The 71,468-nt window shown below is 50.1% G+C and overlaps 1 protein-coding gene and 1 pseudogene across 1 annotated transcript; both read right to left on the bottom strand.

Moving 5' to 3' along the window:
- Positions 1-6,568: 6,568 nt before the first annotated feature.
- KCNA5 (potassium voltage-gated channel subfamily A member 5) lies at positions 6,569-8,389 on the bottom strand. The gene has a single exon (XM_060112810.1). The coding sequence runs from the start codon at positions 8,387-8,389 to the stop codon at positions 6,569-6,571; it is 1,821 nt and encodes a 606-aa protein (XP_059968793.1).
- A 20,900-nt stretch (positions 8,390-29,289) lies between these two features.
- LOC132499075 (elongation of very long chain fatty acids protein 4-like) lies at positions 29,290-36,163 on the bottom strand (annotated as a pseudogene).
- Positions 36,164-71,468: the final 35,305 nt, after the last annotated feature.

Below are 71,468 nucleotides of genomic sequence, written 5' to 3'. Positions count from 1 at the left end.
CCAAGACTGGCTAGCTTGTGCCAGCAGATGCCAGACACCTGTAGGAGGCAGAAGTGACTCCTCCTGGGCACAGACGTCACGCAGGAGAGTACACAGAGCACAGGGTGAGAGGAGGGAGGCCCTGAGCACACCTCCCGGGTGGGCAGCACTTACTTCCAGGTCCTTAGCCCATGTCTCTCCGTGTCCCCCAAAGGAGGGGCTCCCACACATGCAAGAAAGAACCGGTGCCTACCTGGAAGGGGTGAGGAATGTATGTAGGCTGAAGGGGGAAGCCGCTGTCCTCCGAGGTTCTTCAGCCCTGAAAGAACCACAGAGGAGCTGCTCGTGGGGTCCAAGCCAAGGTCACTATCCAGGTGCATGTGGAGTTTCATTCTGAACTTCCAGGCAATGACAGGCTTTGCATGCAGACGTTCAGCTTTCCCACCAGGCTTTCTTCCGGACCCACCTCAGCCCCTCTTAGATTTTTCAGTTCCTGTTCCTCGTCTTAGAATCGTCCCCTAGAAGCTCTAGCCTCCAGGGCTTTTTGCCTCCCCGCTCCCACCTCTTGCCTCTCAGCCCCGATGGCTCCGGCTGGATTTTTGGCAACGGCTCAGAAAATCTGCCGGGATCTCCTGCTCATTGGCCAAATAATCAAAGGAGCATCTGAGGGCCTTTACTTACCCTCTACAATTTAAAAAAATCAGATTGGAACCCATCGTCAGCCTTGCAGCAGGAATCCGCGTTGTGCTTTGCTTGGTGACATTGTCTGCTGCGTCTCTTTTGGGGGTGCCACCTGGAGGGCAGGGCCAGCTTCCTGCCCCAAAGCGGTGAGTGGCCCCTGGGGTGATGCTGGGATTTACAGGCCATCTGGAGCTCCAGGGGGCCTTGGCTTCCCCGCCATCCCACCCCAGTACCTGTCTCCACCAGCCCTCTGCTTGTGCAGGAAAACACACACACCCTCCTAGTGCCCCCAGGTTCCTCACGTCCCTGTTCCCCACTCTTCACCTCATTTCCTGTATTCTTCTGCCTCCAGTACACATCACCCTTCTCTAAAGGAGCACATCCATCCCCCAGTTACAATCTGCTCATTTCCTCCTTGGCTCTTACCTCTATTTAAAAGTGATACTCGGGCTTCCCTGGTGGCGCAGTGGTTGAGAGTCCCCTTGCCGATGCAGGCGACGCGGGTTCGTGCCCTGATCCAGGAGGATCCCACATGCCGCGGAGCGGCTGGGCCCGTGAGCCATGGCCACTGAGTCTGCGCGTCCGGAGCCTGTGCTCCGCAACGCGGAGAGGCCACAACAGTGAGAGGCCCGCGTACCGCAAAAAAAATAAATAAATAAAAGTGATACTCAGTGCTCTGTGGTGACCTAAATGGGAAGGAAATCCAAGGAAGAGGGCATATATGTATACGTAGAACTGATTCACTTTGCTGTACAGCAGAAACTAACACAACATTGTAAAGCAACTCTACGCCAATAAAATTTTTTTTAAGTGATCTCTTAATTCATTTGCTTCCTTGATGGTTGGTTCTCCTCACTAACCTGAGAAACCAAGCAGGGGAGATCCCTGCCAGTTAGCCTCAGCACCTTAGCAAGGCGTCTGCCTCATAGTAAATAATGTCAAATAAATATTTGTTGAATGAATGGAGAAATGAATGAATGAGGGTATTCAGGACACTGGATTATAAAGGTTTCTGTTTTCCTCCTAGACAGTGAGTTGCTTGCATGTGGGCACCAGGCCATCACGGTGCTGGATCTCCATGGCTTGTATTGCCTTGACATTCTCAAGAAACACAGGTTGAGTTGAGTCTAATCAAATCAGAGGAGACAGGTCAGGGTTTCACAAGCACCCAGGAGGCAGCCCTCACAGGCAAACTTGATACAAATGAACTGATCTGGCAGGAACGTGCCTTGGGAAGTGGGGTGGCCATGGGGTGGGCGGAGGGAAGGTCAGGCAGCTTTAATGAGAATGGGGACAGTTTGATGCAGAGGAAGCAGAGTGGACCACAGAGAGAAATCCAGCCTAGGGCTCGGGGGAGACTATTCCAGTCCCAGTTGACTTTAAGTATGGTGACCTTGGGTAAGGGGCCTCTTCCCTCTGGGATTCTGCCTGCTCATCTGTAAAATGTGGACCAACCAGATTATCTGCAACGCTCCTTCCAGCTGAAACATTGCTTGGTGCAAAGTTTGACATTAGAAGACACCGGCCAATTAAAAGGGAAGGTTGCAAGCATCTTATTCTGTCTGGAGGCCTGTGGGCTGGAGCTGATTCACATCTTCCCACCACACACACTGTGAGGGGCCCTGCCAGCCCAGGCCCATCTCTACAGCCAGAGAAGAGCCAGCTGAAGAGTGAGAGGGCAAGGGCATCCTCAAGGCCCCCAATGTGATGTCACGTCCAGGAAAAGACTTAGGCCCAAAAGGAGAAGGAGGCCATCCTCTGGCCACCTGGACCCACTTCCTCCAGCCTCTGGGGGAGAACCCCACTGCCCAGAGCCCTGGGCAGAATCTCCAGTTGGGCATTTTATTCCTCCTTCCTAGAAATAAAGCAGCCTGTCTCACAGCCATCTAGAAAAATCTAATTTTCATAGGAGGTAGAAATAAGCTCCATCGTCCTCATAAATACTTCCCTGGTCTAGGAAATCCCAGCCTCAGATCCCCTTCTTAAGCCAGGGGTGGTATTTGCAAGAAATGCAAGTTCAGTGGAGTAAAATCCAATCAGGGAGCCAGGTCAGAGCTTCCCAGGCGTGACTGGATGCCCAGGAGGCAGCCTCCCTATGACTGGATAAATGGTTCTGACAGGGATGCACAGCTCTCGAGCGAAGGCTGGTTCTAACATGTTTAAGTGACTACATTTTCAGTGGTTATATAAATACCTACAATAACAGCTTCAGTTTTGCCTCATGGCCTACGAAGCCTAAAATATTTACTATATGGCTCTTCTCAGAGCTTTTGCCAACCCCTGCCCTAAATAACTGCTGAGTCCCCCCCCTGCCATTGATAAACTCAGGACTCCTACTGGAGTCCTGGGGAGAGGCATCAGCCTGTAACCCTGGACCCCATCCCTCCTCTCTACCCAGCTACCCTTCACGGTCTCCAGAAGCTTCTCTTTCTCTATTTCTCCTCGCCCTCCCCCGCCTGACCCATCCCACTTCATTTTGGAATCCCCTACAAGGCACTTGATCGCACACTGTCCTTCAGGATTTGAGTTGTTGTACACTGATTGCTTCCCCAATGGGACTGGAAGCATATGAGGGCAGAGAGAGCATCTTAATATGTGTCCCGATATCCCCAGCCCACTGAGCAGCTGCTGAGCAGATATGCGCTGCTGAGGTCAGCGCCAGGGGACAGCATCCCAGGGTCACACTCACTGTGCTCGTCCTGCCATGTCTGGAGGGGACTCTCCACGCCGAGAGAAACACTGTGTCCCATCCCCTCCAAACCTGGAAGTGCTCCTATCACTAACACACGAATAAGTCACAGCCCAGTCCTACGGGAAGATTCCTCCAGGGCTGGTCCTTTGTTTCATTTTCCCTCCGGGGAGCCTCCCGGGCAGGGCGGATCAGGGAGCTGGGGCTTTCAAGCACGTGACAAGACTTTTCTTTCTGAACCTAGCCTTGCTCAGGGTTCAGTGAGCATATGGGCAGGAGAAGAAAAAGTAGGTGGTGAAAAGCCGGGGTCCACATGCTCTCTGCAGGAGAGCAGCTGTCCTTACGTAGACACACCTCACCAGTGCATGTCTGCCCTCTGCGTGGAGGTCGCCAAAGCTGGTAGATTATAAACCCAGGGATGGTTTCTTGCTGTGGGAGCCCAGAAGGAACATCTGGATAAAGGTTTGGCTGGAGCCACTTGATCTAGTTTCCTCAGGAAAGAAAGTCAATGACAGCAGCAAACGGGAGGGGGAGAGAGGACAGGAAGGGGACCCTTGCCTCAGGTGACCTGGGTGAAAGACTTGACATTCGTCCCCCTTTTCTGCCAATCATGGGAAGAGAGAAACCACTGGGAGGGCTGGAGTGAAACAGCGGGCCATTGCCAGAATCATAGCAGCAGGTGCACTGAGAAGGCAGAGAGATTGAAATACCTGCACTGCCTTTGGGTGCCCTCCCAGCACCCCAGGACAGATACCACTGGCCTCCAGGATGGGAAGCTGCAGCTGGGGACTGGAGTCCCTCTGGAACCACCTTGATCCCCTTTGTAAACCTGCAGGGCAGCGCCCCCTCCTCCCACACAAAACAGAGACACTAACGATCTCATTCCCGCCACTTCATCCCTGAGGCTGTGTATAAACTGGTACCCGTTACTGGACGTTCTAAAGAGGCAGTCAGTCTATTTGAACCAACACCTGTAAGGCACCTGGACACATCTAAGACCTGGGCAGGTGCAGTTCTCTCTTTGCTGCTCAAGCCTAAAGGAAATGACCTTCAGGGCAAAGGTGCTCCCTTATCTTCAAGGGAGGGTGGAGCCTGAGTCGTGCCCACCCCCAGTCCCAGCCAGCAGAGGGGTGCGTTAAACCACAAGCGTTCGCTTCACAGCCTTAGAGGGCTTGGCAGTGAGACGGTGTGGAGGAGAGCTTTGGCAAGATGCCCCGCTTTTAGGCAGATTGTAAATTATAAACAAACAACTTGTCTCTGCTCTCCTTCCTTTACTTCCGGTGTGTAATGAAAAACAACAGAGCCCTGCAGGCACAATCCTTCTGTTTCCTCCTCAGATGTGCTGTTCACAGTTCCCCACTGGAAATGATTCTGGGCAGTCACGGATGGTGGCTTTTATGCCTGCGACGGCATCTCACTGAAATCCACAATCCCCAGACATCAATTTCCTAGATCCTCCCTCCCTCCGCCACCGCACACCTGGATGTACCCTAGAACTAGCCATCAAACTCATTGTTGTCGTGGGAACCATGTGGTTGTGGACCACCAGCCCAACCTGGTGAGGATGCCAAACCACCAGTCTTTGGATTATTCAGCAGAAAAAGCAACAGCAGGAATCGGGAGCCCATCGCGGAGAGCTAACTCCCCCCAGAGAGACACTGCAGCCAGTGTTACACCTACTGTGATGTTTTGCCAGAATCATCCAGCGACAAGGGAACAAAGGGATTTGTTCTGAGTTTAGGGATTACTCGGGGCAAGGTTACAATCTGTAGAAACCAGCCTTTAATGTGGACAAGCAAATCCTTCCATCCTCTGGACACCTCCGCCATCACAAAGGCAAAGCATCCTTCTCGGCTGCACCACAGTTTAGGGGGTGGGTAGGATAGTAAGAAGACGCTGCCGCCTTTCTCTGTGATTTTCACACCAGGGCTGCCCTTTTGCCGACAGGTTTCGTATCTGGGAGAACCAGGGTTGTTCCTCTGAGCTGCTGAGAACCATGTTAAGAAGGGCTTAAAGCCTGCAGAGCAAGGCTGGGAAACCCAGCCCCAGGAGACCACAGCGGGACTGCGGGGGTGGGGGGTGGAGGGAGCGAGGAGGGTCTGGTCATCCTTTGCTTTTCAGCTCCATCCACACTCCATGCTGATGGCTGGATCTAAGGCCACCCAGGCGTGCCTGTGTCCTGACAACCTGAGACAAAGAGAATTCACCCCTCTATCTTCAAGGTACCGGGTGGGGTGGGGGGGTTGGTACTCAGCAAAGAGTTGTTGATGATCAAATCATGAGCTTTCCAAGTTTTCTACCCCAGTCAAGGCGGGGTTTGCTCTGACTCCAGAACCAGAAACAGCAAGGGACAGAGTTTTTTTTTTTTTTTAATTTCCAAAGATACATCAGCTGTAGAAAAACTAACACTTGCCTCAAACAAGTAACATTTTATTTCCTGGGATGAAAATCAAGAGAATGAATTATCAGAAGCCTTCCTCCAACATCATTAAAATGCTTTTTGAAGAAAGTTGCAAGCATTGTTTAAGGCGCACAGAAAAAGTTAGACTTGCCTTTCTTCCAGAGCATTCCCTGCCCTAGACACAAAGCACCGACACTACATCTCAAGAAAGAGAGAGGCTTGCAGACACAGGAACCAGAAAAACCGGACCAGGGTCTCTGGCTCTAATATAAGTATCACAGGAGAACATCACAATAACCTTCTCTGCCATAAATACAACATATGTCTTGAAAATATATCCAAAATATCTCCATCTGAACTACTGTACAAAAATCCACTTGCCAGCCATAAAAATAATATTTTCCCCTATACACAAATATAATCATATGTAAAGAAAATTTGGAACGCAGGGACATTGGTTGGGGGGTGGGTTACAAAACCTCTGGGGATCTGGGCTATTTACAGTCATTTTTGTTTGGGTTATCCCGCTGCTGGGTATAGGAAACTGGCGACAGATACATCCATCTCACAGTGCTCACCATTTCAACAGCTCCTGCGTCACGGAATGTGGTACTTTTTAAAAATAGGCGACCCTGGGTGTCATGGAAAGAAGAGGGGAAATGAGGGGATCAAGGTGGCGGTGGGGGGGCAGTGGGAGAAGAGGGACAGACGTAGGTTACAGTGTGGGCTTGAAATACTCTGAGGCATAAAGTAGATCCCCAGGGTCAGGAGGCCTCCGCTGTCCCCGGGCCACGGCCAGCTGTCTGCCTGGGCCTCCCTTACAGATCCGTTTCCCGGCTGGTGTCCAGGCAGAGGGCGTACAGGGATCTCCGCAAATCCACATTGCTCTTGGCCTTGAGGTTACACCTCTCCAGGGGGCAGCTGCCCCTTTGAGATCCATCCGCATTCTCCAGGGACCCCGCAGCCTTGCAGAGGGACGCCTTGCTCCAGCTGGCCTTCCGCTGGCCTCCGCTGGCCGGTCCTGCCCCCTGGCTCTGGCTGCCCTGCTCTTCCTTAAGGGCTGCCTGCTCTTCATGGTCCGTCTCCCGGTGGTAGAAGTAGTTGAAGTTGGAGACGATGACGGGCACGGGCAGGGCGATGGTGAGGACCCCGGCGATGGCACACAGCGAGCCCACGATCTTGCCCCCCACGGTGACGGGCCTCATGTCTCCGTAGCCCACCGTGGTCATGGTGACGACGGCCCACCAGAAGGCATCCGGGATGCTGGAGAAGTGGGTCTCCTGGTTGTCGGCCTCTGCGAAGTAGACGGCGCTGGAGAAGAGGATGACTCCGATGAAGAGGAAGAAGATAAGCAGGCCCAGCTCCCGCATGGAGGCCTGCAGGGTCTTGCCCAGGATCTGCAGCCCCTTGGAGTGGCGGGACAGCTTGAAGATGCGGAACACCCGGACCAGGCGGATCACTCTGAGGATGGCCAGGGACATGGCCTGCTGCCCGTTCTGGCCGCCGCCTCCCCCCGGCTGCTGCTGCACCAGCTCGGTGCCCAGGGTGATGAAGTAGGGGAAGATGGCCACCACGTCGATGATGTTCATGATATTTCGCGAGAACTCGGCCTTGCTGGGGCAGGCGGAGAAGCGCACCAGCAGCTCGAAGGTGAACCAGATGACACACGTGGTCTCCACGATGAAGAAGGGGTCAGCCAGGGTCCTGGGCAGGAGAGGCGCCGCTGTCGGGCCAGAGGGAGGCGTTGCTTCCCCGCTGCCATTTGCCCCCCTGTGGGGCTCAGGGGGCTGCTGGGGCACCGGGGGATGGCGCAGCAGCTCCCGTTCATCCCTGAACTCAGGCAGGGTCTCCAAGCAGAAGGTGATGATGGAGATGAGGATGACCAGGACCGAGACGATGGCGATGCCCCGGGCGGGCCCCGAGCTCTCGGGGTACTCGAAAATCAGCCACACTTGGCGCTGGAACTCGTTGCGGGGCAGGGGCTTCTCCTCCTCCTTGATGAAGCCCTCGTCCTCTCGGAAGCGCTCCATGGCCTCGTCCCCCAACTGGTAGAAGCGGATCTCGTCTGTGAACACGTCCAGGGAGACGTTGACCGGCCTCCGCAGCCGGCCCCCCGACTGGTAGTAGTAGAGGATGCCGTCGAAGCTGGGCCGGTTGCGGTCGAAGAAGTACTCGTTCCTCAGCGGGTCGAAGTAGCGCAGGCGCTTGGCGGGGTCTCCCAGGAGCGTGTCGGGGAACTGCGCCAGGGTGCCCAGCTGCGTCTCGAAGCGCAGCCCGGAGATGTTGATGAGGATGCGCTGGTGATGGAGGGACCCTGAGCCCAGCATCTGGTCCTCCGCCACGCCCAGAGCGGGGTCGCCTTCTCCCTCCTCGTCCTCCGGAGGCAGCCGTCTAGCCCGGGGCAGCTCCTGGGGCACCGGGGGCACCGGCCGGCCTCCGGGGTCCGCGCCCCTTTCGGCGCCGCCGCGGTCCGCGCCCCTCTCGGCGCCGCCGCGATCCCTTGGCGCTGGCTCCTTGAGTCCATCGCTGAGCGCAGCCGTCGGGGGGCAGCGTAGCTCTCCCTCTGTGGCCCGGACCTCCTCTCCTCCCCTGATGGTCATGGCACCGCCGTTCTCCGGGGGCACCAGAGCGACCTCCATGGCCCGGGGGCGGGGGGCATGCTGCGCCCCTGCGGACCGGCTCCGGCGCCCCCTCTCACCCTGCTGGGCGCCCCGCGCCGGGCTCCTCTCCCACCAGCGGCCGGCCCAGCTGTGGGGCGGACTGGGGGGCTGGCGCGTTCTCCTCGTTCGGTCCTGACGTCAGGAAGCCTCTGCCCTGCTCTCTGCCTCTCTCGGGTCTGGCAGCCCGTTACCAAGCAGCCAAAAGCCGCCTTCCAACAGATGCAACCTCCAGCCGCCAGGCTTGGCCTCCACCCCGCGCAGTTCCCCGCCTCCTGCCCTCCCCTCCTCCCCCCGCCTCCCCTCGGGGCCCGGAGGCCGCGGGTGCCTCCCCGGAGGGCGCAGCTGGGGCCCCCGGCGAGGGAGGGAGGGGCTGAGCTGGGCGCAGCCTGGGAGGAAGCCTGGGAAGGGAGGGAGGGAGGGAGGGAGGGGAGAGGATGGGGGGACAGGTTGTACCGAGAGCGCGCTGAAGCTCCCAGGGCAACCAGATGAGAAAAGCTCTGGATTTCAGTTCACCTGGGAACCCGCTGAACGCCGAGTGGACTCTAGGGGAAATGAATTATCTTGGGTTGGAGGGATGAGACTTCGAGATGAGTCGGAGTGTGAGAGAAGACAGTCCCTTTTACATTTCTCCTTTGGAGGAATGAGGGTTCTCTCTCCTTTAGGAAGAATTACAAACAGGAGGGGGCGGGGCAGAGCTATGGGCCTTGAAAAAGCAATACGTGTATGTGTATATCTCCAGACCAATGGAGAAGCATCTCTCTTCCCATCTCCCTACATACATTTTCGTCAAAAGGTAACTGGCTGAAAATGTACAGCATCTCCCTGCCCTTAGCCTTGGGAAAGCCCTGATTCCCAGCACAGACAGCGGTGGTCAGCTGGGCAGACCCAGCCCGGCAGCCCCAGGCAGGCAGCTGTGTCTGGTGATTCGCCGTCTGCCTTCATATTCCTGCGACACACAACCTCTCTGCTCTCTCCACGTATCTCATTTGTAGAAACCACGGACAGGGAAGGAGAGGAGGGAGAAGGAGATCCTGGTGGAGCCCTTTAGCCCGGTGAAGCTGGGAGCTGGGGACCGCAGGGAGGTGTGGGTAGGGAGGAGGGTGGCGCTGCTTAAGGAGAGGGTGCCCGGGAGCTTGTGGAGTCCCCAGGGCTGGAGAATTCTCAGGAGTAGAATAAAAACCAGTACTCACTTTGCCCTTCTGCTGTACCAGGCCTATTCTCAGCACTTCACAAATCTTTTTTTTTTTTTTTTTTTGCGGTACGCGGGCCTCTCACTGTCGTGGCCTCTCCCGTTGCGGAGCACAGGCTCCAGACGCGCAGGCCCAGCGGCCATGGCTCACGGGCCCAGCCGCTCCGCGGCACGTGGGATCCTCCTGGACCGGGGCACGAACCCGCGTCCCCTGCATCGGCAGACAGACCCTCAACCACTGCGCCACCAGGGAAGCCTTAATATTATTATCCTCATTTTAACAGATGAGGAAAATGAGATTGACTAACTTGCTCAAGGTCACACAGGTAGAAAGTGGCGAAGCTGGGATTTAAACCCACACAAGCAGAGTTTGGACCCCTGTTCCCTCCACCCCGGTCCTCTGTAGAAATCTGTGACCCCCTTTCCGATACAAGGATACAGAGGCTCCCTGCCCCCATCATCTGGCCTAACAGCTTCAGTTCCTTCCTGCAGGAGGCAGGAGGATGGCTAAAATGACACCTAAGTGCTTCTGGGTTAGGGAACCTGGTTACCTACCCCACCCCAGCCCTGGATTTTCGCATCTATGGCCAAGAGAGAAATATCCTTCAGGGCGTGTCCGGCAGTTACAGGCACAGCCTCCAGATATTTTTTTTTTGGTTTTAAGTTAACCTAAAACCTCTGTGTTTTTGCATGTCTGGGTTTTTATACGTGATGTTACAGCCTGTTGTCCATGAATGCATCTGTGCACAGCGGGTGTTCTGGAAACTTGGTAGTGGGTGCACGAGTGTTGGTTGGAATACCAGGGTGTGGACTCACAAGCTGTGTCAGGGTCGGAGGAGTGTGTGTCCACGTGGCTTTTTTAAGTGAACTCAAGGGTGGACGTGCATTTGGCATACGCAAATGTTTTCATTGTGTGCAACGCTGCAGGTGCGGTGGGCTGTCCTTGCAGACATGAATGAGTGAGGAAGGCGTGTGAAAGTGAAAATGAGTGTGTGGAGGCATCACTGATTACCTGCAGGGCCTTGCACATCCCTCCCCAGACCTGTGCTGTCCCCGCTCCATCCCCTCTGGGTTTTTCTTCTTCTCCTGCTGGCTCGGAGGCTGCCAGTCAGGATCAGGTCTGCCCCTGGGGAGCCTGGGGCTGCAGAGCTCATAGGAGATGGTCTCAGAGACCTATAGGCCTTGTCTTGTTCACTGAGCCACGCACCTTGTAAATACAGGGATGCCGTGTGTCGGTTCACAAAGGCTCTCCCTGGGCTCCTAAGGGAAAGAGCTCCCTGGACCTTGTCTTCCAGCGGCCTTGGGGAGACTGCTCCCTGAAGAATAAGAGTACAACATAAATAGTCCCAGAAGAGCATGTAAGTCAAGCCTTTAATGTGGCACTTTCTTAACACTGCTTTCCAGACATTTACTAGCTTTCATAGGTTTCTTGTCAAATTTCTTTCAGATGTTACGTGTGTCAGCCATGGGGTATAACTGCAGGATCGCCCTTAGAGAAAGAACTTGCTTTGTAGCTTCAAGGAATGCAGTTAGCTGACAGCCCCCAGCCGCTATCACCTCCTGTCTCTGCCCGATTTCCTGCAGAGGCTATTACCATCTTCCCTGGGAGCCCCTGGCAATGACTGAGCACCACAGGGTTACAAGGACCTGCCGGGTTCTGTTGTCTGAGACGCTCCCCATCCAACCCATCCTCTTCCCCTTTCTTTTTACAGGTGTCAGAACAGCATCTTGGTCTGAAGATGTCCCCTGCTGAGTTCCGCAGGTTCTCTTATCGTTCTTTTATTGCCTCCCAATAAACCTTTTGGCTCCTAACTCCATCTCCTTCTCTTCTCTTTACAGAGGACATAGCTGCACATCACCTAACTGAAACCTGCTTTCTTCTCTGCCCAACCGATCCTGGGAGTTCAGCTCTCTTACAGAGGTGCTTGACATGCATCATCACCGGAGGATCTTGTTTAAATGCAGAATTGACCCCCCAGGTGGGCTTAGACTCAAAGAAGCTCCCCCTGTGGTGGTGATGCTGCAGTCCTCACATCACAATTTGAGTAGCATCTCCTCTCAGACAAACTCCAAACAATACCTTTGAATGAATTACTTGCAACACCTACATTATATCCCCCAGAATGAGATAATCAGAGGAAAACAAATGAGCGATCTTCTCTCAATTCATGGGACTAGTCCTAGCAGACCACAAGGGGACTCAAGGTATGCAGACCAAGAAGAAAGAATATTCTGAGAAGTAAGACATCAAAAGAAAGCAGAGCTGGGCTGGGAGAGAGAGGAAAGGGAAGGGAGGAGGAAGAGAATTTTAAATGCCATCTTTATTAATCCCTTCAAAAATATTCATTGAGTACCTACCATGTATTGATACAAGATGTTGTTCCCGGGTCTGGGAGTAAACTGATGACCAAGACAGACATACTCCCTCTGGGGAAAGCAAACTCTCTGAGCATCTAATTTTATGTTGGTTGTTTAACTACAGTTGTGAGGGATACGTCTAGAATATAGGGTGCTGTGAGAATACTGAGGCGTCTGACCCCACCTAGGACCCAAGGAAGCTTTCTGAGGTGATGATGAGGAAGAAAAACTATTCCAGGTGGAGGGAAGTGTATGTCCCAAGGCCCTGGGGTGGAAAGGACAGGGCTGGTTGGAAGAACTGAAAGAAAGTGAATGTAGCTGACACAGAGGGCTGGGGAAGAGTCTGTGAGATTGGGGTAGAGAGGCGGAGGAAAGCAGATCACAAAGAGCTTGCTAGGTCCTGACCCCTCCAGCAGGATGTGCTAATAACTCCTTTCCTCCACACTCAGATGCTTTGCTTATGTCTCTGTAAAGCATATGTGCCAATATCCTCTATTTTATCCATCCATTACTTCTTTTAGCCTCTTCTCCCCATCTACTCTCACTGGAATAAATCTTTATCTTTGTGTGTGTGTGTGTCTGTCAGTTATCTATCTATCTATCCATCTATCCCATATATAAATAACATCTACTACACCATTTATCTATCTATACATATAGATGGTAGGTAGGAAGGTAGATAGATAGATAATAGAGATACAGATAGCTTGAAATCGAGGACCATACTCATCTCTGATTTGCTTTACAACACCCAGCCTAGTTCCATGGCCATATTGTGAATTTCAATAAGGACATGTTGAACGCAGTTGAACCAAGAGAAAGGAATTCAACTCTGGAGCAGAGAGGCAGGGGAAACAGAGAGATAAGACTTGAAAGAGGATTTCTGAGATTAGCTAAACACTCCGAGTAGTTGTGGAGATGCACCTAAGCAGACAATGTGAAGACTCATTTGGACGGCCAAATACGGGAAGTCGTGAATTAAATCTGCTTTGGCCCTTTGTTCAGGTTATATATTACTGCCTTATCTATTACTACACAAACAGCCTCAACTTTGTGGGTTAAAACAACTTTGTGGATAGAAACAATTTAATATTTTGGACTGGGCGCTTTCATTCCTAAATTAAGATCGTGTTTGAGACCTAAAGGTAGTGTAGCTCTGTTTATTATATAAGAATGAACCAAAAAAAAACATGGAGATCTGCTGAATTTTTTTCTAGGTCAAGGGAAAGTCTTCCCCTGTTGGATAAAATTTAAAGGAGCAGGAGGGGGCACAAATAAAATTCTGTCCTAATTATGTCGCTAGTCTTTCCTGTCAAAGTTCGATTTTTGCCCCTCCGCTTTGGAGGGGGTTCTAGGCAAGGGAGCCTCATCAGAAATGTGATTCCAGGGAAGAGCCTGGACAGACACACCCTGCCAACCAGCCAGGGTGCTACCCAGTCGGCCAAGGCTCAGCTCAGCCTCTGCTCTTTCCTCTCAAGGAGAAGAGAGCTTCTGCTGTGGGGACGCCCTCTCTAAAGCGACCCTAGCCCCCTGGCAGGGCTCCACCAGCCCATCCCGGGGCACTACAGAGAGATCTTGGATTTCTTACGGAAGAGAAGTGTCCTCTGAGCTGTTTGCCCTGTCCTTTTCCTATCACTCTTGTAAACCAGGTATTTCAAATTACCCCCATCACCCTGCATCTCCTCTCCATTAAAAAAGGAAATTGAACAAAACCATCATAGCGCTTCCTCCACCAGGGAAGCTGTCACACCCAGACTGGGGAAGACTTGTTTTCTTATTTTCTCCAACCTCCCCACAACTTCTTGGTCAACATCTTTCTAAGGAAACACCCAGGTGCTGGGAGTCGGGGGAGAGGGGTCAGAAAGTCTTAGGCTGGACCAGGCAGAGTCAAACAGCCGGCAGCATAGTTAAAATAAACCAAAATAATTTTTTAAAAAGTTAAGAGGAAGACTCAATTAATAAGTCATGGAGCTAACAGCTATTGTACACTCTAAAGGATTGAATTGTAGTATATTTATATCTCAATAAAGCTCTTTTTTTTAAAAAAAGTAAGTCATGGATAAGCTGGGTCTTACTGCTGAATGTTACAAAGTCTGTGATCTTATGGTCATGACTGTTGAATAATAGGTCTCAGGATATGTAATCATGGAATAATTAGTAATAGAGTATTAGTCAGTAAAGCCCTCTCTCTCCTAATCCTCTTTCCCAGATGTGTTCCTCTCGTGGATCTGTGGTGATAAACATCTTAATGAGGGGAGCAGCTGTTCTTCCTTAACACCCCAGCCTCACCCCTTCCCTCCTCACTTGCCCCTCAATCCAACACCTTGGGAAGGAACTTCTGGAAATGACCTTCCTTTCCTTTTTGATGGAAGCAGGAAAGGTAGGGTCCAGCAAAACACACGTGCAAAACAAATGTGTTTGTGTTCATGGGGTGTTTGGTGGGGGAGAGATGTCTTTGCTGTGTTAAGAGATGGAAGCAGGAAGCCAGGCTGAGGGTTAGAGGAGAGGAGAGATTTTGCTGAAATTGACCCAGATCCTGAGGGAGACCACAGAAGGCTGTTTCGGTTTCCCGTTCCGAGGGATTAAAAGGAGAGCCATTCACAAGTCAAGGCTCACATCTGGAGCGTGGCTTTCTCTCTCCCTCCCTTCCTCCTGCCCTAGTATAATCCACCAATAAATTCATTAATGGGTCCAGTGCATTTTCAGAGGCCAGACTAGAAAGGAAAGTGACGCAGATGGACAAGGCTGGGAGGTTCAAGGGATGACTAGCCCTGGTGAGTGAGGGTCTCCGCTCCTTCCGGCTGGTGGGTTAGGGATGCATTGGGACTATTTATCTCAGTTTCTCTTTTTCTCACATCTGTCTTTCCTTCCTCAACCCATCTCACTGTGGTATTCACCGCTATAACATGAAAATCCTTTAACTTTGAAATCGTGAACTGGGAGCTTCCTTTGTTGTTAGGGTTAGAGATATTTGAATTTGGCTTTCCACTTCCTCAATAACAACTGCAACTCTGATTTCATAACTCTCTGCTTAGGCATCCAGATCAAAAAAGGCATTCTTGAGTATTTTATATTCAATAACTTGTCGAGCTAGTTTATTGCCCACAAGGTGTAAAGATACATTTATGAGTTTAGGTTATGTATCCAGGTATATGGAAAAAAGCATTTTATTTTAAAAGTGCTAAGCAAATGTAAAACAGTTTTACTCTTATGTAAGGACTATCCCTTCTAAGTCTGGGAAATAAAAAAAACAAATTGTGGTTACTACACGATTCACACAGGCCAGACAGCACCCATTTTTCTCAATGTCTCTCTCAAAATAAATCCTCTTTATTCTAATTTGATTAAAAGATGCTTTAGTCATGGAACAGTATTAGGGTTCAGCCACAGTTTCCATGTGCCTGGACTTGGAGGTGGGGCTGAGATGCGGTGGCTTCTAGAGGTTTGCCACTCAAAGTGTGGTCTGCGGACCAGCTGGGTTAAGATCTTCTGGAGGCTTATTAGAAATGTAATTCCCGGGCTTCCCTGGTGGCGCAGTGGTTGAGAGTCCGCCTGCCGATGCAGGGGACACGGGTTCGTGCCCCGGTCCCGGAGGATCCCACATGCCGCGGAGCGGCTGGGCCCGCGAGCCATGGCCGTGGAGCCTGTGTGTCCGGAGCCTGTGCTCCGCAACGGGAGAGGCCACAGCAGTGAGAGGCCCGCGTACAGCAAAAAAAAAAAAAAAAAAAAGAAATGTAATTCCCAAGCCCCTCCCAGACCTACTAGATCAGAATATGGGGAGATGAAGCCCAGGAATCTGTGTTTTAAGACGCTCTCCAGGTGATTCTGAGGCCACCAAAATTTGAGAAGCACTGTCGTAGAGGACAAGTCCCACTTGAGAGTCTGGTGGCTTTACTGGATGCTGTGAGGCATGAGGAATTCAGGGGCTGGAAGTACATTCTCAAGAATATGAGCTTGGATATGGATTGAGGTAAGTCTGGGCAGAGTGCCAGCGACACCACCTGTTCATTATGACACTCAGCCTCTCTTGGCCTCAGTTTCTCCGTCTGTCCAATAAAGACACTAATAGTACCTACCTTCTGTAATTCTTCTAAGTATTAAGTGGCTGGAGAATATTAAGCACTCAATAACTATTAGTTAGTATTGGTAGTGCTAGCTAGCCTGTGTAATCTAATCTGGCAGCTGACAGATGCATGCACAGGTCCTACATCATCTGCATTAGTTGCCTGTAGTGACCAGTGAGGTTACTATATTAGTGAACTTTCTCTTTGTTGCTCCAATGATATAGCCGTGGTCTCGAGTTTGGTGGAAAGTGAAACAGGATCCCCTGGGTGTTAGACTGAGCATCACAAATGCGCTCAGTGGTGGGTGTGGGAGTTAGTAATCCTCATCTCTGGCCCCTGGCCTTCCTGTTACTATTAGTAGCCTATGGCTGCTCTAGCAAAGTACCCCAAACTTAGGGGTTTAAAACAATACAAGTCTATTATCTTAGAATCCTGGAGGTTAGAAGTGGAAAATGGGTCTCCCTGGGATTAAGTCAAAGTGTCAGCAGGGCTGCTTCCTTCTGGAAGCTCTAGGGAAAGATCTGTTGCCTTGCCTTTTCCAGATCCTCAAGGCCACGTGCACTCCTTGGCTTGTGGCCCCTTCCTTCAACATCAAAGCCAGTGGCTGCATCACTCCAACCTCTGCTTCCTGTGTCATGTCTTCTGTGGCTTTTCTGCCTCTTTCCTCCATCTTTTCAGGCCCTTTGTGGTTGTGATAGCTTCACCCGTATCATCTAAGATAATTTTTCTATTTTGTGATCCTCAACTTAGTAACATGTGCAAAATCCCTTCTGAGATATATGGTAACAAGTTCACAGGTTCCAAGGATGAGGACCTGGACATCTTTAAGGGACAATTATTCTGCCTGCCACACGGTTCCTAGGCAACAAAGAGCCTCCTCAGATTGGACTTTGAGAGCTGAAAGAACCTTAAACTGTTGGCTCTTCAAATCCTTTCATTTACAATCAGCAAACATTTTGAGATTTGCCCTAGACAAGGAGCAGAGACCGAATGACCCAAGACCCTGGTTTCCAACCCAGATCTGCAGAACCCAGGCTCAGTGGTCTCACCAGTGGACAATCTCTTTGCAGCTGGGCAAAAAAAAAAAAAAAAAAAAAAAAAAAAAAAAACCATGAGAGGTCAATAGGTTTAAGTCATAATTTTTCAGACCCAGACTTGCTCTAAAGGCTGAATCATACCATGAGCATCCCAGTCTCCCTGCCTGTGGAATAGAGTTTGTCATGTTTTCTCCTTCTCTGGGAGCTGTCTCTCTATTCTTGAAAGTCCCCAGGCATAGGTGAAAGATTTGTGAATTTTGAGCCTGGTCCCTCTTTAATTACTGCCACTTTTCAAGAAGAAAGAGGCAGCATGTTTTCTCACGCACAGCAATCATTTCTTTCTCTGGTAAAGACAGTAATCTGGGGAATGGCAATTATCTCAGCAGAATCACCAAACTTGCAGCGTGACATTATTGACTGTTGGAAATTACATGGTGTTCATTTGCTGCTATTTTAATGTCTGTCGTCTTCTATTTCCCCTTCCCAACCCAATGCTGAAACCACCACCCTCCCAGCCTCTTCCTTTCTTTTTATTAATCTTGGGAAATAGCTTTCTTATTTTTAGCATGCTGATGCCACTGGTAGGAATATGATATTGAGGATTGTAATACGGACTTTCACACTCTCAGATGGTGCTCAGCCACCACTCATTGGATTCTCCAACTCAGCTTCAAGCCTTTGTCTCTGCAAACAGAGAAAAGGCTGGCAAACGCCGCATGGTGATTCAGTTCTTGAACTGCCTGGCTACCCTCAGCTCCCTAATGTCATTCTACTATACTGGGTGATTTTGAAAACCAATGACCAAGTTGTAAAGACTGCTTTCTTCAAGCTCAGGAACAAGTTGCAGTGTGCATACCTGTGTTTTGATGGAAAAACAGAGATAATTGCTAACACTGTCACTAGGCAATGTAATAAGCATGACATTGGAAAGCATAAAACCATGACTTTGAGTCCCACTCTGCACCTCTGACTATTAGCTACATGGCCCAGGAAAGTACTTTAGCCTCTCTAAATCTTTTTTAAAAAAATTTTAATCTGTAAAGTGAGAAATACAACATGGAATTCATAGGTTTTAATGGGGTTCACGTAAAATAGCAAATTTCCTATTACATATAGAATGGATAAATAACAAGGTCTTCCTGTATAGCACAGGGAACTATATTCAATATCCTGGGGTAAACCATAATGGAAAAGAATATGAAAAAGAATATATATATATATATATATATATATATATATATATATATATATATATATATATATATATATAAATGTATAACTGAATCACTTTGCTGTGATTCAGAAATTAACACAACATTGTAAATCAACTCTACTTCAATAAAGTAAATTTAAAAAACAGCAAATTGCATTTAAGCTGGTGTCTATTATATAATCATAATAGCTAACATTTCTTGAGCTCTTGTTATGGGCCTTGAACTATGCCTTTTACATACACTATGGTGTTTAATCCTTAGTAACAACCCTGAGAGGTTGCTATTATTAATCCTAATTTATAGACGTGGAAGCTGAGAGTTAATGCAGTTAAGCAAATTGTCAAAGGTTTACTAAGAAGTGAATGGTAGAGGCCTGGCAGCTGCTGGTTATCATTATGCACTATTAGGGCATCTTCTCTGAGCCAGTGTAGAGCAGAGAGTTTTTCACTGTGTTTCTCTTTCTAACTTTCTATACCTGTCTCCCATCCTGCCCTTGGTCATGTCAAGTCCCTGATGAGACCTGATGGGGAAAAGCCAGTAACAAAGATGTGAATGATCAATAACCCCGAAGAGTTTGCAGGACATCGCCTGTCAGCACACAAGAATTTCTGAAAGGTGGGAAGTTCAGTGTCTTGTCAAAACCAAGTGAGTCCAAGAGGCCTGGTGTGGTGTGGCTTCCCAGGTGGGGTCAGCTGATGGCTTCCTCAGAGACGCTCCCTGTCAGTTCCTCCCTCCCCTGCACCGGTCCAGCCTGTGCAGCTTGGCTGAGATAACAGGGAGTGAGGGGGAGAGGAAGCTATTGAGAGGAAAGTGAAGACCAGACTTAGAAATTTGATTTTCGATCTCAAAGGAAGGAGCCTTCTTGGAGGCCGTGAGCACTTACCGAACACTAGAAATAAAAAAGAGCCTCTTTTTGGAAACAGAGAGTAACCAGGAACTACAGCTGGGCCATGCCAGCCTTCACTTAGGATACATATATATATATATATTTTAATTTTTACGGGAATATAGTTGACTTACAATGTTGTGTTAGTTTCAGGTGTACAGCAAAGTGAATCAGTTTTATATATATATATATATATATATATAAATATATATATATATATATATATATATATATATATATCTTCTTTTTCAGATTCGTTTCTCATATAGGTTATTACAGATTATTAAGTAGAGTTCCCTGTGCTATCCAGTAGGTCCTTGTTGGTTATCTATTTTATATACAGTAATGTGTATATGTTAATCCCAATCTCCTAATTTATCACTCCCCTCACGTTTCCCCTTTGGTAACAACAAGTTTGATTTAGAGATCTGTGAGTCGGTTTCTGTTTTGTAAATAAGTTCATTTGTATCATGTTTTATTAGAATCCACATATAAGTGTTATCATATGATATTTGTCTTAGGATACATATTTGTTAAAGATTTGCACTTTTCCAGGACCTTTCTTTGGAGACACTCCAAGCCCTTGACCTCCCCTAACTATCTCAGCACTCCTAGGAGATAGTCAGGGGACAACTTAGGATGAGAAGTCCAAATCCCTGAAGGAAAGGGAGTCACACTGCATGGCAATAGATGTGAATCCTGGTTCTGCAAAATTTACTGGCTGTGTGACCTTGGGCCAGTCACTTAATTTCTCTGTGCCTTAGTTTCATTATCTACAAGATGAGAGCAATAATAATAGTGCTTAACTAGTATTTATTTTCATAACCATTTATTGTTATAAAGATTGAGTTAATACGTGTAAACTGCCCAAACCAGTGTCTGGCACACAGCAGCAGGATTACGTAAGTGTTTATTAATAAATGAAATGTTAAAGATGCCTGGCATTCCCGGTGAGGTGCAGTCAATGCCAGGAATAAGGCCCAGCACATTCCTTTTTAGAAAGACTATAATTAGAGCCAACCAAAGGATGCAGGAATTTCCCGTGAATTAGGGAAACGTGGTGGCCGGGCGGTGAGGCAGTGTGGGAAAAACACAAGCCTTGGAATTAGACAAATCTGGAATTATTTATTTATTTTTAAATTTTTTTATGGAAGAAATTTTTTATTTTAAAATATTTTTATTTTTTATTGATTTACAATGTTGTGTTAATTTCTGCTGTACAGCAAAGTGACTCAGTTATACATATATATACATTCTTTTTTAAAATATTCCTTTCCAATATGGTTTATCATAGCATACTGAATATAGTTCCCTGGGCTATACAGTTGGACCTTGTTGTTTATCCATCCTATACATAAAAGCTTACATCTGCTAACCCCAGCCTCCCATTCCATCCCTCCCCCATGGCAACCACCATTCTGTTCTCTAAGTCCGTGAGTCTGTTTCTGTTTCATAGATAGGTTCATTTGTGTCATATTTTAGATTCCACATATAAGTGATATCATATGGTATTTGTCTTTCTCTTTCTGACTTACTTCCTTTAGTATGATAATGTCTAGTTGCATCTATGTTGCTGCAAATGGCATTCTTTCTTTCTTTTTTATGGCTGAGTAGTAATCCATTGTGTATATGTACCACACCTACTTTGTCCATTCATGTGTTGATGGGCATTTAGGTTACTTCCATGTCTTGGCTATTGTGAATAGTGCTGCTATGAACATAGGGGTGCATGTATCTGATTGGATTCAGGTTTTAGAAAAATCCGAGTTTAAATCCCATTCCACCACCTGACCAAGTCTCTGTGTCACCCTGAGCAAGTCTCTGAACCTCTCTGAGCCTCCCTTCTCTCATCTGTAAAATGGAGATGGTAATATTTAGCATCCAGGACTGTTATGCAGATCAGCCACCCAGGAAGTAAGTGGGATCCAGCAACCCCTCCATCAGCAGCGGCTCTGTTGTCACCATCATCACCTTCATCATCATCATCAATGTGCTGTGCAGGAAGAATCAGGAAAACAAAGAAACCTTGAAGTCAGCGAGTCTAAGCATTGAGGAGTCCAGGCAGGTTTTGTCAACATTAAAGGAATGGGGATGGGGGTGCTTTCCTGGTGGCGCAGTGGTTGAGAGTCCGCCTGCCGACGCAGCGGACACGGGGTTCGTGCCCCGGTCCGGGAGGATCCCACATGCCGCGGAGCGGCTGGGCCCGTGAGCCATGGCCGCTGAGCCTGCGCGTCCGGAGCCTGTGCTCTGCAACGGGAGAGGCCACAGCAGTGAGAGGCCCGCGTACCGAAAAAAAAAAAAAAAAAACTGTATTAAAGGAACGGGGGATGAATATGAAGGTTGAAAAGTATATTCAATCAAATAATGTTATTGAATATTTTGAAGATGAAAAATAAAACTAATGTTTTCCTAATACAGACCAGATAGAGTGAGATTCAACATTTCTCTCTGAAGAAAATGGCTCCCCAGGCAAATTGCCAGATGGGTGAGTGAGGGTCCGGGGATGGGACGGGAGATTTTATTTTTCAAAAGGTGTCCTATATCTCCAATCGGTGCTGAAAAAGACCTGAAGCCCAAGCCGCATAGCACAGGGAGATCAGCTCGGTTCTTTGTGACCGCCTGGAGGGGTGGGATAGGGAGGGTGGGAGGGAGACGCAAAAGGGAGGGGATATGGGAACATATGTATATGTATAACTGATTAAATTTGTAAAATAAAAACAAACAAACAAACAAAAACAAACAAAAAAAAAGACCTGAAGCCCATATATATGGTGACTATTAATTTTTGAAAGCCTCACAGACCGTGAACTCACATGTACAAAATGTTAATTCCTTAAAACTTTCTGATCACTGGATTTGCTGTTTAATATTGAGGTTCCATACTAACTGCAGAAAATTAAGCTCGTCCTTTCCGGGTAAACCAGTTAAATTTGGCAACGTCAGCACACTCCCCTAGAAATCCTCAAGTGTCATTTCAGGTTGATAGCAATCATATTCATGCTAGTTCTCCCAAAACCTTTCCTTCTTCCTGGGGTGGGAAGCTTGGGAAGATGGGAAGCTTGCGGTGGGCATCAGGGAAGCTGTGCTTACAGAAATGCAGCTGCAGTGCTGGTGAGAAGCAGGCATCCACTCCTAGGCCTAGATATGTCTTGATCTCATCCTCCTGCACCAGAATAATCATTTCTCTTCTAGTTCTTGTCATCCCTCGTCCAGCCCGGAAATCCCATGAGATGCCGCTGAATCCTCGTTCAGTCCTGGGGGGGCGGTTTCCCATGTTGCCTCCAATACGTTCCCCTTCCTATTAGCTCTGAAACTTCTTAAAGCCCCACCAGGGCTCTCTCTCTCCTTCTCTTTCTTAACTTTTTTTTCAACTTGTGGGAGTGAGGCATGAGAACTTTTCGTTGCTGTCCTGTAGGGTGACCAGATTTAGCAGATAAAAATATAGGACACCCAGTTATATTTGAACTTCAGATAAACAACGGATACTTTTTTAGTATAAGTATGCCCCAAATACTGCTTAGGACATATTTACGCTAAAAATTTTCATTGCTATTTTTTTTTGTTGAAATTCAAGTGTGTCCAGGAATCCTGCCTTTTATCTGGCAACCCTACCTTCTGGGCTAGTGCAAAGCCACAGGAAACTTGGGGAGATGTCTCAGGTCCTCTTCAGCATAAGCAGACCATACCACCCTCTGACCTTAAGGCTACTACCTGTGCAGGCCCCGAAGACTTCTCGATGTGAAAATAAACAAAGACCAGCCAAATGGGAACAAGCAAAGGCTATGTATTCGGAGCTGGCTAGAACAAGAGGCAGCCACCATCACTTGTGTTTTGGCAGAGATTCAAAGCCAGACAGATGGGATAGCTTGACAGTGGAAAAAGAGAAGTCTTCAGGTGTGCCCTGGTTGGAAACTGTTGGCCTGGAGAACACTCTAATAGAAGTGGAACATCCTATGTGATTGGTACTTAGCTCTCTCTGATTGGTCCTAAGTTGGAAGCAGGGGCAAAGGTTAGGGAAGCTGCCAGTTATTCATCAGGTCCAGTGTTCGGGAGCGATTGTGATAGGGGTTATTGTTTGGCTTCCTGGACCAGTTGCTAGAGCTGGTGGTCTGACTTCCTCCAAGTCTGCTTGTGGATGGCAGGCTGGTTTCCTGGGCTCGTTCTGCAGACTGTGGGTCCGAGTTCTACTTCTGTATATGGTCCGGCCATTGTCTGTTAGCACATTCACCTACAAGATGTGCCATCTCCTTGAACTTCACTGAGGGCTCTCCTCTCCCAGATTCCCACACTCAGTGAGGCTGGAGACAGCGCACTCACATCATCTCCAACTGTTCTCTCCTCCCGGTGTTTCATTGGGTAGTGGGAAGGAGCGGAGGAGGAGAAAGAGAAAAGAAAGACCAGCCCGCATTGAGCACGTATAGACTTCCTAATCTTTCCTTACATTTCAGCTGAGATTTCACCTAACAGACCAAGAAGTCCAGATCTCTGTTCTGAGATTTCTTAGTTGATGATCTTAAAACAACGAGCTGACCCAAGGAGGGACGGTGACTGGGATGTGAGTATTCAGAACGGGCCCCAGGGTTGGCCAGGTAGGGACAGCACACCTGGGCAGTGGTGGCACTCCCCAGTCCAGGGCCAGGCTGCTCAGAGCGCTCACTGCACAGGAGCTCTGGTCCCCCTCCCCTGGTGCCCCTCCCCTGGCCCCCACCCCTGGAGCTCCTCCCCTGGTGCCCCTCCCCTGGTGCCCCTCCCCTGCTTGCTCCAGCTCTCACACACCTGGAGATATGCCCCAGGGGACTTCTCTCCATTTTCTGATCAGGGTTTTCTATGAGTTTGTGGAGCTGGTGTACCTGCAAGGAGATGGCATCAAGCACAGTTTGACCAGAGGCCTGTGTGATAAAGAATCCATTACAGGGGCTGGCCCTGTGCAGCTGCGGGGGCTGGTGACCGTCTCTGCGGGGCTGTGACCCTCCCCGGGGCGGAGGCTGGGAAGCGAGCTGGCAGGGGTCGTGGATGAGCTGCATCCCCAGGGAAGAAGGATGAAGCCCCTGTCAGTTCTCACGGCCTCCTCCCCCCACCCCGCTCCCGCCCAGTGACGGGCTCGTCCTGCAGGAGAAGCCCTCTGTGGTGGCACCAAACCCACGTGTGGCCCCGGGACCAGAGAGGGTGAGGACCCCAGGGATGGCCCACCTGCCGCCCACGCCCAGGACATGGGTCAGCAGATGAGTGACAGCGTGTGAGCTACAAAGATGCACGCCCAGGCTTCAAGAATGAAAATGACACAGCTGTCCCCTCAGATCTCCTGCAAAATGTCTCCTGTGCCCACTCGGACCCAAAACAGACTGGGAAGGGAGTCCTGAGGAGCTAGTCCAGCCAAGCCAACTGGAGTCATTAAAAAGCCGCCATGGCGACTGCTGGAAACTCCTTACAGCGAGCTCACATTTCCAGAAGTCACCAGGCTCACAGACGCTAATATAAAACACAGAGCTTTTGTAAGCAAGTGTTTCTTCTGTATTATGCCACACTTCTTCCCTGCAAAGGCCCCTGGAAGACGTCAGCTGTCAGGTGTAGGCTGAGCGGTACTCATACACATTCAGTGTTTAATTAAAGTGTGATGGTGGGGAAAGGTAGGGGGAGGGATAAATTAGGAGTTTGGGATTAACAGGTACAAACTACCGTATATAATATAGATGAACAACAAGGACCTACTGTATAGCATAGGGAACTCTATTCAATATCTTGTACTGATAATAACCTATAATGGAAAAGAACATATACGTATTTATATATTATATATATATGTATTTATATATTATATATATTTATATATTATTTGTTATTAATATATATATAAATAACTGAATCACTTTGCTGTACACCTGAAACTAACACAACATTGTAAATCAACTATACTCCAAGTTAAAAAAATTTTTAAATGTAAAACAAAACTGCAATGGCGAATTTTTTTTAGGGAGCAGCATTTCTCCAGCGGAGCTAAGAATCAGTGCTGACTGAGGTACGGCCGGAAAGGCCCAGGAGTGAATGGTGGGCAGTGGAGGAGGTATTCAGGAATGCCATCTGTGCCCTGTGGCCAGTGGGGGAAAGCAGATCTCAGAGCAGTGCAGGTGCCAGGACATCTACGTGACAGCCCATTACTCACCGGGACTCGACCCTGTGTTAATTGCGGGGGCCGGCGAGGCCGTCTCGGGGAACGTTGTCCTCAGAGCTGATGCTGGAGCTTTGAGACCCACACCTGTTTCCCCTTCTTGCTACCAGAGAATCTGAAGACTGACAGGTGCCATTTTCCTTCTTCCTTTCATAAGCAAGCTATTTTTAACATTTTTCCCTCTGTGTCTCTTCCTTCTTCCTCTCTTCTTATCCTGATCCCATTTGAGGTTCGGCAACCAGTGAGCTAAAGGGTGAATTTTTTTTTTTTTTTTTTTTTTTTTTTTTGCGGTACGCGGGCCTCTCGCTGTTGTAGCCTCTCCCGTTGCGGAGCACAGGCTCCGGACGCGCAGGCTCAGCGGCCATGGCTCACGGGCCCAGCCAGTCCGCGGCATGTGGGATCTTCCCGGACCGGGGCACGAACCCGTGTCCCCTGCGTCGGCAGGCGGACTCTCAACCACTGCGCCACCAGGGAAGCCCCAAAGGGTGAATTTAATCACCAGGGAAGTACTGTGTCTGCAGAGGGACGAGGAAGAGGATGCAGGCTGGGGCTGGGGAGTGGGACACAGACACCCGGTATCACCTTCCCCAGTAGGATGGGCTCCGAGCTCGGCTTCAGGACCTGGATACCTGAACGACTTCATTTATGGGAAAAAATGCCGTTCACCCTGACCGCGTCCTAGAGGACTCAGAGCCCGGGTCAGGGAGTCAGGAGGCTGAATCCCAGCCCACCTCCTTCGCTATGGTGATTCAGGGCAAATCTCTTTTCAGCTACAAAAGGCATTTTCTTCACTTCTCAAAGAACAGTTTTTAATTTTTTTTAATTTTATTTTTTTCTTTAATTTTTACTGGAGTCTAGTTGATTTACAATGTTGTGTTAGTTTTTGCTGTACAGCAAAGTGAATCAGTTATACATATACATAGATCCACTCTTTTTTAGATTCTTTTCCCATATAGGCCATTACAGAGTATTGAGCAGAGTTCCCTGGGCTATACAGTAGGTCCTTATTAGTTATCTATTTTATATATAGTAGTGTGTATGGAACCACTGAGAAGTCACCAGTGGGGTCAAGGTTGCATCCACCCCAGCCTGAAGCCTGATGAGCGGATCCAATCGATGCTTCCATAATTCTCAGGAAAAAAGAACAGCTGAGGTATCCTGAATTCATCACATTGCAGGAGTAAACGTTTATGATTCAAAAAAGAACAGGCACGGCAGGCACAAGGGAATACAAAGAAATTGAAAACAACCATAATCTCAGCATCTGATGGTTAACGTTTTTGCGTTTACATTTTAGACGAAATTCTTTGCAAAGCTGGGACGCGCCTACGTTTCTGTTTAACATTGCATCGCTAAATTATTAAATGGTTGTAAAAGAAGTGTTCTTAGTGAACATAGGTTATTATTCCATCTCTATCGGAGTATATTTTTAGCTGACAGCAACTCCTATACTGAATCCTAGACGTGAAAAAGGCACTAAAAGATGACGTGAGGCCCCGTACCTTCCCCAGGCAGCAAGAGGGCAAAGGCAGGCTGTGGCCTCAGCTGTGGCTTCTGAGGAACCAAGGCTGTCTCTGTCCAGCATGGTCCCCTTGATCATGGGTCTGTGTGGTCCGCTTAAATGAAGCTTCCCTAATTTTATTCACGAGTCCTCCCCCGCCCTCCCCCCACGGCAGTGCAGAGCCTCGAAGCCAAGATCTTTCATTTCTTTGGTAGTTTATTCCTCCCTTTCCACCACACATCCATAAGGTCTTAGCTCCTGATCTGAGGTTCTGAAGTCACAAACCCTAATTAAAGTTCTCCTTTGTAACAGACATGTTGCCCTAAGTCTCCCCAGGGGCAAAAGACCAAAGGCAGAGCCTGCTTTCTCTCTTCGAGGGATTCCCCCCACCACCACCATTTATACAGAGAACTAGAGAAAGAGAGAGAGAAAGCAGGGTGACAGAAAGGAGATTGGCCTTTTCCTCTGATTCCTGGTTCCAGAAGCCTGCTCAGACCCAGCAGCCTTGGGGACGCACGGACAGCTGAGTGGACAGCAGGATGCATATGGGGACAGGCAGGGGGTCTTCACTGAATTCTGAGCTGGGAGAGGACCAGGAAGCTGCTCCATGTGGGGTGGTTTTCATTCCTTTAATTAGGTGCACTCTGATTTAGGAGGTGATAGCCGGGGACCCAGACCAGTAGCTCCGGCCCCCTCGTGGGAGGTACACCCCCCTTCTGTCTCTGCGACCTTCCCCTGGGCAATCTGGGCCTCTGTGTCTTGGCAAATGGACACTCTCTGGGCAATAGCACAGCCCTGTTATAGATTTAAAAATCTAACCAGCACTCTTGATTCCCATTATCTTCAAAAGTTCATAGACGTGAACTTCTGCCATGTTAATTAGGAATCTGGCTGTGTTCGGACAAATCCAAATAACTTTGTGTTTTATAATTTTACACAACCTCTCTACACCGATATACAACATCCTGCCCAGCAGCCGTGAATGAGGTACAGTCGTTACAGTAAAATGCAGGTTAAAATAAGGATGGACACTCTCAGCTCACTGAGAATTCTTCCCCCAACCCTCTCCACCATGCTGCCTAACCCTGGGCTCTCTCTGCCCAGACCTTATTTCATTCAGAGGTGATCCAGGACGGCGTTTCCTCTTGTGCTACTTAATCAGTCAGAGGCAGCCACAGAGGACAAATGTTAGCTCTGAACTCTGGGATGACTCCTCTTTCCCTTATCCTGGCTGCTAAGCAAACGAACAGACCTTACTCTTACGCAGTAAAGAAAAAAAAAAAAAAGATTGCCTTAAAATAAGCCCCCACCTGCTAAGGCACTCAACCTGCTGTGGAAAAGTGTGTGGGAGGCACTGGGAGGGAATTTTCTCTGAGTAGTCTGTCCACAGGGTACAGCCCTGCCTGGCCTTGAGGTAATTAACTAGAGTACCTGATGGATAAATAATCCCCAAATAGCCTTGCAGAAACTTCAGCGGGCCTTTAATGTTCTTGACTGTTGAGTTCTTCCGGCAAAATAAGCACTTCCCGGGTGAAGGAAAAGAGCTATGGGGAGAGATTATACAGGAGAAGAGCATCCTGCAGGCACAGAGGCAGCTCCCAGGAAAACCGTGTTCCAGGCTCCCGTCCAGTTCCAGTCATAAACGGCGCAGCAGATGTTTGCTTCCAACATCCCACGCGATCTCAGTTGTACACTTCCTTTTGCTGGTCCTCTCTTTCTCTCTCTGTGAAGCGGATGGCTGCGTTCGTTTAACCCCATCCCTCCTTTACTCACATCCCTTTTTGGAGGCTCTCAGTGGAACATGTATTTGGAGACCTCTTGTGGACTTCCATGTCTCCCATTGGGACAGGAAAGTTATGGATCCCAAGAGCTTTTATTTGCCAGTGTGGCATTTTCCGAGATTTACAGAAGAGGCAAGCAAAAAACATCAACAGAGACGATCATAAACAGAAACACACATGTGATTTGAAAACAAGTAGTCAGACATATATGTGTAGCCCTCTCCGTCCCCCCATTCACACACACAGACTCATGCAACTATGTAAATACATGTGTGGGCACTCATGAACAGAGAGATATGCAGGGGGACCATTTGCACAGCCATGCTAGAAATCACACAGACCCGCACTCCTTGGATGTTCTCAGTCATCGACTCAGCCTGCAAGGTAAGAGATCAAGCCAGCCTTGATTTCCTTCATGCTCCCAGCCCTGCTTCCTGCCCTGCGCCTCATCAGAGGTCATGACTGCCAGTGGGGGAAGACTGGGATCTAAATGCACATTTATTGAGTTGCTGTGCCAGGTCTGGGAAACACTGAGAGTAAGACAGTCCCTCCTGTGGGAGGATCATGTCTAGTAGAGGAAGAAGGTGTACAAACAGTGACAAATCCACAGGAGAAGTGAGTTCAGGAAGCTGGTCCATTTCTGTTCTCCTGAACTCTGGAAGGAGGCAAGTATTGTCCTTCCCTCATAGGATGAAGTGCGGAGCCCAGAGGACTCTGCTCAGCATGAGTGGGATGTAAGTCATGCCATCTTCCACCAAACTCTCTCTGGGGATGGCTCTGTTAGTTTCAGTCCTTGGTCCTGCCCCTGAAGCCAGCTTCTCCTGCTTGCCCCTCAGATAGGTCTGGTGGTAGAAGTTGAGGAAAAAGGGGATGAGGCTGAGGGAGTACAGGAGGATGGCCACATTGAACCCGTCAGGGAAGGGGCACTCAGCAAAGAGATTGTAGGAGGAGTGGGCCGCAATGGCCACAAACTGACACGGGGAGAGGAAGTGCAAGAGGAAAGTGAAGACAGAGAAAGGTGAGAAGCAGTGCTAAGGAACAGGAGGGATGCTCCCCTTGACCTTCTTGTCGTCCCCTCTGTCTACCAGCAGGGGCAGGCCTCCCACAGCTCAGGAAGAAGAAGAACTATGAAGCACCATCCCCAAGCTTTCCTACCTGTGATGCTAAGTACCTTCCTGACCCTTCTCTTGGTCTGGTCTCCCATTTGCCCCCATCCAGCCATGCCATCCTGACACTGATGATGACCTCAATCCATCCTCAGCCCCAAGAAGGACAGCTCAGGCTGTCACCTGCACCTGACAATGGTGCTCCCCAAACCACAGGGCCCCCAGGCCCTGGGGGGTGGATCAGTGACCACAGACTCGCAGGGCATTAGCCCTCTGAGGGCATCTAGCCCAGCCCACCCCTCCCATTTCACTGGAGATGAGACTGAGGCCCAAAGTGTATTAATCACTCGATCTGAGCCCCACATTATGTCAGGGAGTTAGGGTTGGTCCTAGGATCTAGCGAGATGGTTACCAGACCTTTGCAAGTAGAGAAGCTAAGGAAGACCAAGTGATGAGAAGGACATGGTCAGATAACAAGTCACTGGTGCAGCCAAGAATAGAAGCCAAGGCTCATCTGAGGCCCCTGGAGCCAGTGGGTCTTTCTCACCAGCTGCAGGATGGTAAGATGTCACTTCCACCACAGGTAGGGTTGCAGGCGGGGCCCCAGACTGGCCAGTCCATAGTACAGGTACATGAAGACATGGACCAAAGAATTCAGCATCCCGGCGAAGAAGGCTACAGAGTGGGGTAGGGAGATGGAGGGAAGTGAGTGGAGCTGGGCCTGGCTGTGCTCTTGGGTTTTCTCTTTCAAGCTTCAATCCTCCAAGGTGCACCCCTGCACACCCCACAGACAAGAGCCCTGGGAAGGTCCCCTCATGAGGAAGTCCCGCATGAACCGTCTGAGATCACGATGGTGGGCTGGGGTTAAGAGGACGTGAAATGAGGATGCTTACAGCTCCCTCGGCCCTCTCTGGGCTGATGGCTATGAGCACCTCCTAAGCAGTGTCCTCCTGCACACCAGGGAAGGGTGGCGAGGATGCTCTGTGGAGCAACAGAGAGAAAACGGGGGCAGAGGCCGGGAGTCATGGCCACAGGGACGGGGAACCTGGGAGCCAAACCATGATACGACAAGGATGCAAGCCTCCCGAGCTGGCACTCAGTGCAGCAGACAGAGGCCTGCCCCACAGTCCTGGAGCAGGGATACCCAAGACCCTCACTCACCTTGACCCTCCGGCACATATTTGACCCCCACTTACCAGTTGAGGAGCACGGTGCCATGGTGGTAGACGGGCAGGAAGGTGATCTGTCCGGGCTTCTTTCGTAGGATAAAAAGACCTGGGGAAGAAGAAAAGAGTTAGCTCTGGGGTCATTGTTCCTCCAGACTCTTCTTCTGGGGCCTCAACTACCAAGGACAGGGCGATTCTGCCTGTTGTACTGAGGGGAGGCTAAAACCCAATAGGGTTTAACACCAGTCAAACACCTGTACAGCCCCTACTGTGTGCCTGTATGTATAAAAACTTACATAAACATTTATAATGGTATGTGGTTTATATTCATGTCCACTGTATAGACAGCAAAACTGAGGCACAGTGTTTAAGTAACTTGTTCAAGGTTATACAACTAGTAGGAAGACAAGCTGGGATGTGAACACAACCAGGCTTCAGAGATCGGGCTCTTTCCAATATTACCCCACCCCACCCAGGGCACTGGGAGAGAACTCAGGTGTGGAACACTCAGTCCAGGACCCAGACAATTATAAAGCAAATTCCCAAAGGTTTCCCGCATTGGAGAGAGATTTCATTACTACCCTTGCAATCCTGCAAGCCTTCTGGATTCACAAGAATTCACAAGGGATTCTTTCCCTCATAACACTTAAGGATGGCCTTTGCTGTCTGATGACCTTGGCCACATAGCAACAGGTTTTTAAGTTTGTTTATCTTCCTATTTTCACTTAACCTAGAACCTGGTTGCTAATGGGGGCAAACGCTTCATCAGTGAGCATCCTTCATCCTCCAGGTCGTGAGACCAAGGTTCAGCTCTGAGGTCAGCCTCAGGAGTGGCCAATAGGGATGCTGGAGAGAAACGTCAGCACACAGCGTCTTCAAAACCACCCCAGACCTGGCTGACAGAAGTAATTCTACACAAGGGACAGGCACCCACCCTGTCAAGCAATTCAATGGCCTTTGAGAAGCACCACCAGCACACGCTCGCCACCTGCTGGGCAGGGAGGGGACGTGCAGTCAGGCCACTGTCCTGCTGGTGGTACCACTGGCCCTGGCAACCCTGAGAATCCTTCTGTACCCCCTGCTCCCACAGCGCCCACCTGTCTGCAAGAAGATGCCTGTTAGCACAGAAAAGAGGAAGAGAAGCTACTGGAAGTGATAACAGAAGCTCTCTCCAAACATGCCCCAGCCTGGAGCCATGATTTTCTTTTTGTCATTCCTTCATTTATTAGCTGAAAACTTTTCTTTTTTTTTAATTTTTTAATTTTATTTATTTTTTTATACAGCACGTTCTTAATAGTTATCCATTTTATACATATTAGTGTATATATGTCAATCCCAATCTCCCAATGCATCACTTTTAACCAGCGCATGGATCACCCGGGATCTTGTTTGTTGGAAAGCAGATTCCCAATCGGTGTCCCTGGGGTGGGACATGAGAGTCTGCATTTCCAACAAGCTTCCAGTGATGCTGATGCCACTGGTCCGTGGACCATATTTTGAGCGGCAGGACTTGAAGCCATTGTTCAATATCCCTTGATTCAACACCCACATCACTGCCTGGTGACTTGCTAAGCCTCAGCTCAATTTATTTTTTGCTACAAGGAAGACTTTTGTTCTGCTTCTGGTTGAAAGAGAGAACAGTTAAAAATCATGAAATATCGACCACTTGGCTATCACTCAAGGTGTGCCAGGCCCAGGGCTAAACACTTTCATACATCAGCTGGCTCAACCTTCTTCCAATTGTTTCCTTTTATCAAGTAGGTGTTATTATCCCCATTTTATAGATAAGAAAAATGAGGCCTGTAAAAGGTAATTAACTACCTATAGTCACATAGCAAGGAACTGGCAGAGCTGGGATTCAAACTGAGGTCTCCTGAGCCTGTACTGAACTAATCAGGTCACTACCTCCCATTGGAATTCTTGGGTGATGGCACCTGGGTCAAGTTCTGGTTTTTATGAAGTTCATCCTATGAACCCTCTCTCCAGGCCCAAACCTCCCACACCCTGCCATGCCCTTATCCCAAGCTCACTCTGGCTGTCATCCACTGGCTGGCAGAAATAGCTGTAATTAGCCAGGAGCGAGGTGGCCATGAACTAACAGGAAGAGACCAGAAAATGATTAAGTCATGACGCCTGCCCCACCCTCACCGTGGTGGGGCCTGACTGGTTGAAGGCCCGAGAGGCTGGTGCCACCTCCGGACATGTTCTGGACACCAGCAACCCTCCCCAACCCTCACTGACACTTGGTGAACAATTGCCAACCAGGTAACCTCTGTGCACTGCTTAGATCACAGGCTAGGACTTGCATACATCTTGCTGGTCTCCAATTTTTTTTCTAATGGGGGCAAATATGGACCACAAACCCACACTGGGCACCTACTATGTGTGAGACCGTAAGTCAGGAGGGGACATGAAGCTGTGCACACATCAGCACCCCCTGCCCCCAAGAAGCTGAGAGCTTCCCTGAGGATGCAGGAAAGCATCCTCACTTTCAAGGTTGAGGCCAGATGAAGAGTAAGAAACAGGAGATGTCCCAGAAGCTGGTAGCCGGCTGTGAATAAGGAGGCCGTGGGCAAACGGAGGGGAGGGAGAGGGAGCTTCATGCCAGAAGGAGAGTGTCTGGACCTCTCCTAACTCTCCAGGGCTGCAAGTGGAGACTCCTACCAGGGGAGGGGCAGCCACAGAAGGTGAGAGAGAGCAGAATCGGTTCATGAGGGGTCTTGAAGGCTGCTTTAAGAAACTTGAATTTTATCATTTGTTTACTCATTTGACAATGATGCGTTGACTGGTCCTCAACACTTCTCTACGCTGGGCCCTGCGCTGAGCCCCGAGCCACCTCAATGATAAAACAGATAAAAATCCCACACGAGGGCGTCTCCATTCAGGTTATATTGGCAAAGGGAATTACCGAGGGCTTCTGAGCAGGAAGCCAACATGGGCACAGCAGACTTTCAGAGGATTGCGGTGGCAGTACTCATTTGTCACCAAAATTAAGTGACAAATTCTAGGACATGTCTCACAAGGTATCAGCATCTTCCACATGGTACCAGACGTTATGTGGGGCCTGTCTTTACAAAGAGAAGTAAGAGATGGCCGTGCTTTTGAAGCACTTGCCATTTGGAGGGGAGAGAGACAAATGTGCACAGGATGAAACAGGGGTGGGTCAGAGTCAGGGATGCTGCTGGTCAATGCCTAGCAGGCTCTCGGCGGGGAGGGCCGTTCCTAAGGTGTAAATCCTCCCACCCTGGCTGATTTCAAAGGAGGTCACTGAACTTGGAGCTGGGGAGATGCAGACGCTCACATTTAGAGCTCGCCAGCTGGTGGGGCTGCCCATCCACCACGGAGAGAAGTGAAAAGCAAGTGAGGGGACAACTAACCCAGCCCTGGGGAGTCAGGGAAACTTCACGACAGGTGACAAAGGCCTGAGTCTATAGGACGTGCGGGGATTTGTCTGGGCACCAGGGGAGAAGAGCATTCCTGGCAGGAAAAAGGTCAGTTGCCAGGGCCTTGGGCCTGACCCAGCGGGGCTGCAAGGCAGGTGAGCAGGGCGACCACAGGGTGTGGAGGGAGGTGAGGCTGGAAAGGAAAGCTGAGGCCAGAGAGGACCTGGGAGGCCCTGTACACCCAGTGGAGGAGGCTTGCCTCAGCCCTGCTGGCCAGGAAGACATCAGGGCCGCTGGGGGCATGGCAGGACCCTTTCGGTGGCTGGGGAGGATCATTTGGGCAGCAGTGCAGGGCAAGGAAGGCAGGCCAATCACTAAGGGAGAGATGGTGAATGAACAAGGCAGAGCTGTCAGGACCTGCTTCCTCAGGCTGGACCGCCTGCCTGGTCCCTGCTGGCACAGAGGCCGGAAGGATGGAGGTGAGCTTGCGGCCAGGGCGCCCTGCCACCTGCCAAGGTACCTACCTGCACCGTGCCTCGTGACAGAGGATGGGATGAGCAGATCTTCACAAAGGCCGCAGCGCACGGCCTCGCTGTGGTGACCACTTTACATGTCAGCCGCCAGGACCACTTTCTCTGAAAAGCTTTCCCGGACACCCCAGTGGGGTCCCTGCCGCTCCGCCCGCCCTGTCCCGGGTGCATGCTCTCTATGGCCCCACTTGCACTGACTTGCAATCGCCTGTTTCTCCATCTATGTCCCCCTAGACCTCCGGCACCTGGAGGGCAGGCGTGCCTCACGCAGCGGTGACCCTGCAGGTCTGGCACAGCCTGGCACAAAGCAGGCGCACAGTGCACACCGGCTGACGGACTATTTGCCGAGAACAAGGCATCAGGAAGGATCAGAAGACTGGGCTGAAATTAGCAGAGCCCAGCAGAAACAGGAGGTAGTGGTGGGTTTTTAGGTGCAGGTGGAGAATGAATTCCATTCTTGCTTGCCACTGACCTCCACTTTTTTATTTCAGGAAAAGGAAAATGGGCGTAAGCAATGGAGATTTGTGTCTCCATGGGGAAGATATCGCAGCCAAAAATAACCCAGGATTCCAGCCCCTGCAGATCCCCAGCAAGACTTTTCAGCTGTCTGCATCGGAAGATCGTGGTTTTAATTATGCCCTGGCACCCCCAGAAAAGAGACCCTAGGACTGCAGGGCCCCCCAGCGGCCTTACCTCATAGAACATGTACCCCCGAGAGAAGCACCAGGCCCAGGTTGTAGGCCGCGAGGGGTCCTGCTGGCCTCAGAGGCTCCCGATGGGACACGAGGCGAGGACCTGTCACCACCAGGAGCAGATAGAAGGCGAGGAGGAGGGTGGCTGGCAGCGGCCAGTGCGCCAGAAACCAGGACTCCGGCCTCGGGTCTGGAGAAGCAAGGGGAGGGGGGAGGGGGGACAGCTGAGCTGGCCACCAGGCCCACGGCCACCCAGCCCTCCCTCACCCAGCTCCCCAGGCCTTGCTGGTCACCATCTCTTCTTCCTCCAAATGTCTGGCATTAGTCCGGGCGGAATAAACATAAGAAAGACGCCAACAGGTCACAACCCCTCCTACCTGCGTTTTCTAAGGCCCACGGATATTTATTCCAGAGCTTCTCCAGGACCAGGGCCGTCGCGAGCACCTAGGAGTAGAACTGGGGTTTGGGGGTCTTGTGCAGACCACCTCCCTCCGCCCAGCGTGAGCTGAAGGTCTAGGACCCCCGGCCACGGGCTGGCAGCCCCGCCGTCCCACCCTTGGACAGTGGACGACCACCCACGGTCCCCTTCGGGGAGATTCCATCGGCCATCACTCTGCCATGGTCCTCACCCTTTCGCTGCGGCTCTTGGCAAACACCACCCCAGCGCGCCCAGATCGCATGGCCCAGGGGAGGGGCGTGGCTATTGCGCGGCACGCCTCTGCGGGGCGGGGCAGAGAGGCAGGACGCGCCCCTCCCACCCCCGCCCCCGTGTCCCTCCTCTTCTCGCTCCGCCTGCAGCGCTTCGGAGCATCCTGGCTTCTCCCCATCTCCCCGAGCCCAGCCCCACCCAGTGCGCCCAGGGCTCCACTCACCCCCGTCGCTCCTCCCCGGCTCCTCTGCTCGGTGCCCCACGTGCTCTGGCCGCTCAGGGTGCTGGAGTTGGTGGTGGGTCCCAGCGACAGGTCCTCGGGCTCCAGGGCAGGGCGGCCCCACCCGCTAGAAGCTCTCTACTCCCGAGCTCTCATCTGTGGGTGATCCCAGCCCCGGGCCCACACACACTTGTGCTCACACTCACACACTTACTGGGGACCAGGACGTGAGGCTGGCTTCCTCACCTGGACGGGTACCCCGGCCACTCACACGGCCCCAGGGAAGGAAAGCAGGAGGCCGCCCAGGGGAGGAGGAGGATCAGAGGGCAAAGGGTGGCAGCGGCAGCTCCGGGGAGGATGTGGGGAGAAAGTCAGAGGGGTCAGCCCCCAGGGGGAGGCCCAGACCCCCTTCTTAGGGTCCCCAAGCCCCTCGCCCCACACTCTTAGCAAAGGCGGTCCCCTGAGAGAGGCAGGTGCGTGGGAACCTCACACCTTCAGGCCTCCCCCAAGGCAGCAAGGCCCCCCTTCTCAGGTTCACCTCTCCCTCCTCCCCCCACCCTTCCATCCCACACGGTGAAGGATTGAGTGTATTTCTTTCTGAACCTGCCAAACCCTCACCCTTCCTCCGGCTCTCTCCGGCTGAAGGAATATCGGGGGAATAGCCACTCCGCCTTTACGCAGAAGCAATTTAAATGGCTGTTTGTCCCAATGCCCTCTCTTAAATATATCCTTCCCTCCTCTCTTTCTAAGATCCTGGGAAAGAACCAGGTTTAAAAGCCAGGTCACTGAATGGAGGGGTGGGCGGCCCATGCTCTATCCAGCTCCATGGTGACTCTGGGGCAGCTCCTCACCCAGAGCCTCCGTTTCTCCTCCTGACAAGACTACGGTCTTGGGAAGGCTAGTGAAACATCACGTGTATGTAAGACCTGGATTAGCCATGCTCGGGACCAAGAGGATTTAGGAGACTTGAAGAACTACACAAAGTCATGGATAATCCCCACCGTGAGGGTTTAGCGACACCCTGGTTTAGCGACAGGGCCGGCAGGACACACTTGGTGACATGTCTGTCCGCTTGCGTGAGCCACCCGGGCCCTTCTTTTCACCTGGGAAAGTTTCCCAGCTGGGCCTCAGACAGAGGACAAGTTTGTGTGGCTTCCCACGTAAGTCCATGCCATTTCCTATAGAATCAAGTGAAGCGATTCTGCTGGGACTTCAAGGCTCCCTGAGTCCAGCCGGACCCTCCCACCCACAGCCTGATGCTGTCCTTTGCCATCGCCCTAATCTGGCCCCCTCGCCCTCCCCAGCAACTCACACCCACTTCCCCTCCTCAGAGGGGACCGGCCACTTCCTTCTCCATGGTGGTCTTCCTTGTTTAATGCCAGACCTTCCTCTGCCACAAGCTTCCTCCTCATCCCTCCTCCCTCCCCTGCGACAGGCATTGTGGGTACCACGGAGATTAGCTTGTGAGGTTGGCCATGCAGAGTAAACATCAGTTCCCCTTGGGAAACGACCTCACATGGCATCTACCAGGCTGATGTCAGGAGGATGTAAACACGGTGCCAAAGGCTGTGGTCACCCTCTGCGGGCAGCTCTCACCTGTGTCTTCACAATACCACCCATTACAGGTAGATAACCTTACCCCTGTTATGGGAGACCCTTGGAAAGTCCCCTGTACAGGACCCAAGATGCCACGATGCCATCTAACCCCTGGGAAGCAGGTGGGATCCAGAGAATAGGACGATGACGTCTAGGCAGGACCCACCTCAGTCTAGTGCCCTTTCTCTGAGCATGGCACAGACCTGCCCTGAGGGAGGAGACCATGGGTCTCCTACTATGCCCACTCCCCTCATTAAATACCCCTTGGGTCTATAGGTCATGGAGCTTAGGGAAAAGCTTATCTTCCAGCATCCCACAACTGCAAAATAAGGTTGTGACCGATGTCACCGTGGATTCCTTCTGCCCCGAGCAGAGCAACAAAAGGCATAAAAACCTCACCTCCCCCTTACCCAGTTACCCCGAGACTCACAGAGCCCTGGCTGCCTACCTGCAAGGCAAGCTAAGCCACCTCTGAGGCCATGAGGTGAGCAGGATGCCTCCCTGAGGGCAGAGAGCTGGAACTCATGTAGGCGACACCCTGCATCGCAGGGAATGGTACACCCACACTATCACATACCAGCTACCATGTTAAGTCATCGCCATGGGCCACCCTCTGTTCTACACACAAGCTACACACTAACTAGTGTCATCCTCACAACCCAGGAGCTAAGTACGCTCAACAGCAGCTTTTACTGGGGAAACTGAGGCACAGAGAGGTTAAGTAACTTGTGCAGTGTCAAACAGCTCCTAAGTAGCAGGGCCATGGTTCAAACCCAGGCAGCCTGGCTCTAGAACCCATGCACTTGACAAGAACTACACCGTCCCCTCAGTCTCCTGGGATACCGTGGTTTGCTCTATTGGGATGAAAAGAATCAAAGGGTGGCCTTGCCCAATAAGAAGAGGGAGTCCCAGCTTACGCGATGCAAATTTTCAGAGAGTGGCGTGCAGGAGGGCATCAAAATGAATAACCACACACACAAGCATTTCCGAACATCTGTTCCGTCCTGCTGTGGATGCATTGGCTGCTCAGTCAGGTGGGCGCAGCCTCTGACACCTGGCTCTCTGGTGAGTTGGGGGGGGGGCCGGGCTCTTGGCTCTGCTAATTTCCCCAGAGCGCCCCCAGCTACACATCAGGCTAGTGGAGGTGCGTTCCTCAACCAGGACTCTGGGCAACTGGTTCCAAACCTGAGGACCTCACTCCTGAATAGAATATTCCTGGAGACAAGATGAGGGGAGGATGCATGTGTGTGCACGTGTGTGCGTGTGTGGGTGTGCCCACATGTGTGTGTCGGAGATGCTGTTCTTCGAGGCGCTTCCCGCATTGCTGTCTGTATTTGCCTCGATCAGCCTTCCTTGCCTCAGCCACACCCATTTCTGTCTAGTTTCCTTTCTCCTGTTCTCCCTTCCTCTCCTGAGCAGCTGCAGGGGGCGGACAAGGGGCCAGAGGAAAGCAAGGCGCGGCTGGACGGCCACCCTTGGGAACAGGGAAGGGGGGACAAGAAAGACTGAGGTGGACAGGAGCGATGTGGTGCCGAGGGGGTCACGGGGGAGGATGCCCGGTGTGGACAGCAGTGCCTGTCCAGCAGTCGACGAGCCCTGCCCAGCTCTAAGGGGGCCTGACACGTCACCACAGTCCCCACCCCGAATCTGTCCCTCCAAGAGGACACAGCTGCGCCTCTGATGCACTCTGGCCTCATTTCTTGCTTTGCGCTTAGATGCTCCAGCTTGGATGCAGCGCAGGGCATGCAGGGGACGGGCTGCTCCCCCAGGACCTCCCCCCAAAGCTGAGCTGAGAGAGCTCATTGTCAGGATGGCTCACCCCTGCGCCCCACCCCCCAAACATGAAGCAGTGGGCCTTTGTACAACGTGGGCCTTTGCCAGCGAGGACAGCGACATCATTCATTTCATTAATAACAGGATTTGGCAGATTGTCGTGCAAAGGACAGTGACAGTCACGCATGTTCCAAGAAGGAGTGTGGTTGGCTGCTTCCCAAGAGGGCTTCCAGGGGAAATAGGAGACAAGGTTGAGACCACCCCTGGGCTCTCTCCCGCCCCTGGAACAAGCACTCCTTTCAGCCTGTGGCTTTATGGCTTCATGGTCAGAGCTGCAGACAAGAGTTCAGATTTAGTCCTTGTGAAATGGAGCAGGATGGTGTGGTCCCTGCCCCCCATGTCCTCCGCTTGACTTTTGTCTGTAGAAAAATTTTAGCCGAAGAATAAGTTAAATCAGAGAAGTGAGAACATGCACTGGGCTACAGCATCCTAAATGAATCCTGAATGAATGAACGAATGAACGGGTGAGGGAAACCTCACATCTGGAGCCTGGCGTGTGTCCAGGGAATGACCTCCATGTGTCGGCCTAGTTTGGGCTGCGGTGGGACCGCCGCGTGTCCAGGTGACCACACACCACCGTCACCCACAGTGACTGAGGTCTGGCCGCAGACAGGCTGGCTGAGCCGGGGGTGCCCATGCCTTTCTCTCTCTGGCCACTAGAGGGCAGGTGCGTCCTGTGGATTCAGCCAAGCGGGTCGGCGCCAAAGGCACCTTGGGCTCCCCCGATGAACAAAATACAAAATAAAGGGCTCTGCCAAGATGCCTCTAACTCAGAGATCACTTCATGGGTACCAGGTGTAGCAAGGAATCAAGCAAAGTCCAGTGGCCTCTCTCTGGGCATGGGGGGTGAAACAAGAGCCGTCCCCTGGTCCTCGGCTGCTCTGCAGAGAGGACCCCTGAACTAATGGCTCTGAGCCTCTCTGCGCTCTGATCCAGGCCACATCCCCTTCTGAGAGACAGGCTTGGGGCACCTTCCTGCACCCCACTCTCCAAAATGAAGAAAGCAAATATCCCAAGCCGGAAAACTGCTGATGGGAAGAAGCAGGTCTGAGGAGGTAAGGGAGGGGGTCTCGGCGGATGCCCGCGGCTGTGTTTCGGGTAAAGGCCGGTCAGGGCCAGGCTGTCCTGGGTGCTTGAAAATATGCCTCACTTCCGTCGATCCTCGGGGCTCTGTGGGAGGTAGGTATCGTTATGACACGTTTGCAGATGAGGAGACTGAGGGTCAGAGTGGTTAGCCTGCCCCAAACTCAAAGTCATACGGATGGTATGTGACCGAGCGGGGACTCAGACACAGGGTGGCCTGGTTTCAGAGTTCCTGCTGTTTCCCCCACAAGACCGCAAATCATGCGGAGACCAGGGCTTTGGAGAAAGGGCGAACTCTGACTACTGGACTTCATTACCCAAGTCAGAAGTGCGGGTCGCACCTTCATCCATCTCCCGATTCCTGGGGCACCGCACAGGTGCAGGTACTTCTGGTGGCCTCTATTTCCTCATCTCTAGACCTCCACTTCCCTCCCTCCAGCTCTCCCAGAGGCAAATTAGCCTGTTCCACTCGGGCCGGAGACAGAAAGGAAACAAGACAGCTGGCCTGAAACAGTGTGCAAGCTCTTCTCCTTGCAAAGGTTTCTGTAAGGACTAACATACGTTTCTAAGGGCAGATCCCAGGACTTTTCCTTTTTCTCTCTTCCTCAGCCCCTCACTCATTTGGATTCCAGGCAACAGAAGGGAACCAGGCCCCTTAGAGACCCCGTGCCGGGCGCCGCGGGGGGAGCAGCATCCCTGGGAGAGGAGCTCGGGTCCCAGCATCCCAGGGAGGAGCAGCGTCCAGGCAGAAAGCAGGTGCTGGTCTGGACAGGTGTGTGTCAGGCAGTTTCCGACGGTCTGAGACCACCTCTGGGTTAAGGTGGGGCTCAGCAAGGCCAAGGTCTCAGGCCCACAGAGCCTGGGTTCCTCGGAAGAGAGGATGACAGGGCACCTAGACCCATGGGTCTCACTTCTCCGTCGCTGCCTCTAGGGCTGGCAGGGGCATCGTCGTGTCCCCAGGACACCCGAGGAGATGGGGCTCCACGTCCCCACGTGGACCTCCTGCAAGGGGCTCCTCCTGGGCTGGCCAAGCGCAGCAGACCTGTATCCTCTCACCGGTGGGGTGACACAGGCTTCTCCCACCCTAGAAACAGCCCTGTTTCTCTACCTGCCGCATCTGCTCTGAACCCGCTCCAGCCCACATAATCGTGCCTCCTTCTCCTGCTGCAAGCAATTTCGCAGGTGGACGTTCCTTTTCCCCAGGCACTCAAACGTCCCCAGTGTTCTGTTCACACCTGCCAGTGGGGCACACACCGTTCTCCCTGGTTCCTGGGGCCAGACCAGCCAGGATGGGAGATGGAAACTGTGTTCTGCCGACAGCCATCACTGGGACGGGCGGAAGCTCGCAGGTACCCTGCCTTCCCGAGCTGACCTCGTTCCTGAGCTGAAGATGAACAGAGGACGCTGCTGTGAGCAAATGCATTTTCAAGCTGGGGGACGTGCCTGGCACATCGTAGGCTCTCAATAAACGCAGGCTGGATGAAGGAACTGGAGCGGCTTATTTCTGACAAAGTACAGGGAGCGTGACAGCATGGTAAACCTCTTCCTCTCGCCTCTTCAAGGGGAGTGGAAGACGCTGCCCCCAGGAGAGGCCAGGCAGCAGCGTCCCCTGTGGAGGGAGGGCAGGAAGAGGATGCAGACAGGAGCAGGTGGGAGGGGGCAGCTACAGCCACGGGGCCAAGAGTCCGGCCACATGGGGTGCAGCCCGTCCTCCTCGCTGTGGTCATCCAGCAGGTCTGTGGCTCCCCTGGATGGGGCACAAAGACCACCCTCCAGAGCCTCTTTCTGTCTGTGCGTTCTGCAGCCCGTTAGACAGCCGAGCTCCAGGGGCTTCTGGTGGCGCCATGGGCAAGGGAGGAGGGAAGAACCTGGATGCAGGTAAAAGGGATTCTGCTCCCTGTGAGCCCAGGGCCTCCGGACTGTGGCAGAAAGGCTCCCTCTCCCAGAATGGCGGGAACGGCCGAGGGGACGAGGCCCAATGACCTGAGCTGAGTGTCCAACAGGAGAGGCGAAGTGTGAGCAGGGCCTCCAGACGGAATGCCTGCTGCTGCTGGTGCAGCTGGGCCTCAGCAGCCTGTTGTGGAGGACCGCGGGGACGCTGCTGCTAACGCTGCCGCCTGGGGGCTGTGATCTGCAGAGCCAGGGGCTGGGGAAGGGCACGTCTGCCTGGCAGTGGGTCCACCTGGGATGCACAGAGGTGGGGGAGGCCTACCAGCCTCACAGGCTCCTCATCCTCAAGTCTGAGAGCATGAGGGCCTGTGAGGAAAGCAGCCAGTGCCCAGGGAGGGATGGGCCGGCCTCAGAGTTGGATGCGGTGACATCACCCACAGGGCCCAGCCACCGATTGGCCTGGGACCTGAGCCCATCACTTCTCTGAAGCTGCATCCACAGGATAGGAAATGCCTGGCGCCGTCCCTCTGCTCTAGTCATTGGCAGGACTTAGCACGGAGCATAGCCATCACAGCCACCAAGATGCAGGTCTGAAACTCACTAGAACTAGATAAACACCCTTGCATGAGGTCAAGGGGAGAATGACGGGGTGTGTCAGTTATTAAAGACGAAGCGATTCTCATCCGAGGGGGTTCCTTGGATCCTTCGTTCACAGAGAGCATCACCCACGGGCCCGTTCTCCCTCCTCCCTGCCTCAACCACGTACACACATAATGCCAGAAATTCCGGGCTGGATGACACCTCACCCAAGTCCTTCCGGGCCAGTGTGTGCCTACAGAGGGAGGGCTTGTGCCCCAGGGCGCGCAGCCACTTAGAGGGGAGACCAGGACCCGGTCCTGCCGAGTGGGACACACGTGCTCACTGATCACCATTCTCCTGTCTCTGTCTCTCTACTCACAGCTCCTAACCTCCACTGAAATGGCCTTTCCTCGGCCTTTCAGAACCCCTAGACAGGAAACATAAAAGCACGGGGAGGGAACTCACATTACATTGTACATGAGGAAATGTGCCATTTCACGTCAGAGCCTGAATCTCAACAGAGAAACTGCCTCTTCTCTCCGTGCCCCGCTGCCACAACTGAGCACACCGGCCAGCTTTCCCCCTTCGACACACATGTGCGCAGGTAACGCACGTGACGCACACAGCTGGGACAGGTGCCCGCTCTTCTCCCCGGGGAGAGAGACAGAAGCATAGGGCTTGCAGTGATTAAAGAAAGACGTGAGCTGGGCCTCCAGGTCATTCAGGAAAACTCGGTTACACCACAGGCTTTAGGAAGAGGAGGCCCAGGACGTGAGAGGCTTGTCTAAAAGTCACAAAGTTAGTTCCTGCCCTAGGATCAGAACTCAGCTTTCCAGACACTGCTCGGTGCAACAATTATCATGGTTTTAGGACGCTGTAGCCCAGTGTTTTTCAAACTGCAGAGAAAGACCTACAGAGAGTCAGGAAAGCAATTTGGTGGGCTGCATGATTTTTAAAATAAAATGAGAACAGAGCAGAAAGAAAGAAGTAGAATAGAATAGAATTAGAAGATAGTAAAGTTTTGTTTACCCAAATATTTGTTTCACACATGTGTATATGTGTCTGCTTATACACGTGTGTGTGTGTGTGTGTTCACTGCATTATGACATAACATATTTTTCTTACTATGGGTTGGCATCAAAGTTTAAAATTTACTGGTTTAGCCTAGAAGTATAAAATACTGGTTTCTTTTTCTTTTTTTTTTTTGTCACCGTTCAGAAATGATTTTCATGTTGAAATAATTCTTGAACCATAAATATGTAAAGCAGGAATTCAAAAACCTAAAATTTAAAATACTGGTTTCAATCAAGGTTCTAATGCTGCTAGCATTGTGCTTTTGGACAGTTGTTTTCATCTTTATGAACTTTGATTTTCTCGTCTGTAAACTGAGAATCATGGTAGACCTATCGCACAGGGTTGAGAAAATTAATTGAAATGATCACAAACTAAGTGTCAGGTATTAAAGATCCATGTGATATTTCACATATATACTGCAAGGTGTCACCATATTCCAAGGTGACAAGGACCCACGGCAGTGAGGCCAAGCAGAAAGCCATGTGTGGGGCACTAGAAGGTACCTGTCCCCCAGCAGGGCCCAAACCCAACCCTTCCATCAACTCCTCAGTCATGCGTGGTTCAGCATCACCTGGTTCCTGCAAGATTCAGGTGTGCTTAAAGGCTCCTCTTTACTTTTGCAAGAGGATAAAAGAGGGCGGGGCAGAAAGAGGAGGGGGCAAGTCCTGAAGGTAAATTGTGCTCCTTCATAGTTCCGTGAGGGCCAGGTCCCTGTTTTCCTAATTCACCCATTCCTCCCAGAGCAGCTCCGAGAGCAGGAAAGGCACCGGCTTCAGAGACGAACAGAGAAGGCCAAGGACGAAGAGACGGGCGGCCCCCGCTGCTCTCTGGGCTTTATTTGTACGCTGTTCACAAGAAACTTCAGGGGATCAACGGCCCCCGAGGAAGGATGGACTGGGTGGAAAGGCCGCGCGCCTCTTGGCGTCTTTCGCGTGCAGGCAGAGAGCGGCGTTTTATATTTAGCAGATGACTCACCTTCAAGTGCATTAGTCATAGCCTCCCAGCTCCGTTCTGGAGGCTGGATGCTGGGTTCTCAGTGGGGTGAGATCAGACAAGAGATCGGGAGATAGAGCAAGGGAGCTCAGGGTGCTAAGAGAACAGAGCAGCCGGGGAGACCAATGCGGGAGGAGGAGACACGAGGCAGCCCGAGGATGCAGGCGGCTGAGTCATACCCTGCAGAGAGGTTCCAGGGCCCAGAACCCTCTGCCTCAGGGTTGCCCCAGACACCCAGTGCCGCCGGGCAGAGAGAGAAGGGGGGCCAGGCCCAGAGCACCTGGCTCGGATAGCACGGCTGCAGCCTGCCTCCCACATCAGGAGCCCTGCAAGGGGCTTCCTCTCTGCTCCCCAGCCTGGCCCCATCCATGACCCACTATGGCGGTGAGCAATAGGGGAGCAGGTATTGCAGAGGATGCCGGCAGACCACGCCCGGGCTGGGAGCCTGAGCAGGGCAGAGAGAGAACATCTAAGAAACGTGCTCTGCGTCCTGAGAGGGGAACGGCCAGAGGCTGCGGGAGCATCTCGGGTCCTCGGAAAGGCTCTCAAGTGTGGTCCCCACCACCCGTGTCAGGAGACCCTGGGAGCTCGTGACTAGGGAAGCCCAGCCCTACGCAGGCCTCCCACCCTGACTCCTGCTGAGTGGGTCAAGGGACTGCTTCTAACAGGCCCCAGTGGTCCACAGGGACATTCAGGTTCCAAAATATCCATCTGGTCTGGAGCCAAAGCCCCACATCCAGACACTTGATTCTGCTTTGCTGGGGGATACGGAGTGTTAATACTATTTTCTGTGCTTCCCTTTACCATTCAGAAAGGAGAGCCCACTTAAAGGACTGTTTTAAAATTTACAAAACACAGGAAAGGAATATAAAGTTAGTTTGTTGATTTTCTTCCCAGCAAGACGTGGAACAGCTTCTTAACCAGAACTGGGTTAGGCTGCAGGACAGGACCACCAGGGACCACCGTCCCTGGCTGGGTCCCACAGGTCCAGAAAATGCAAAGATCATCCCGAAGTAAACTCCAGGGGCCAGTGTCCCATGGTGAGGGCAGCTGGTGTGGGGCTCGCAGGCTGGGATGTGGGCCACCCCTTTCTCTGTCCATCCTGGCACGCAGGCCTGGCTGCTTAGGGCCGTTTTCCACCAGGGTACAAGGGTGCCTCCTCGTAGAAGGTCAGAGGAACGATCTCCTCTAAATCTCTCTCCTGACATGTGGGTGAGGCCCTGGGGCCCTGGGGAGAAGCCAAGCCAGGGGTGGCAACAAAGGACAGGGCAGGCAGCCGGCATGGAGCAGCCCCCGCCCTCCTTGGGGACCGGGGCTGGGAGTGACATGGCCTGCCCAGGTTGGAATGTCTACACCTGCAATCAGGACTCGAACCCAGACCCAGAGCGCATGGTGTTTTTTCACTTCTCCAACAGCCCCTTCACTTTGTCTCCAGGATCCTCTGGGTCACTTAACTGACCTGCTGGGTTCTTGCCAGTGCAGTCGGGGTACCATTTCGGCCCGCTCCCTTCTATCCATTATGGACCTAATGTTGAAGAAGGTCCTTCTGGTTCTCAATACGTCAACCTCCTCCCATTGACTCCTGGGCCAGTGACCATGTCCTTCTAAGACCACACGGAGCTCATTTGAGACAGCCAGGCCCACCCCTCCTTCCCCACCCTGCTGTCCTGCATGCCAGAGGCTGTTTCCCTAGAGCCTGGTAAGGGTTATTCCTGGACTCGGGGCTCCCTGAGCAGCAGGATTGCATCTTCCTATCTTTCTGCCTCCTTCATAACTTAGTTTAAAGCTTCGTGTCTAGAGAAATACACCTTGTTGCCAGGAATGTTAGCCATGAAAAGGAGTCTTCTGGAAAGGCCCCAGCTGAGACCCACACCCCTCCTTGAGATGCCCAAGGCGGCTGTCCTGGGCCTGTCTCCTTCCCAGCCAGCCTCGCCCGCTCTCTGCCCTCCACGGTGGAGGTGACCTGGTGAGCCCCGGGCTGGCTGCCACCGGAGGAGGCCCTATGCCAATAGGAAGAGAAAAGCACAGCCCTGCCCTCAGCAAGGACACGCCACCTCCTCTCTCTTAATTCACCCTCTCACCAAGCAGACAGCAGGCTCCTGAGGACAGGGCCCTGGGCTTCCTTCGTATCCATCCCTGCACCCTGGCTTGTGCTGAGGACGCGTGAGGACATGCGCGGTCAGTTGTAAGGAGATAAGCAAATCATCAGGAAGCAGATGTGAGAGCCGATGGGAAGGGTGCCGGGGAGGCCTCAGACGACCTGGTTTCACATCCCGGACCTCTGGCCTCAGCGATCCTATCTAGAAAATGGTGAAAATAGTATCTACCTCGCAAAAACAGTTGGCAGGTTTACATGAGACAGTCCAGGTTCGTAACACACGTTCACACAGGGGCAGCCTGTGAACTGAATTAACTGCATGTTAGTGCAAGTTCTGAGCGTGAGAAGAAATGAAGTTACTAAAAGTTACCGCCACGTGGTAGATGCCTTGTCCATGTCACCCTAGAGTGCTCAGAGCAGCTCTGTTTTACAGAAGAAGACACCGAGGCTCAGAGAGGTTAATTTATCTACCCAAAGCCACACAGCAAGCAAGTGGCTAAGTCATGCTTTGAATGGATGCTTATCTATTCCCCAAATTAGAGCTCATTCCTTTAAACAATGGTGCTTCAAACACTTAGGGAAATTTAGGGGAGGGAATAATTTGCTTTCAAATGGAGCTTTGAAGGTTGTGGGAGGGTCAAGGGAGGGAAAAGGGAGGGAGCTGAAGCCTGGGGGCACCCCTTTGAGATCGGTTAGCAAAACCCCAGAGAGGAGGCTGAACAGAGCACGATTGTCACAGGAAACTCAGAGGCCACGTCAAGGCTCAGTGTATCTGGCAGGTGATCAGGGAGTGACTCTAAATGTAATGAGGACTAGTCATGTCCAGGAAGGCCCTCTGGTGTCAGAGATTCCATGGGCCAGGAGACTGGGTGGGGTGGAGGGTCCTGGGGGAAGTGGGAGGTGGCAGTGGTCCAGATCCAACTGTGCACATGAGTGTGATACAGGACCCTTGTAACAAAATTCCAGGGAGAGGGTTTCCCTGGTGGCACAGTGGTTGAGAGTCCGCCTGCCGATGCAGGGGACACAGGTTCGTGCCCCGGTCCCAGAAGATCCCACGTGCTGCAGAGCGGCTGGGCCCGTGAGCCATGGCCGCTGAGCCTGCGGGTCCGGAGCCTGTGCTCCACAACGAGAGAGGCCACAACAGTGAGAGGCCTGCGTACCGCAAAAAAAAAAAAATGTTGTCCTGTGATTTTGTCCTCTTTCCCTTTTTACATTGGCCAGCTGGAAGCTCAGAGACACATGATGATTAATCACAGTGATTAGAATAGACTGAAGAATTAACATATTTTTTAATCTTGTTACACAAATATATTCTTGCTTTAGTAAGCTTACTATAACTGTATCTATACCTTTATTTGTATCATCCAATCCTTAGTGGTGAACTGTCTAAGATTTCTTTTTGGGAAAGAGACAATAGGTAAGTAAAAATAAATGAATGACAAAACATGGTATTTATATAAAGCCAGCGCCTTTACCTCTAATGGAGACTGAGAAACACAAAAGACAAAATGAGACTAAGCCCCAGAGCACTTATATGTGGCTTGGGAATCAAATTCATTTGACAACACCCAGTCTTACATGCACATTACATGCCCTACAATATCCACAGGGGCACAGGCACACTCGCCAACCAGCACCACTCCCGCATCTCTGATGTCCCCTGCCCCAGAGCTGAGGTTTGGCAAAACCCATGACTCAGCGTGCAGATAGCTGAGCAGAACACTTGCACACGTAGAGTCAGGATGGAACTGCTTTGTGTAGCGTGCGTTCTGACTCTCTCTGCCTGCAATGATTGCATCTTCAGTGATACTCGTAGATTCCCAGTATCACACTTGATTCCTCGTCCTGGTCACCCGGTGTTAACAGGGGAAAACAAACAAGCCCTTCACAGAAGTACTGGTGCCTATGCCTATGTTAACTGTCATGTCCTGAGCATCCACTCTGCTTAGACCCTCGTGTGGTTAGATGCCTGGGTCCGTGAAACTGAAGGGAAACTGAGGACACAGAGATTAACTCCCTTCTGAAGGGCACCCAGGCAAGACCCAGGCCCGTCTAAGTCCACAGCCTGTGCCTTTCCCCATAGAATGCCTGACTCTGACCCAGGGGCGATGCTAAGGATGACCAGGATGCGGTGTGACCCCAGGGAAGACCCTGGCTCCTCACCCTTCACCTGCTAGACCACAGCCACCTGTTAAACCTCTTTCCTGCTGAGCACCCCTCAGATCCAATGACAGTGAAAGGTAGATGACAAAGGCAGGGCATGAGAGAGCAAGTTACAGGGACACTCATTTTCAGGGGATCCTATGAATACGCCCTAACCCCTCACCCTAAGGCGAGTGTTCTGGCAAAGTCCAGCTGGCCTCCTTGTGGGTCCAGCTCTCCCCTGTCAGCCCGGACCCCCTGGGCACCTGTCTAAGGCAAGGATTCTCAACCTCAGCACTAATGATGCTCTGGACCTGATCATTCTTTCTTGTGGGTCATCTGGAATGACAACAGGGTCATTCAGTCCTGGGCATTGCAACATCCCTGGCCTCTACCCAGTAGATGCCAGCAGGACCTGCCCTGAGCTGTGACCATCAAAAATGTCCCCAGACATTGCCAGATGTCCCCTGCGAGCAAAATCATGCAGAGTTGGTAACTGCTGGTCTGGGGCCCTGGGGTGATGGCTGCAGAGCAGGGTTTGTGACACACAGAGGCTGTAGGGGTCAGGTGGATGGTGTGAGACCGCTGCACCCGCCAAGCCATCATGCCGAGGGAAGCCCACACTGAAAGGGGGTTCAAGAATCCCAGGCACTGGGCTTCCCTGGTGGCGCAGTGGTTAAGAATCCGCCTGTCAATGCAGGGGACAAGGGTTCGAGCCCTGGTCCGCGAAGATCCCACACGCCGCGGAGCAACTAAGCCTGTGTACCACGTCTACTGAGCCTGCGCTCTAGAGCCCGAGAGCCACAACTACTGAGCCCGCGTGCCACAACTACTGAAGCCCACATGCCTAGAGCCTGTGCTCCGCAACAAGAGAAGCCACCGCAATGAGTTGCCTGCGAACCGCAATGAAGAGTAGCCCCCGATCGCCTCAACTAGAGAAAGCCTGTGCACAGCAGCAAAGACCCAATGCAGCCAAAAATAAATAATAATAACATTTTTTTAATTAAAAAAAAAAAAGAAGTCTAGACACGGACCCCTACCTGGCTCCAGCCTGAGCGCCTGTCTTGGTGGGATACACCCCACTATATGTTGCTCTGAGGCTGCAGAGACAGACGTTAATGAATGCTATGGACCCTTCAGTTTTCTGGGGGTTTCAGTTGGGAATGCTAATGATTTGGGATTTGCAAGAAGTAGGTCAACCTGGGCTGAAGTTTACCTTTTCCTCAGCTGAAGGGAGGACCATGGAGCTGATGATGGTGTGAAGGAGACAGCCAATGGCGAGTTTCACTCCCCTCCCCACAAGGACCAACTGTTTACAACCCAAGAGGCTCCCATTCCCAGGAGAGCAGGCCCCCCGACACCCCCAGGGGCACATGTTTCAAAGGTCACAAAGGACAGCTGTGGACAAACTCGACGACCTGGCTTTCTCATGTATTCAGAGCATCCTGCTGTCCCCAGAGTGTGTTGGCCTTAACTAGTGAGGCTGGAAGGTGTGCCTGATGGAGAAAGCTAGAATCCACGCCCCTCCCCCGGCGAGGCTCCCCACCCCCTTGGGAGCCAGTCCGGAGGCCAGGGCACACAGGAGTCTGTGGGGATTGGGTCCTGGGCTCTTCTGCTGAGCCAGGCTCTTAAGTAGCTCTCAGCTCCTCTTGCAAAGAGAGAATCCCCTCTCCTCCCACGCCTGGTCCTCACCTCTTCCACCCCCAGATACAGACCCCAGGATTGAAAAAAAAAAAAAATCAATCTTGAAGCATCACACCTGAGTCTGGAGCCCCCTGGCTTTGGAGAGACCTTGCTGCCTCTCTCTCTACCTCCTTGCTCTGATGTCCGGTCCTCAGCCCCAGAGCAGCAGGCAGCCCCGGGAGCTGGTTAGAAATGCAGATTCGGAGCCCCCGCCCAGAGCACCAAATCCCAATCTGCATTGTAACAAGACCCCCAGGGGATCTGGGGCAAAATCTGAGAAGCACTGCCTCCCCCAGGGGTGGAGAATACTGTCCCCAGGGCTCCAGATCATGGTGAACTTGCCCTGCGGGATTCACTGCCGCCTTTTCCTGGAATCCGATATGTCCACCCTCATTCTAAGGGTCTACAGAGGAAGATGCCACACACCCTGGCTGACCTGTCCCAACAGTCACAGGGTCCTAGCAGCCAGGAAGAGTTTGTCTCCTCTGCTCTCTGTCTCTCTTATAAGAGCTGCGGTGAATTGTGCTTTTCTGCCCTCAGCACCTCACGGCTTCAATAACACTTCACCTGCTCAATGACAGTGAGTCACTGGCTGTTTCCTGGCTCGGTTCTGGTTGTTTTCAGAGAAGAAACCTGAGCCCTTTATCCATAGGGGTGGCAGCATGTCCCGGCCCCGGGCATGGAGGAGGCAGGGAACGAAAGCCAGTTGAGGGGAGGGGGCAATTCTGTCTCCCCACATTTGGTCCTGGAGACTCTGCTTCCAGAGAAAGGCCTGGGAAGCTCCAGGAGCGATGGCTCAAGCTGTGCCTGAGATTACAATACACAGACTCGCTTCTGACGCGAAGCTCAGAACTCAGGGCAGAAATGAGGGTGGGCGAGCCTGCAGGATGGTGCCCTGCAGCCCATCCTGGGAGCTGCTGCTTCCTCCCTCTCCCGGGGCCAATGGACCAGGGAATGCTCCTGGGTTTCCCAGCCCCGCAGGCAGGGTTTCCCAAAGGTTCCCGTAGCCCCAGTGCTACCGGCCGGAAGCTTTCTCTGTACCATAGCAATCTGAGCAGAACTTTAATGATCCCCCTCTGCGAAATGGGAGGGCATAACCCCGCTCTTTATAACAATGCAATCATCTTCATATACAAAGATATCCATATCTTTGTAACAACCCTTCCTGAAAGAGCTGGAAAGACAACTGGGAAAAGCACGAACGGGTCCCCTCCACTGCTCAAGTAGGCTCTAGAACACCTTCTGCCAGTGGACTTCATCCCATGGAGCTGCCTTTGGGAGCCCAGCCAAGATTTTAAGGACCAGCTCAATTTCAAACTCATCTAGGTCACCTTCCCAAGCTCCCCCGCGAGAATTAATTAACCTCTCCCTCTCCCTCGGGCTCCATCTGAAACTGGTGTCGCCTTCTTCATGGTTCTGGCTTCTACTTGCAATATTTGTGACAGTGAGTATCTTGACTCTAGCATCAGCGAGACACGAGTTAAATACTAGATCTATTGCATACCAACCCAGTGCCTTGGGCAGGTGGCTTCACCTCTCAGAGACTCAGGTTACTCACCTGTAAAATGGGTCTAATGATATCACCGACCTCCTAGGAGTGGTGTGAGGAATACACAGGATGAGGCACATCAAGCCTGGCACAAAATACGAGCTCACTCAGTCACCAGGACGTCGCTGGCATATTGCCACTGATGATGCTAATTACCATGGCAATAAAACATCATGGCCTCTAGGCTGAGCTCCTGGAGGGATGCAGCCATTCTAAAGTCACCTTTGGTCTGTGCAGTGTCCAATCAGATGCCTTTCATACCGTAACTGACCACAGCTTGCTTTGAGGATAAAGTGAGATAATAAAGTAAATGAAAGCAATTAGCACAGTGCCTGTCACCCAGGAGCTCAAGAAATTGCAATATCCTTTTCCTCAAAAAAAGAAAAAAAAGGTCTGTTGTACTGATGCTTCAACAGCCTGAATTAAGGCTGCTAGTAAAAAGGGCTTAAAGATTAGGGGCTGGGGACCCCAGGAACTCAAAAGGGACTCTAAAGAGAACAAGACATTGTAGTCCTAAACAATTCATTGGTTGAGGCGATATCAGCTGTATGTTTTCAGAATCAATTCAAATCAAATCTTTCATGCCCTGGTCTCGCCCTCAAAACGCCTGCAGGAATTCCAGAGGGAGGTGGTGATGGATCTGACGTGCTGCAGGAAGGCTGCGAGGGGGGAATCACAGTGGCAGGAAGGGACTTCCGAAGGATGTGGATGGAATACCCAGGACGACCCCTTAACCCCGGTGAAGGGGCTTTGATGTTACCTCAGGGGCCTCAGGAGACTGGGCAGCAGGAGAAACTGAGCGCCCACCTCTCCACCCCGATGCCTTCCCCAAAATAACCTTCCCCAGGTAATGCCATCTGCAGTGCCGGTTGGGGGAAGGAGCGCTGCTTTCTGCTCTGCACCCCGGGGAGAACCAGGCTGAGCCCAGAGCAGCAGAGCCCATGCATGACACCCAGACACCCACCCACGTCCCAGCCAGAGCCCCGGGCCTGCTGCTCTCTCCCACAGATACTCCAAGCCGTGGTGTGCGCTGTCAAGAAAAAGAAACACCATGCCTTCCCACACCTCCTTGCTTTTGTCTGAGTGGCTCCCTTTGCCTGGAACAATTTCCCTCTCTTCTCCAACTAGGGAGACGTAGTGTTCGTTCTTTCAAGGCCAGCTTGAAAGATTCCCTCCTCTGGGAATACTTCCTTGATCATCATCCTTGCAGAAGAATTCATTGTTGACTTCTGAAGCTGAATCTGGCCTCTGTACCCCAACACTGAATTAATTTGGGTGAAGTAGAAGAGAGCAGCTTTATTGCTTTGCCAGGCAAAGGGGGCCACAGCGAGCTAATGCCCTCAAAACTGCGTTTCCCGATCTGGAAGGGGTAGTGAGGAGTTTTACGGTAATGGTTCAAAGACGGCGTGATCGGCTTGTGGACATTCTTCTGAGTGGTTGGTGGTGAGCTAATGGGAGTCAGCGTCATCACCCTGGTTCCAACTGGTCTGGGGTCTATGTGCTGGTGGGCAGCATACCATTAATTTCTGCCACCTGGTGGGGTTTCAGTATCTGCAAAACAGCTCAAAGATATTATTATGTATATGTCTTGATGAGAAACCAGGACCCTGCCCCAAGGCTGCACTATTGTTTCTCTTGGCTGCTCCACCCCTGTCTCTGCATCCCCTCACTTCCCTAATTAGCAACTGTTTGAACCTGCCCTTTGGAACTCAGGGAAGGTCATGGAGGCTGAATGAAGCCTATTTCCTGTAATCAAGAAATGGGGGACACAGAAAGGCTTTTGTGCTCAGGAGCCCCACAGGGTCCTGCTCCGTATCACTCTTCCTTGATAGCATCTACCCCTTTGCTGCCTGGTTTGTTATTTACACACCTGTCTCCCTCACTGGACTGTGTGTTCCTCAAGCACCACGACCTTGTCTTTGTCATCTTTGAATTCCCAGCACCCCAACAGTGCCAGGCTTATGGTAAATTTTCAATGAATATTCATGAATTGAGTGAACCAAGTTGCCTTTTACTTGCTGCCCTGGAGTCATATACACAGATGCCAAAATGCAGTTTTGGAAAAAAGAAAAATCACACAATGTAAAAACATAAATCCACTCGAAATCTCCCTCCCTCAAAGGAACATCATTGACTATTGAATTATGGAAAGATGTTCGCTGACATTGGTGCCCTGACCTGAGAGTAGGGGTCTGTTGTTTTTTTGGAACAAATAAAGAATTGTGTTAAGTGATGGGCTGCCCACTCCCGTAAAAGAGGTACAAATGAACTCCGGTGGTGAAACTCTGAGGACATTCAATCACGAGGCCCCCCTGCAGAGGGCCATGTCCAGATGTGGTCTTTATAGTCCCCAGATGTGGTCTTTATAGTCCCCACTGACACTTGGCTGTCCTCCTGAGGCCAGTTCTCTGCAGGCTGACAGGTGTGACCATCCCTCAGAATTGATCTGATGAAGCTGCTGACTCCCAGGGACCCAGAGAGGGAATGTGGGAACCAGAAATGGAACATGAAATGGATAAGAGTAGAGGGGAAAGGGATGATGAGCTTCACGTTCCATCAAAATGTTGACGGTGAGGTCACAAAAGCAGAAAAAGCGAATTCCTGGGAGTCGTGAGAGCTGGGATGAGTGTGATGGAGACCACAGCATGGCCAGTGGGCTGACTTAGCCAAAGAGCATCAGAGGGCGTCCCCCTGAAACAGGAGGGAGGGGGGCAGGGCACAACCTTTAAAAGAATGACATAGCCATAGGACATGACAAAAACTGGTTAGAACAGTTTTAGGTCCAAGATGGCAGAAGATTCAACTTCCGGTGGACCTTGAGCCTCATTGTACACTCACTGTAACACATTAACATCTAAATGACACACCCACCAGCACCAGGAAAGTTCTGAGGCCGACCATAAAGGGCCAAAAAGTGGGCGGTGGCTCAATTCCTGGAAATCCCCACCCCTTCCCTGAACTATTTGGAATAATCTTCCCACTCATTAGCCTGTGAAATTACCTAGCCCATAAAAACTAACCATGCCATATTTCGAGGCCTCTTGCCTTCTGAGAGGACCCACATTCTGTCTGTGGAGTGTGCTTCTCTAAATAAGTCCACTTCTTACCTATTACTTTGTCTTTGAATTCTTTCACAACAAGGCAAGAACCTTAAATTCACCAGCAACACCCCACCTTCATCATCCCCCCAGAGGAAGGAAGCAGACCTGTGCCCTCTCACTGACCCCAGGGACATCCTATGCCACAGCTACAATCATCAGAGAGATCAGTTTCCAGGTAAGGGCTGGCCCTGAAGGGTGGCTTGTGGACAGGTCCCTGAAAGTTTACATAATCCCATCTGCACACTTTTGTCCCCAGTCACTCACTCACTTCCTCCCTCTCAGCCTTGAAGGGTCTCAACCAGGACTGAGCTGCTAGGCTCCCATTGTTCCAGGAGGGTCTGAAACGGAAGGGAAGGGGGCAGGGCACAACCTTTGAAAGAATGACACAGCCCGAGGACAGGACATAAACTGATTAGAACCAAATGGGTCCAAGATGGCAGACAAGTCAACTTCCACTAGACTTTGAGCCTCAGTGTACGCTCACTGTAACACATCAGCAAGCTAAATGACACACGCACAGGTGCCAGGACAGTTCCAAGGTGACCATAAGGATCAAAAATTGAGCAGTGGCTGAATTCCTGGAAATCCCCGCCCCTTCCTGAAATAGCTGGAATACTCCTCCCCCTCATTAGCCTATGAAATTACCCACCCCTATAAAAACTGACAACCCCATAACCTGGGTCCTTTCTCACCTTCTGAGACAGCCCACGCTCTGTCTGTGGAGTGTGTTTCTCTCTAAATAAATCCACTTCTTACCTATCACTTTGTCCCGCACTGAATTCTTTCCGCGATGAGACATCAAGAACCTGAGCTTCATTAAATCCTAAAACCAGGTGTATGATCTCAGTTGGAAGACCATGGGTTTTGGCTGGGTTCAAGTCCCCGGCAAGTGGGTTCAAGTCCCAATCTGAGGTACATGGTTTCAGGTCCACCCTCCCTGCCCTCCAGCCCCCAAGTCAGTGAGTCAGTGAGGTAGGCTAGGTGTGGAGATCCTCTGGGCCCCGTAGAACCCATCAGTGTGTCTGAAGCAGTCAAAAAACTATCTAGAAGTGCTCACCTTGGGACACAAATGTCACTCATCAGGACCGCCTCATCCCCATATCGCCAGCTCTGCAAGGAGGAAGCTCACTGCAGTCCCCTCCAAGGGTCATGGGCAGCTCTGTAGCCACACTGGCTGACTTGTGCTGGTTTCCTATCTTGTCTTTCCCAGTAGACTCTGAGCTCTTTGGGACAGGGGCTAATGCTCCCTCTTGTCCAAGGGATAGGAATACTAAGAATAATTATTCTTAAAAAGAGTGGAGATATGTATAACTGATTCACTTTGCTGTGCACCTGAAACTAACACAATATTGTAAACCAACTGAGAAATGGAATATTGCCTGCCATATCAGTAAACAAAGGTTGTCACTGTCATCAGGGGTTGTAGCCACAGCTGGGGACCCTGAGGGAACTCAGGAAGGAACCAAAGAATACCTGCCACCTAGCAGCCCTCAGACTGCAGCCACTCCCTACGGTGAACCCTGAGGAAACTCAGGATGTGAAAACACAGGATACTGGCCCCAGAGAGCTGAGGTGCAGATCAAAGGAATGATTTCAGTGAGCCCAGACTCTTGCATCTTCCCAGACACAGAAAAGCGCTCAATTCCTTAACTTGACATATCTGGTGTTCTTTCATTAACAATCCTTTTTTGATGTTCAGACCACCTGCTCTTTGTTACGAAACTCCTATATATCCTACCTCCTCCTCACCTCCTCGGAGCAGTTTTCTCAGGGTTATATGAGATGCCGCCTCCTGGGCTTGAAGTCCTAAAAATTCCTGCCAGATAAAACATAACTTTCAACTTTTAGGTTGTGAATATTTTTTAAGTCAACACAACTATACTTCAATAAAAATTTTATTTAAAAAATATTAAGAATAACTATAAAAGTAGCAGCTAAAATGGACCGAGCACTTTCTATGTGCCAGGAAACATTCTAGGTCCTTTGCAATCATTATCTAAACCTTCACTATTCTGGGAGGTAGGTATGTTACTATTCCTATTCTACTGATGAGAAAACTCAGCAACAGAGAGATTAGTAACTTACCCAAGGTCACAGAGCAGGCACAGAGCAGACCCAAGAGTCCAGCCCAGGCACTTTGACTCTGGGGTCCCGCTCTTAATACTGCTTGTCCAGCCACTAGATTCCGAGGTGCCTGGAGTCTTCCTGGATGGACAAGTCTGAATTGTCTATGTCACACAGGGGACAAGGGCATATGTCTGTACAGATAAAGCTAATTTAGGAAGAATCTCCTAGGCACTGAGCCAAGCAAGCTCTTGTATACGTGGTATCTGATTAATCTCCAGCAAGACTCTGAGGTGGTACCACTCCACCATAGAGATGGGGGAAGCTCAGTCAGCTTTGAAAACGTGAATCTCCCTCCCCCAACAATGTTCTAGATCCTCTCAAATCAAGTAACATGTCTTTATTTGGCACCTTTGATACATTAGGTTGAACCTTAAACTATTGCTGATATTTGACCATTTTGGACCAACAAAAATGGCAATTTCATATGGTTCAAGGTAATATATGTTAGACTACGTATGAATAGGAATAGCTATGATTAATATGACAAATAGCAAATATTTGATCAATGAGGGACCAAACACCCTCCACCTTAGGGTCTCACCTGCCTATTATCCCTTCTAAAGTATTGGCCCCTGAGCCACCAATCATCCTAAGCACTTGTGAGCGTGTGACATTCCAAGGAAGGTTTCAAATACGGCATGCGCTATGTCTAATAAGAGTCCAGGAAAACCAGCACAAGTACACGGTTTATTAAAACTCTTATAAACCAAAGACCCATGTTAGGGTTTGAAGCTCTGCCTTTCAACATCTATATGACCTCCAGCAAGTGACTTAGCTTCTCTGAGCTTCAGATGAAAAAAAAAAAAAGGAAAAAAAGGAATACCCTTTGCTCCCAGGCTGGCTGTGAAGACACTGACATGAGGATATTTTTCAGACTCTCAAGTACTGTACAGAAGTTCTGTGCTGCACGATCTCAGGCCACGTCATTCCTCAGAGGCTGTCACTCTTCCCTCAGCATTTGTCCACCTGACCCAGTTTTAGGTGGTAACTTTTCAGGAAAGGCTTCTGTGCAAGCTCCACATCACCTGGTCACCTGTCCGGCACGCCTGGTGTCCTGCGGTGCTGAGCAGGGCTCGGGACATCCAGGAAGTACGACAGGGAGGGCACCCAGAGCCCAGAACTCCTTGTCTCCCACCCCTGGGCCAGGAGAAGAGGAGGAGGGGGTGGAAACACACCGCAGCACCCCTCCTTCCTGGCCTCAGTCCTGGGGGAGAAGTGAAGAGACAGCCCCGTCTGCAGAAGCCAAAGGAACAGCTTGCACTGAGGGAGAAGGCTGGTGCCAGGAGGGGCTCTGAGTCACCCTGTGATGCAGCCAGGGTGCAGCGCCAGCCCTTCCCACTGCCCCGCCACCACCTCCGCCCCTGTGGGCACTCCTCTCCAGCAAGACAACCAACACCATGCAGGGGGAAATCCACCTCCCAGGAAGAGGGCTCCAACCCTGCTTCAGGCCATTTGGTACCTGGGGACAAAGGGGCGAAGACTTCCTTCCTTAGGTCATCACCTTGTGATGCAGGAGTCCCTGGTTGCTCTCTTGACCTCAAACACATGAATGCTGCTGACAAGTGACTATGCAGCTCCCCTCCTCTCTGGCCTTCCAGGGCTCCCACCATCCACAGGGCACAGACCACACTTCCCAGCCTGCCATCCATGGCCTCCATGAACAAGCTCAGACCCACCTCCCCAGCAGTATCTCCCTCCCACTTTTCTCTTTAGCGCACCCCCCCGGTGTCAGCCAATCCGACTTACCCCCTCAGCTCCCACCCTTCCCCAAACACACTCACACACACGCTTGTTGGGTTCAGGTGGACAGCTTTGCCCAGGCCCCACTCCCAACCTGACATGCCCCCATGTTTTTCCCTTTCCTTCCAAGTCTTACCCATGCTGGAACAGCCAGCTCGTACGCTACCCTCAGCACAAGCTTCCTTCCTTGACCATTCACTCAACGGATATTTAGGAAGCACCTATTATGCACCAGGTTCTGTTCTGGGTGCTGGAGCCCATTGGGGGATGAGAAAGACTGGCTCTTTGTTGCCATGGAGCTTATATTCCAGTGGCAAGAGATGGAAAATCAACAAGTAAGCAACGAAATATGACTCCAGTGGGAAATAAGTACCATAAAGAGAATCAACCAGTGTGATGTGGTAGAGAGGGAGTGTCAGGGGAGGGGACAACACTAGAAAGCCTTTCTGAGGAGGTGACATTGGAGTTGAGACCTGAGTGCAAGAAGCCAGTCCCTCCAGGGCTAAGCAGAAGAGCATTCTTGGAGGAGAGTACAGTGGTGCGAAGACTTCAAGGCAAGTGTCCTCACTATTGTGTTTGGGATTCTGCTTTATTTTACTTTATATACATCATGTATGTTACCTGTAAATAGCACCTTGTGACATGCTGTGCTTCGTCAAGGATAAACAGGCAAAGAACTCTAGTGATTTAACCACAAACCAGTTCTCACGTGACCATTTTCGCATTCGCCTTATCTCCCTCCCAAATAAGCCATAAGCTCCTTGAAGGCAAGAACCATGTCTTATAGGTCTGTGCATCCCCAAGATGTATCGAAATACCCAAGACCCGACCGTGCCCCCAGCAGACAGTCACTCAACATTGGTGCATTCCATCTGATTTACTGGCTGGCCTTTCAGTCTGCACCCAGGTCAGTGGTTCTCAACCCTGGCCACACGTTAAAATCACCCATGAAGGTTAAAAACAAAATCTCAGGCTCCCCCGCAGACCAGCTGACTCAGAATCTCTGGGAGGGGTGTGTGTACAAGGCTCCCAATGCAGCCTGAGTCGAGAACCTCTGATGAGTTGGTCGTACACCTTCCAAGAGAACAGGAGGGACATCGCTAAGTGTTCTGATCTGGCCTCTGATCAGGGTGAACCATTGACTGGGGTGTCCAGTTTCTCCATCTGCAAAATGAAGGGCTTCCAAAAAAGGTCTCCAGACCAGCCCTTGACCTTGACCTTTACATGCCTCTATGCACCCTCGGCCCAGGGGACATGTCTCTGGTCTCAGCATGGTCCCATGGTGCTTGCTCAGTACTTGACGGTATCTGCCTGGTCGGCCACAGGAAGCAGCCATTGTCCATTATTTTCTTAAAGTTCTTCAGTAAGAAGCCTATATCCCCCGTGTCTCCTCCGACTTTCAGGTCTGGTATAAAGGGCTGCCTCCCAAGAGGCTCTGGTCAAGTCATCTTCGCACAGACCATTAAGAAAGGAAACACACTGTCTGGGATGCTATAGGTGTGCTCTTGCCTGGAAGCAGAGGGCATGATGAAACATCTGTTTCTAGGTAATTTTCAAGGTAAGATGCATTGCACCCCCTCCCCCCCACCCTGAAGGCTCGTGTGTGTTTTCTTTTAAGCCACCGCAATCCTGAGCCATGGGTCCTCAGACCGTGGAGAGACCATGCTGAGGGTACAAGCCAGGGAGAACAGGATGCCACCACCACACAAGATGCTTGCAGGACCAAATGGCACTCATGATGGGGGAGGCACGCCAGCACGCAGGCAGCAGCCCCGCCGCTTCCCCCAGCCTCAAGGGCAGCCTGGGAAGGGCCAGATCCTCTGCTCTGAGAACGTGTGTCTGGTGCCCGTCTGAATTTCAGATCTTCAGAGGGAAGGGACATCTCCTTCTAACGGTCACCACTCAGACTCCACTCAGCCCGGCCACTCAGCCACTCCTTGTGTGACCTTGAACATACCCGGGTTAGCCATTTGTGAAATGGGCCAAAAAATCCCTGTGCAGTTCACTTTTCCAGACAGTTAGGGATATAACTGAACAGTTAAATGTTAAGGATTACCGTTTACTATCTACCTATCTAATCATACTAGTTCTTGAGCCAAATACAACCAGGCTGGAAGATATTTGCTGAATGAAAACTACACATGGATCACAGCCTCGGGGCCACTGGCTTTTTGGAGAGGAGTACGTCATAACAAGAAAATGATCATGAAACACACACAGGTTCAGATCCCAGGTCTGCTCCTTACCTGCGGGGCCATTTGAGCATCAGCCTTCCCATCTGTATGATGCTCACATTAGTGTGCAGCTCACAGGTACGTCTGGCCAGCAAGGGGACAGGGACAGAGGGTGTATGCAATCCGCAATCATTATTAACATCATTATTTAACCGTAAGCCCTGTCACTGACTGGGGCAGAGAGAGCTGGGGGATTATCTCAGGTTGGTTAAGTGTTTTCCAGCTTGCCTGCTAAAAACACTCTACCTGGGACCTCACATTTACCTAGAGAAACTCACTCCCTTTCATCATATTATCACTCATCCTCCCACGCTCTCAGAAGGCAGAGGAAAGGGCTTTTAAGCCATGGCACTGAGAGGTGAGGGGCCTAATCAAGGTTCTAGAACAAGCTGAGACCACAGTAAGAGACCCCAAGTTTGCTAAATCTGACCAGGAATCTCTGGGTTCAAAACAGAGAGAGAGAGAGCTCTGATGGACAGAGGACCGTGCTAGCAGTTGCTTCCTCCCAGGTCTAGCCCTGGATTCTGCTCTCAAGGGCCTCCCAGTTCTGGCGCTTCCTCCTTGACCTCCAGGCCTTCCAGCCTCCAGGCCTCCCGGTCTCCCGGCTGGCCCGCCAGGGAAGCAACACCCGCTGTTACGAAAGCAAACACTTCTCTATTTCAAGGCCTCTCGGTTTTCAATCCACGACCTTCGATGCACTTAAAATACTGCTCTGCATCTCGCAGCAACCTTTATGTAAGTGGGCAGAAGAGGGCTGTGCCTGCCAGCCTGGCTTTCTGTGTGCCTTGCTTCCAAAAGCCTCCTTGGAAGGTCACCTTGCCACAGAAGCCTCTGACGGCTTCTCACCATTTGCTGGGGGCTTCCTCAATTTTTAAAGTTTCATTCATTTGTTTAAAAAAATATCAACAAGGGTCTGCACATTGTCCAGCTAATGTCCCCATGCTGGGTAACCAGGGGCTGTACAAAGGCGCAGACCTGGGGGTGACCAAGACTCAGAGGGGAGATGCAGGAGCAGGGTCCCCACTGAAAATAAGGAAGGAGGTTCCAACTCAATTCAATTCAGTTCGGTAGTCATGGCTTGAGGATTTATTCTTCCAGGCCGTGGTCAAGGTCCGCACCGTCCAACAGAAATAGAACGGGAGACACACAGGTAATTTAAAACATCTTAAGAGTCACATTAAAAAGTACAAAGAAACCAGTAAAATTCATTTTCATAATCCTTTAGTGAACCCAGTCTATCCAAACTATAATCACTTTGACATGTTCTCAATGTAAAATTATTATGATGTTTTATGGTTTTGTATTAAATGTGTGAAATTTATGTAGATTTGACACTTCCCGCACATCTCAGTTCAGACAAGCCACATATCAAGTGCTCAGTGACCACAGGGGGCTAGAGGCTGCCAGAATAGGCAACTCCAGGTCTTGTTTTTCTGGGTGTTGGGGATCAAAATGGGTGAAGTGTGGCCCTGGCCTTTGAGGACTCAAGGGCAGCCACATAGACAATTCCAACCAAATGCCAGAAAGCGAGAAGAGTGAGAATGAGGCACCCACATGCACTCCGGGCACAGGTGAGGGACAACTGATGCAGCCGACCCTGGGGGCTCCAGAAAGCTCCTGGATCAAGCACACTGGAAGATCAGAGAGGTTGGGGAAACAGTGGCTGAGAACTGCACATGGCAACTGGGAGAAGAGGCGGGCTCCTGCTGGCAGGGGGTGTGGGAGTGGGGTGGATGGATCCCAGGGGGTTCTGAATCAGGGAGCGGGGAGAGGGTGCAGCAGGTGGCTATGGCGTGGACCACAAGGTCACGTGACCAAGGGGAAAAGGCAATAGTTTGAAAGAGCAGCAGTAATAGTTAACGTTGAGACCATTAAGCCACTACTATGGGTCTGGCTGAGAGGAGATTTTCTGTTTTGATTTTAGGAGGAGGAACTGAACATGCCTGTAGGAAGAAGAGTCCAGCCAAGCAGGAAAATGTGGGAAATGCAGGGGAGATTGAAGCTGATGAGGACATAGGACAGAAGAATCCTAAGGGGAGAAGGTCACGAGTTCCATAGAAACGTCGGCCTCGGGCTGTGTGGGCAGAAAGAGGCTTGTTCCCTGAAGCAGGAGAGAAAACGGAGGGTGAGGATAGGGAGACCCTGATTACGTCGGTCCCCTGCCCCAAATCTTCCCCCACTCCTCGATGACGAGGGAATAAAACCCAAAGTCCTTAACACGGTGGCATGATTGCCCTTGACCTGCCCATCACCCAGCTCTATTTTCCATACTCCATCCCTCAAAATTTCATTCCCGGGCTTCCCTGGTGGTGCAGTGTTGAGAATCTGCCTGCTAATGCAGGAGACATGGGTTCGAGCCCTGGTCTGGGAATATCCCACATGCCGTGAAGCAACTAGGCCCGTGAGCCACAGCTACTGAGCCTGCGCGTCTGGAGCCTGTGCTCCGCAACGAGAGGCCGTGATAGTGAGAGGCCCGCGCACTGCGATGAAGAGTGGCCCCCCCTTGCCACAACTAGAGAAAGCCCGCGCACAGAAACGAAGACCCAACACAGCCAAAAATAAATAAATAAAAAGCCAAGCATTTGAAGCCCTTAAAAAAAAAATTTCATTTCCCGGTACCACAGTCTTTTTTTTTTTTTCTTTATGAAAAGGTATAATTTGTATTAGGCATGTATTCCTCATATTATGGAAAGCATCCCTTTGATTTTCTTTCTTTTTTTTTAATTTTAGAATTTTATTTTATTTATTTTTTTATACAGCAGGTTCTTATTAGTCATGCATTTAATACACATCACTGTATACACGTCAATCCCAATCGCCCAATTCGCACCACCACCCCCATCCCCCCGCCGCTTTCCCTGTTTGGTGTCCATACGTTTGTTCTCTACATCTGTGTCTCAATTTCTGCCCTGCAAACCGGTTCATCTGCACCATTTTTCTAGGCTCCACATATATGCGTTAATATACGATATTTGTTTTTCTCTTTCTGGCTTACTTCACTCTGCATGACAGTCTCTAGATCCATCCACATCTCAAAATATGACCCAATTTCGTTGCTTTTTATGGCTGAGTAATATTCCATTGTATATATGTACCACAACTTCTTTACCCATTCCTCTGTCGATGGGCATTTAGGTTGCTTCCATGACCTGGCTATTGTAAATAGTGCTGCAATGAACATTGGGGTGCATGTGTCTTTTTGAATTATGGTTTTCTCTGGGTATATGGCCAGTAGTGGGATTGCTGGATCACATGGTAATTCTATTTTTAGTTTTTTTAAGGAACCTCCACACTGTTCTCCATAGTGGCTATATCAATATATATTCCCACCAACAGTGCAAGAGGGTTCTCTTTTCTCCACACCCTCTACAGCATTTGTTGTTTGTAGATTTTCTGATGATGCCCATTCTAAGTAGTGTGAGGTGATACCTCATTGTAGTTTTGATTTGCATTTCTCTAATAATTAGTGATGTTGAGCAGCTTTCCATGTGCTTCTTGGCCATCTGTTTGTCTTCTTTGGAGAAATGTCTATTTAGGTCTTCTGCCCATTTTTGGATTGGGTTGTTTCTTTTCTTAATATTGAACTGCATGAGGTGTTTATACATTTTGGAGATTAATCCTTTGTCTGTTGATTCATTTGAAAATATTTTCTCCCATTCTGAGGGTTGTCTTTTCACCTTGTTTATGGTTTCCTTTGCTGTGCAAAACCTTTGAAGTTTCATTAGGTCCCATTTGTTTATTTTTGTTTTTATTTCCATTACTCTAGGAGGTGGATCAAAAAAGATCTTGTTGTGATTTATGTCAAAGAGTGTTCTTCCTATGTTTTCCTCTCAGAGTTTTATAGTATCTGGTCTTACATTTAGGTCTCAAATCCATTTTGAGTTTATTTTTGTGTATGGTGTTAGGGAGTGTTCTAATTTCATTCTTTTACACATAGCTGTCCAGTTTTCCCAGCACCACTTATTGAAGAGACTGTCTTTTCTGCATGGTATATCTTTGCCTCCTTTGTCATAGATTAGTTGACCATAGGTATGTGGGTTTATCTCTGGGCTTTCTATCTTGTTCCATTGATCTGTGTTTCTGTTTTTGTGCCAGTACCATATTGTCTTGATTACTGTAGCTTTATAGTATAGTCTGAAGTCAGGGAGTCTGATTCCTCCGGCTCCATTTTTTTCCCTCAAGACTGCTTTGGCTATTCGGGGTCTTTTGTGCCTCCATACAGATTTTAAGATTTTCTGTTCTAGTTCCATAAAAAATGCCATTGGTAATTTGATAGGGATTTCATTGAATCTGTAGATTGTTTTGGGTAGTATAGTCATCTTCACAATACTGATTCTTCCAATCCAAGAACATGATATATCTCTCCATCTGTTGGTATCATCTTTAATTTCTTTCATCAGTGTCTTATAGTTTTCTGCATACAGGTATTTTGTCTCCTTAGGTAGGTTTATTCCTAGGTATTTTATTCTTTTTGTTGCAATGGTAAATGGTAAATGGGAGTGTTTCCTTACTCTTTCTGACTTTTCATCATTCATGTATCAGAATGCAAGAGATTTCTGTGCATTAATTTTGTATCTTGCAACCTTATCAAATTCATTGATTAGCTCTAGTAGTTTTCTGGTGGCATCTTTAGGGTTCTTTATGTATAGTATCATGTCATCTGCAAACAATGACACTTTTACTTCTTCTTTTCCAATTTGTATTCCTTTTGTTTCTTTTTCTTCTCTGTTGGCCATGGCTAGGACTTCCAAAACTATGTTGAATAATAGTGGCAAGAGTGGACATCCTTATCTTGTTCCTGATCTTAGAGGAAATATTTTCAGTTTTTCACCATTGAGAATGACGTTTGCTGTGGGTTTGTCATATATGGCCTTTATTATGTTGAGGTAGGTTCCCTCTAAGCCTACTTTCTGGAGAGTTTTTATCATAAATTGGTGTTGAATTTTGTCAAAAGCTTTTCCTGCATCTATTGAGATGATCATATGGTTTTTATTCTTCAATTTGTTAATATGGTGTATCACATTGATTGATTTGCATATATTGAAGAATCCTTGCATCCCTGGAATAAGTCCCACTTGATCATGGTGTATGATCCTTCCAATGTGTTGTTGGATTCTGTTTGCTAGTATTTTGTTGAGGATTTTTTTGTCTATATTCATCAGTGATATTGGTCTGTCATTTTCTTTTTTTGTAGTATCTTTGTCTGGTTTTGGTATCAGGGTGATGGTGGCCTCATAGAATGAGTTTGGGAGTGTTCCTTCCTCTACAATTTTTTGGAAGAGTTTGAGAAGGAGGGGTGTTAGCTCTTCTCTAAATGTTTGATAGAATTCACCTGTGAAACCATCTGGTCCTGGACTTTTGTTTGTTGGAAGATTTTTAATCATAGTTTCAATTTCATTACTTGTGATTGCTCTGTTCATATTTTCTATTTCTTCCTGGTTCAGTCTTGGAAGGTTATACCTTTCTAAGAATTTGTCCATTTCTTCCAGGTTGTCCATTTTATTGGCATAGAGTTGCTTGTAGTAGTCTCTTAGGATGCTTTGTATTTCTGCAGTGTCTGTTGTAACTTCTCCTTTTTCATTTCTAATTTTATTGATTTGAGTCCTCTCCCTCTTTTTCTTGATGAGTCTGGCTAATGGTTTATCAATTTTGTTTATCTTCTCAAAGAACCAGCTTTTAGTTTTATTGATCTTTGCTATTGTTTTCTTTGTTTCTATTTCATTTATTTCTGCTCTGATCTTTATGATTTCTTTCCTTCTACTAACTTTGGGCTTTGTTTATTCTTCTTTCTCTAGTTCCTTTAGGTGTAAGGTTAGATTGTTTATTTGAGATTTTTTTTGTTTCTTGAGGTAAGCTTGTATTGCTATAAACTTCCCTCTTAGAACTGCTTTTGCTGCATTCCATAGGTTTTGGATCATCGTGTTTTCATTGTCATTTGTCTCTAGGTATTTTTTGATTTCCTCTTTGATTTCTTCAGTGATCTCTTGGTTATTTAGTAACATAGTGTTTAGCCTCCATGTATTTGTGTTTTTTACATTTTTTTCCCTGTAATTCATTTCTAATCTCATAGCATTGCCCTGGTACCACAGTCTTTTCCCAGCCTCTTCCACCTCTGGTTCTGGCAAATTTTTCTTCCCTTAAAACTCACCCCAGCCACTCCCCCCTGGACTGTATTACCTGCAAAATCCATACTTATAAAAACATCATGTCATCTTGGACTTCCCTGGTGGTCCAGCGGTTAAGGCTCTGTGCTTCCACTGCAGAGGGCACAAGTTCGATCCCTGATCAGGGAAGTTCCACATGCCATGCAGTGTGCACACACACACCCCCACCCCCCCAAAAAAGCACATAGTCTAGAAAGCCCATAGTGATCCTTCCTAGGGGAATCATCTCCCATTCTCTTTGCTGCCACAGGATTTGGTACATGCCTCCCATCCAGCATCCGCCACTGCATGCCTGGAATGGGGTGACATAGGTCTCTATCCACATCTTAGCCTTCACCATGTCCCCCTGGACCTTTCACAGGGCCTAGCATGAATTTAAGAAATGTGACCTCCATGAAGGCAGGGATTCTGTGTTCTTGATCACCACTGTTAAACCCATCTTAGGTTTATAGTTCTGAGGTAGGCACATCATGGATATTTGATAAATATTTCTTGAATCAATGAATAAATGAATGGATTATCAGATTAATGGATGGATGAACATCTGTCTACACAAATAGACCAAATACTTAAATCCTCAAATATAGGATCACAGAGTAAGATTCTTTTTTTTTCCATTCTTCTTCAGCACATGGTATGGGACTCTATCCATGGGAGCATTTAAATAATGCCATTGGCTCATTAAGTGATTGATGAGAATAACTTGGACTTGTATACTACCTTTCCTCCAAGGAGAAGCTCAAACACTTTTAGACTAGAGGTTGTAAAATGATGGCTTGAGACATTATTAATTTGAGAATCTCTATGTGGGCCCTGAACTGTCCAATTCTCCTCACCTCCTATTGGACTACACCTGGCCCACTTCCCTCAATGGCATTGCCCACCGGGTCCCTGAAGGTGTATGAGTTTTTTTGGTTTTTTGGCCATGCTGCCCGGCTTGTGGGATCCTAGTTCCCAGACCAGGGATTGAACCCGGGCCATTTTTAGCAATGAAAGCGGAGAGTCCTAACCATTGGATCACCAAGGAATTCTCAGTTTATGAGTATTTAGAAACCAGTGTCTCCTCCTTACAGATGGGGAAACAGAAGGATGGAGGGCTTAAGCGTCTCGTTCCAACACAACACTCTTCCAAGAAGCCCGCATCCAGGTTTCTTTTTCTTTAGCCCTATGGTGCTGTGGGGTCCAGCTATAGGCCAATGTTTCCTAAGGTTGTAATAAACTTGGCTTCCCCAGACCAGCTTCACCTCCCACAGCCTGAGACGTATGTAGATTCCTGATGCCTGGTCAACTCCAACAACCTCAGTGACAGCCTTTCCCAAAGGGGTGAAGTCTTTGCAGAACGAATGGCACTGTCCCCATATAGGCACCTACAGTCTGCTTGGGCACACTCACAGAGGGTAAGGGACTGACTCAACCATGTATATCTAAATAAGTCATTTCAAGAGATCCAAGGAACTTTGTAATGTTGCCTTCAGAGCAGCCTGAGACTTTGGCAATAAAAATCCTGACCCAGACTAACCAAACCAAGTATTTCCCCACCTCTAGTCCCAGGCAGAACCCACCCTGGATTCCCCATCCCATCCACGTCTTTGACCTAAACAGAAAAGGTCATGTCCCATTCACTCTCTGGGGCTCTCTCCCTACTATGGGGCATCAGTATTCTTCCCTCCATTCACCAGCTTTCTGAGTGTTCTCTTGAGGAAGCACTCAACACCCACACAGACCACACCTGCAAGATACAGAACAACCACAGCCGGACCCTCAGACGTGGCCAGTGAGGTACCGTGATGCTCTGCTCAAAGACTCCAACTTAACTCCAAGTAGGAGAAATTCTACTCAACAAAGGGCCTGAGGAACTCAAGAATGGTCAAGTAACATGGGAATGAGAAAAGCAAACACTCGGCTGGAGAGGTTGTGAGTGTTGAGGAGAAACTCTAGGTCCGGTGGTGGTGGATGGGTTCCTACTCCTTACGGTAGAGGGCACTTGGGCATCACTCACAGTGCCCCCCTGAGAAGGGGTGGTTTGGAGACATGAACCTGGCACTCTGAGATCTCAATTTATACGTATTTATTGAGACCTTTAAACCTAGCATGGAATGTTCTAGGCTCTGTCGAGGGTATAGTGATGAATGCACCGTGATTCTCTCCCTCAGAGAGCTTACCATCTCGTCAAGAAGATAGGGCATGGTGGCATATACTTATAATCCAAGGCACTGTATGGGTGTGATATGAAACATACAAGCTAACTTCAGAGGGGGCACAAAGGATGGAGAAGCAGGTTTTATTCTCTAACGTTGAGATGACGGCCATTTGGAATTACATCATCTATTCCAAGAAAGCTAGGAAAAAAGCAAGTGAGGGACATCCATTGTGGGGATGACTCGGGTGGAAAAATGATGTCGATTCAACACACGGATACACTGAAGATTTTCTTTTTAGGAACCAAGTGAAAGGAAATGCATACATCTGGGAAGTAAGTAATGAACAGAGGCAAATTATTGACCCAGAGCTGGTAACAGAACACCCCAACGTGTGCAGATGAGTAAGTGAGAGTAAAATATCTTTAGGGACTGGAGAACTGGCCAGAAGACTCATGGATTCCTGATATTGTTTATTTGCACTAAAATGTGACTGGAAATAACACCAGCTAGAGTTCCAAAGGATGAGCCAATAATTGACTTGCTCCCTCTTTTATTGGCCTTCGATTCAAGGAGTTCAAAGTAGTTCACGTTTTTATCTTTGGATCCCTACAAACTAACTCCATGCTAGGAACATAGTAGGTCTTGTAAATGTCAAACGGGTGAATGAATGGAAGCACGAACAAACAAGCAAACAGCTGAACAAGAGTATATGACGTGTGATCCAATGGTCGAACCCATACCCTCTAATACTTATTTAACTTTTGCTCAAGAAGTTAATGTCTCAGGGCCCTGGTTTCCTCATCTACAAAATGGAGATGATTATAGAGACCTCCCAGGACTCTTGCAAGGATTAAATGACCTGGGAAAACACTTTGTCAACTTGGAAAGCACTAAAATAAATTCCTTTCCAAACTGGTATCTCATTTACACAATGAAGATACGTTTTATTGGGGGACCAGAGAGTCACTTTTAAGCCATTCCTGTCGTGTTTGCCCTATCTGGGAAATGTCCCACCAAATCCATTACTGGAGGGAAAAGTGCCCTCACCACTAACTCCTAGGCAAGGAAGCAGTAACAAAATCCCTGACG

This window comes from Mesoplodon densirostris, chromosome 11 (assembly GCF_025265405.1).
Source record: "Mesoplodon densirostris isolate mMesDen1 chromosome 11, mMesDen1 primary haplotype, whole genome shotgun sequence".
Taxonomy (NCBI): domain Eukaryota; kingdom Metazoa; phylum Chordata; class Mammalia; order Artiodactyla; family Ziphiidae; genus Mesoplodon; species Mesoplodon densirostris.
This window is presented reverse-complemented; position numbering and strand designations above follow the sequence as displayed.

Bases quoted from the DNA above. Each gene is read 5' to 3' on its own strand.
- KCNA5 (XM_060112810.1), bottom strand. From the start codon at position 8,389: ATGGAGGTCGCTCTGGTGCCCCCGGAGAACGGCGGTGCCATGACCATC.